Source organism: Haliotis asinina, chromosome 6 (genome assembly GCF_037392515.1).
Source record: "Haliotis asinina isolate JCU_RB_2024 chromosome 6, JCU_Hal_asi_v2, whole genome shotgun sequence".
Lineage (NCBI taxonomy): Eukaryota > Metazoa > Mollusca > Gastropoda > Lepetellida > Haliotidae > Haliotis > Haliotis asinina.
This window is the reverse complement of record NC_090285.1, coordinates 8,091,382-8,163,241: the sequence shown is the minus strand read 5'-3', so window position 1 is coordinate 8,163,241 and position 71,860 is coordinate 8,091,382. Positions and strand designations below refer to the sequence as shown.

Sequence of the window (71,860 nt, the reverse complement as noted above, 5' to 3'; positions counted from 1 at the left end):
CTGCGCTGTCAGTAGTTATCGTCTGCTTGCACGTGTTCTGCAGACGATATGGCGGGAGAGTTCATGTTCACCGCGGGGTGTTATTGATAAATCTTGGCACTTGACGCTTAATCCGATTTATAAAACCGTTCCCCTTTTACTCATCTTCGTAAAACGCGAAGTGAACTGAGTGACATGTGGAAGAATACGTTTCATTAGCTTCAGTTACTAATGTTCCACTCTTTGAATTATGCAATTTAAATAATTCACTCGCCACTGACAAGGTCTAAGAACAAATATTCGTCGGCATTATCTGAATAACATTTGTTGTAAACAATTACTCACTATATGATGCACCATCACGCATGCGCGAAGCATCAACACATTTTTCAGAATTTGTATTTGTAACATACAGCATGTGTTTGAAAAAGGTGTCTTTGCAAATCTATCAAGATATTTGGTGTGTTTACAGGGTCGAAGCGTTGATTCCAGACAGGTGACATTGTAACCAGGTCTGTGTCAATTCCAGGTACATTAAAAGCGAGATCAACGAGTTTGTTTTCTAAGAAATGAACAATGTTCATATTTGCAACAAATCCCAATTTATTGATTTTCGAAAATGACTGTGTAAAGAATACTCGCCAACTGTCATGTTTTAAGCGAAGATAAATCAACTGTATGAATCAAATTACATTTTAATCAATGAGATTGATTCAGAATAACATCTGAGTGTCACTACAATTACTGGACATATTGTGGCTATCTTAAGACATACTCAGTTCCAAAGGAAACTCAAATCACGTCAAACTGAAACAGTGTAGAGTAAAAACCAGCCGAAAAACAGTTCATGATAAAAAAAATTAAAAAATAATGAAAAGGAGCCATGAGACTTTCTTCATATACTGAAACTGCGGAAATCTATCCCTGTCACATATTCAAGACTTGCAAATGCTTGCTTGGATACATTTTGTTTCAGGGTCTGCATGACAGATTATGAGACAGTGATGAATAAACAGACTGATCTTTGGTTATGAAAACAAAACAACGTCAGTCCTCAGAATGATCTTTATTTAAAACTAGGCGTGTTTCGTGATAATGTTTATAAGACTCGCCGGGTTTCGAAAATGTGGTAACGTCACTTAGTGACATTTCAATATGGAGTATGGCTTCCATAAGGAGCCACATCAGTATGACCAGAACCCACAGCTGACAAGAATTGATTTATGAGCATCCAACACACACCAGTTCGCCTGAGTTTTTGTTTCCTTTCATGGAGCTTATAAGGTTTGTAACAGATGCGTTTCTTTCGGAAATTAGTTTAAAATACAAACTCAAACTACGTAATAAAATTAACCTTGGGTATGATTACTTTATTGAATTTTGTCCTCGCATTGTGAGCTGACGATCATATATACAGATAGCGTACTCTCAGACACGCAGAGACGCGCGCACATACTCACTCTCTTTCACACATCCATGAACTCACACAGGGAATCAACTCACAAACTGTGAACATACACACTGAACACACGCTCAAGTCCCGTGAAAATTTAAATCAACCGAAAACATGCCTTATAAATTTGTTAATATGTACAAGCACGTTGTCTTAATTCAAAAGATCAGTTTATCAAGTCAGAAATAACTTATGAGTATATGTGACTATCCATTCTTTTCATCCTTCAAAGCCATCCCCTCACTGCCTAACAATTACTGGATCCGCTACAAGTAGCGGTAGGAGACATATTGACGCTTAAATTCATTACTGAAGTTTACTTAGAAAACGATAAATGAGTGTGACATGAGTGAAAAAATCTAAAGCAAGAGGTTAGCACCTGATGGGTCCCGGATGATGTGTTTTTATGATGTCTCTGTGTATACAAGTCAAATGGAAAAAATGCCCTGACTTGCACATTCAAAACATGGCAATATGGCTGAGAAGTAAGCTTCAGATATATAATTGATGATGTTTTCGGGACTGTTTTATACCAGTTCAGAAGGCCAAAATACAAAACTAAATTGTAGTAGGGGTGTCTTCAACATTCCACTGTCCCCTTCCTCTCAGAATACCCCAACAGCTCAACAGTTTACAGTTCACTGCTTGTGGGGTACGATCGGGCATTCTCTTTCAACGACGCTTTCAAAGACAGTCATACGACTTTCGCTGTAATATTTCTGTGTAAGGTTGCTAAGGTTGCAAGGACAGGTAACGCTTTCCAGAGGTTGGTGATTTTTCAAAATGTTAAGCATCCTTGACCAACAAAACGATAGTCTGGACTACCGTTTGACTGAGTACTCACTGGCTTCACTCTCCCTGATGCGAGGCCTTTTGCCTGGTCGATCTATATAAATAGCATCACTTCAAATCCATCACGTGTGTCCTCACATGACAGTTAAATACTACTGCACGGAAACCCCTGGTTTACTATACTATCATTCCCCATCATACGAAACCAAGCTGGGGTTTGAACTGGTGTTTCACCTTTGCAAATTGCTTTCTCCATTTACTTATTGTATTTGTTTTAGTTCACAACGATGTATGTATAAAACGAGGCATGCATTTCACTTATCCACGCTTGTTTTACACATGAAAATTTTATATGCCCCACGAGACATGAAATTTTAAGAAACATTTAAAATTATTTCGATTATTTTCACTACTGTCAGCCAAAATATTCATACATACCATACAAGTATCTATATACCTGCATGTATAAGGCCTTGTCACGGTAAACATACCGTAAGAGTGGTACATATATGGTACGATACATATTTTTGTACCATTGTGGTTGCGTTATATAAGGATGCAGTGACTTCACTTGATTTGTGTGAACCCCACTCTCGGTAATATTCCAACAATTAAATTATCGGCTCTGGATCAGACAATCCAGTGATTGACCATATCAATCTATATAATTGAGATACGATGACAAGCATCAGCAGTGTAGGTGAACCTGACCACCCGATACCAATTGTCACCACCAGTACCGGGTGGTCAGGCTTGATGTGTTGGTTGACAATTGACTTCCTATCCCATTTGCGTAGGTCGATGCTCATGCTGTTGCTCACTGGATTGTCTGGTCCATGCACAGCTATTAACAGACCGCCACCATATGGTGAATATTGATGGGTGGGGTGTAAATCTGAACTCGCTAACTCATTAGTCACCTCTTAGAACAAGCAAGGTTTCCTGAAGACCAATTCTAACCTGGATCTTCAAACCTCCCTGGAGGATGTACAGCATGGACACACAGGACTTTAACAGAGCGACCATCGTGAGCAGTGTCAGACAAATGAAGACAGTTGATGATTCATGTTGAATTTATTTACAAGTTGATGTATACGTAGCTACATAAACTGCGAATACACGTATGCATGAAGATTCACAAATAATGTCTCATTTTATTTCTCTACACCACTACGAAGCTCAGCACTGAAACGGCGACTAAAGAACTGGTTAGCACATGCACAAAGATTTGGGGATTATCTTTCCCCTTCAAGTAGACACAACGATATAGAAACGTGTGCAAATATTTAGACAGACTAAATTTGCATTACATTAGCACTTAAATACCAACAGAAAGTTCGTTCATTTCATGGATCGTTTGAGTTTTGCTCTGGCATTCTGGAACCATACTTGAGCCACTCGTCTGGGAAGACCCGCTTCTTCTGCAATCCTCCCGAGGTCACTTCCAGTAGGGTTGGTGTCAAGGTCGAAGTACTTCTGTAAAACAACTATCTGGTCCTCGTTGAAGGCTGTTCGGAATCGTTTGGATTTTGGACGGCAGTTGACGTTCTCGTCGTCGGGGTTGAGGACGTGGACGCGACAAAGGACTTGTCCGTCGTATATGGCGAAATCTTCCCCTGTGGACAATTGTCTTTGGCACATGTTGCACGAGAAACAGGCAAGGTGGTATACGTACTCACCAGCCGATCTGACCCAATCTCCAGACTCGATAGGACGTAAACAGGATCTACACTTTGTCTGGTAAACATGGACGAAGTCCCTGTGACAGAATATATTTCCGTCCTTGACGAAGCAAGTAGAATGGCCACCAAGTGTCACCTGGCACACACAGCAACGCAGACAGTGCTCGTGCCACACGTGATCTCCAGCACGCAGATAGTACTGGTCAGTAATGACGTCATAGCACGTGAAACACATGGGGTCAGCCATATTGAAACTGAGAGCAATGAAATCTGCTGACTCTTCCAAGTCGGAGCACAGGAGATCATATGACGTGTCCGACATTGTGGAGAAGTACCAGAGAAGATAGAGAAGGCTGAAGAAAACGTGAGAAGTGATGCAGAAATCTATGATTCCAAATCTGGCGCATAGCACTAAATATATGCACTGGTGACAGTTCCGAGTGAACACGTATGCCATGTTGAGGAATGGAGGCCGTTACGACACGCTGTGACGTCAACAGCACGTGTCACAGCAGTGGGTTGGTGATTGATTACTAATCACGTGTTTTCTATAATGATTAACTGATCACATGATCGCTTGATTAACCAGCTTCAAATTCCCAGACCGAGAAGATTCAGCCATCCGCATCAGAAAATATTTAGGAATATCGTTTCTGTGAAATAGTCATCCGAATATAAACTTTTGATCTGATAAGCCATATCCCTTATTCGGTTTAACAAGGATGAAGTTCTATTTCATACTAAAATACATCAAACATTGAGACTTACACTATGTGAGTCTGACACACTAACATTAATACGATGCATATTCTCCTCAAAAGAACACCCGCTTCTTGCATATTAGAGAAGGTTTTTTTTATTATTCTCTGCATTACAAATTAACTACAGTAATATGAAAGATCTGCCTTTTCGGCCGCTTCTTATAACTAATATATCGCCAAAACACATCATTTTCATTAAGAATGACAAACGACCAGATAATCATTTTCTACACATCCACAGTATCGTGATCGGACAAAATGCTCTAGTGTTTCTGTGCTACAAATATTGTATACGATGAGAACTATGAATTTCATTTAGATTCCCTAATATGTTTTTTACGATTTAAAGACAGTGAAATCGAAAACGTACCTGACAGCACTATATCTATATACAGCATTTAAATGGTATAATGAAGTCACACAGTAACGCAACTTGTCATAATGCAGGTAATCTAATCCCAAGAAGTGATTGTGTTGTGCCAAGACCAAGAAAAAATATAGCGCAATGACCTATGCTTATTTTGCATGCATAAAACCTAACAGAGATTTTCTTCATAAATTTTCCCCATACTGGTATTTTGAAAACTTAGCGGGGGTGGATTAGTCTAGTGCCTAAAACGTTCGACCATCACGTTAAAGACTCGGGTTTGATTTAATATATGGATAGTGTGAGTGAAGACCGTTTCCGGTGTCCGTCTCTGTGATGTTGCTTGAATATTGCTAAAAGTAGCGTAAATCTGAACTCAGCCACTTACTTCAATAAACTGTGAATATTCAACGGCACTAACATGTTTTTATTCATATGTTTAACAGTTTTTTCTTGCCAAATTTGAAAATGTTTATCATTTCGTCTTTGAGTAAATTGTTTAATGAATTCCGAATATATTCCAAATTCTTGATTATGCCAAATATTTTCAATTTTAATAGAAAATTGTAGGTGTTTTATTTCAGTCACCCAGTTTTTATGTCTATTCATATTATGAAAAGGATCATACCATTTCACCATTTGTGAGCGATATGTTTGTATGTGTAATAACTTCATTCAATACCGAATTACTTTACAGTGTGTATATATAAAGGAAACCTGCCACATTCTCCATAGCTCATGATAACTGGGGTGTTTTAACACCAAAAACTTTTACAGGCATACAAATGTATCATTTCTCATTTGCCAAATGTATTTAATCCCTAAATGTATTTAATCTATTCATGCGCTACATAAAAGAGTAGGATATATTTTTACCCCAAACACATCATATTTTAACGTTCGGTGCAATTACCGCACTGAGTTGACCCCGTGCGAGGGACCTAATGATTGGATGTCATTATTGCTACTATGAGATGTGTTCACACGACTGATTGATTAATCTTTGGTTGACCATCAACTGATCACGCCGATCGGTGACCATTGTCACAACAGTCGCTGTCATGACACTCTCGTTCACTCTGAGGTGCCAACTTCAATCTATAAATGGCGTATGTCTGCTTCGAGTCGTATGTTTCTCCTCTTAAATATCTAGGTACAGTCTTATAATCCACCATCGCTTCTTCCAAAATGTCGGACATGTCATATGACTATCTTTCCTCTGACTTGGAGGAGTCGACAGATTTTATAGCTCTCAGTTTCAATATGGCTGACCCCACGTGTTTCACGTGCTGTGACGTCATCACAGACCAGTACTATCTACGTGCTGGAGATCACGTGTGGCACGAGCATTGTCTGCGTTGCTGTGTTTGTCAGGTGACACTTGGTGGACATTCCACTTGTTTCGTCAAGGACGGAAACATCTTCTGCCAGAGAGACTTCACCCAAGTTTATAAGACCAATTGTAGTTCCTGTTTAAGACCCATTGAGTCTGGAGATTGGGTGAGATCGGCCGGTGAGAACGTGTACCACCTTGCATGTTTCTCGTGCAACACGTGCCAAAGACAATTGTCCACAGGAGAAGACTTTGCCATCCACGACGGCCGAGTACTTTGTCGAGTCCACGTCCTCAATCCCGATGACGAGAACGTCAACTGTAAACGAAAATCCAAACGATTCCGAACAGCCTTCAACGAGGACCAGATAGCTGTTTTACAGAAGTATTTCGACCTTGACACCAACCCTACTGGAAGTGACCTAGGGAGGATTGCAGAGGAGGCGGGTCTTCCCAGACGAGTGGCTCAAGTGTGGTTCCAGAATGCCAGAGCTAAACTTAAGAGATCCATGCAATGAACTTTCGTGTGCGCCTGTCAGCTAGTGCTCTTTAAATGTACTGTGATAGATCCGTGTATCTGCATAGAAGTGAACCAGGTGTATTTAATCAATGCTCTATACCTACAAATAAATGACATGAAATGAATCACTATATGTCTGTCTGCTTGACTAAGTGAGTGAGTATGGTTTTACGCCATCTTTAGCAATATTCCGGCAATATCACACTGGAGGACACCAATAAGGGCTTCACATATTATACCCATGTGGGGAATCGAACCCGGGTCTTAAGCTTGACGAGCGGACGGTTTAATCACTAGGCTACTACTTTAATCACACCTCCAATGCCTGCATGACCTTGGAGTGATCACAGAGAAGGGGGGTCTCCCTGAGACATTGGCCAAAGTTTGGTTTTAACGAAACCAAACGAGTTCATTTAACAAGCGAAACTGGGACGCGTTCCCGTCTTGTGAACATACTGGTTCCGTCCCGGCGTCTACGGACGAATCATCTGTCAACTGGTGCTTTCTGGTTCACCTTTATATTGCAGATGGTCTTTAAATCACCACGGAAAATAGTACTCTTTATGTTGGATACATAAACAAAGGAACGCATAGGTGTGTTGTTTTATTTCAAAACGAACGTTTTACCATTTGTATGGTAATATAGACAAGATATGCATCAATATTTGTAACTGGTACACCTTGTGCACATTTGACATCCATAAACAGCACTAATGGTGAAAATGTTGACTTTAATTCATGTTGTCGAAAAACGAGGACAGCATCGCCACAACGCAACATGTGCGTTTTTTGCATCTGCATGTTGAGCATGGAGATCATGCACTAAGCGGCTATAAACTGACAATGAGCTTTTGGAAACTGGCATTCGTTAAGAAGACTTTGGACGAATTTTCAACAAGCCACGTCTTGATGCTCCCCCCAGAAATATCGCCATTGGAAGGCTGCAGGCTGGAGAGACACAGTCCTCTGTTGCTGGACGTCGGAAGGTTAGAGCACCATTTCAGGCTTGTTACAAGGGATTTTCTGACGGCTAGCAACGTCTCGTTCCCCGGATCTCAACCCTATAGAACACATATGGGACGAATTAGATCGACGTCTCCGTCAACCTCAACCCCAAAGCTGCAAGCACTAGCTGCATGTCTGCAGGAGGAGTGACAGAGGATCCCCCTGATATATATCTAACGACTCATCCAATTGATGACTCGGCGTGTGAGGGCTGTCATTCGTGCACGTGGTGGCCTTAACAGATACTGACATTCCATTTAAGGCTGACGAATAATGTAATGGCCTAAACTCATGTTCTTGATGTCATTGTGCAGACATTGAACTCACCTAAGCCAGTGTACAAATTCATTTTTGAAAGATCAGTTCTGACTATGTTATTTATGATTGAATACACAACATTTTGCATAAAAAATGGGTTATGCGTTTTTATTTTTGATAGTATATTTATAGGGATATCCCTGGTATCTGTTAAAGTGACTGAAGTGTTGATATTACCACTCTTATGAAGCAAGTGACAATTCACCGTAAATAAAAAAAGGAACATACATAGAAGCATGTTTTTTTTTGTTCATCATACCAAATGAACCTGTAAGTGTCATTTTACAACGTCATCATTCCTTTGAGTGAGTGAGTGAGTGAGTATGGTTTAACGCTGCCTCTAGCAATTTTCCAGCAATATCACGACGGGGGACACCAGAAATGGGCTTCAAACATAGTACCCATGTGGGGAGTCGAACCCAGATGTACAGCGTGACGAGCGGACACTCAGACCATTAGACTACATATTTCTTCCAACCGTGTCCTCTCACTTAGCCAGATTTTGTCAAAACAGGACTCTCACACATAGCCCGAGTGGGGCTTTGGCTGAATAGGGCTAAGTGTTTGTCAAAACAGGACTCTCACACATAGCCCGAGTGGGGCTTTGGCTGAATAGGGCTAAGTGTTTGTCAAAACAGGACTCTCACACATAACCCGAGTGGGGCTTTGGCTGAATAGGGCTAAGTGTTTTGACAACGCTTAGTCCAGATGAGCCAAAGTCTGTCTCAACAAACGCGCATTTATCTAGATTGGATTATTTGTACTGTATTGTACATTGATAAAGTGTTTTTGGTTTTTTTGTTGTTTTTTTTTTTGAGGATATGGGGATATGCTCAGTTGGTGTCATTAGTGGCATTGTGTCATTTGTATCAAACTGAGACACATTGATGTGGTATTATTTGAATTATTTTGGAGAATTTCTGGGTCAAATAGTCATACTAGTGACATGATTTTAAATAGTTCAAGAGTATTTATGCAAAAATAATTATTATTCAAAGGCCTCTGGTTTCAAAACGTCGCAAATTGAACTGCGCAGATAAATTCTGTATTTGATAAAGTTTCTACAAAGATAAATTGTTCAAATAATGATAACCAAGGAAAGTCATTTTCACCCAGAACTAATGAACTTTGGAAATGTTTGCCTGAAGAACGTATGCAATCATCGGTCCATTTTCTAAACAATATATCACCAATAAACACGTTTATACCGAGTATTGATATTATAAACAAACGCTCACACACTTGCTTATATCTTATGTCGCCAAGTAGATACAGACTATAGCCGATAAACGCTTCATTGGTTAATGCTACTGCTTGACAAGTAGTAAATCAGCCACGACCTGACAAATTACCCCATGTGGCATATCTGAGAAAGTCCTCCAAAACATTCCATTTGAAACTAAATATTGAAAAGTTCAATTTCATGGTGCGAATCGGTTTCCTGGTGAGACTACTAAAAGTAGACCTAATCGCAACCCTATCACCTTCCGCTTTGATGCGTTTTAAGTTGCCTTGAAAAGACAAGTAGCAAAGCTACTTTTTGAATTAGCGTCTGCTTTGGTTGCACGTGTCTTTTCCATATAAACATTGTTGGCTAACTCCCTTGCCTGAGAATGAACAATTTACCCATGCTTCCTTATCTTGGACATATTAATCTAACTGAAATCTGCAAACATTAAAAAATGGTCGTGATGGTGTTTTGCTGAACTAAATCGCTCTACGAGACACGTGCTAATCTGTAAGGGTATTGATTTCACGATACGACCAGCCTATCCCAAGTGCCTAATCACCAATCTACCTGTAGCAACATAGTGTATTCGTCCACATCACTTGCCCCGCCTGCTTGTCACAAACGCGTTCACTGCGCTGGCCCATCTAGTCAGGGAACCTATATAGGGTTGTCGAGTATCCCTGATCTAATACTTGTCAAACAGTATTTACCTGGCTCGTATCTCTCACCTAGCCATAGTGCCTTGTTTGTTTAACTACACCTTTGTGGTTAGACCCTGACTGAATGAGTGAACCCTTCCAAGTGAGGCCCTTCCCACGGTGTTCCCTGAGTTTTTACACCTTGTTAATGAGCCTTCCCAGAGAGGCCCACACGTTCACACCGGTCCCGCAGTAGCCCCTGAATTTGGTTGTTACGTAATAGTCAGGTAGGCCACTCCGAGAATATACTACAATTGCCCATCAATCCTTCGAAGATGCATAAACATATGTTCGCCCCTACATGTTGGGTTTGGAAATATCATCTGTTTCACACAAGATTTGTGTATAAATAAGTGTCAGAGAGAGATAACCACTGGATGTTCGACCATTCACAAACACGTGCAAGGGAAAGTCAGTTGTTCACGAAAATGAGACATGTCACAAATCAAATAGGAAAATTGCACTGGACATACCAATGCGTCAACTTTGAATCACCCATGAAAGTCCATGGTATAATAGGCCTTCAGCATTCCATGCCTGCCACAAAAGATGAGCATGCTTGTCGTAAGAGGCAACTAAAGGGATCGAGTGGTCAGCCTCGCTAACTTGGTTGACACCTATCATCGGTTCCAAATTGCATAGATCGATGCTCATGATGTTGATCACTGGACTGTCTGGTCCAGACTCGCCGCAATGTAACTGGAAAATTGCTGAGTGCGGCGTAAAACTCACTCAAATTTGGACACACCGTCTACAATATAACCTGAATCCTAGATCCCTGACACAATATTTGAATAAAGAGCTGCATGACCTCCAAGACAGAAAGCAAAAACTGACGATTTGACAGTTTACGACACCCTCGTGTCATACAGACTTTTGTTTTGGTGATATTTTTGTTTCTTCGTGTCACGCAGAATCTTTATATTCACAGAAAGCCTGCAAGAGATCAGATGGGTTAGTTGATCTTCGCAACTTCAAATGTGCAATTATGTAGGCAGAAAGGAATTGACTTTAGACTGTTATTAGTCACCAGACATCGATATATATCGATCTTATGCCATGGTCACATGTACATCAGTTAGCCAATAAAAGAGAATATTCCATTCACAGCGATTTCTAGAATGCTCTGCAAGAAACATCACCTCACAGGGTATGAGAGTATGAAAACATGTTTGCATATTCTGTATACAGACACGTATGAGGTTAAAATTATCTTTTCGACCATAGTCTTCTTGTGATTTACACAATGATACAAGAAACAAGGGTATGCATACTTTGTTTATTATTCACAGTGTAGAAGAATATCAAATGCCATGCTATTGCTGAAGGCAATAACATTTTACATGAAGTACATTAGAGATCACAGGTGCGATACAATGACATTTAACACGTTAGTTCTCATGACAGAGAATTTACAAGCACAGCAATATCACATAAACGTATGTAAAAAGGCTATAATGAGCAGTGGGTTTTTAAAAAGAAACCAAGTAATTCTAGTAATCCCCCTAAACCACAGCGATTATATGGAACTGTGTAACTCATGCAAGACGCTGATTTCTGGTACAGTTTACCAGGATTGAATGTACGAGGTATTGGTATTTAGCTCCATAGCACCTCTGGCTACTGGGTAACCCAGGAATGAATGACTGTCAGGAAATAGATGTAGATGTCTTCCATAAATACAAATACCAAGGAGTACACACAGCACATACACACAGCACATACACACAGCACGTACACACAGCACGTACACACAGCACTAGCTGACAGGCAGAACTTAAGTACCAATCTGTAAGTAAGCTCAGTGCATGGATCTCTTGAGTTTAGCTCTGGCATTCTGGAACCACACTTGGGCCACTCGTCTAGGAAGACCCGCCTCATCTGCAATCCTTCCGAGCTCCATTCCGGTAGGGTTGGTGTCAAGGTCGAAGTACTTCTGTAAAATAGCTACCTGATCTTTGTTGAAGGCTGTTCGGGATCGTTTGGATTTTTGGCTGCAGCTGACGTTCTCGCCATCGGGGTTGAGGACGTGGACTCGACAAAGGACTTGTCCGTCGTGGATGGCAAAGTTTTCTCCTGTGGACAATTGTCTTTGGCAGGTGCTGCACGAGAAACAGGCAAGATGGTACACGTACTCACCGGCCGATCTTACCCAATCTCCAGACTCAATAGGACGTAAACAGGAACTACACTTTGTCTGATAAACTTGGGCGAAGTCTCTCTGGCAGAAGATGTTTCCGTCCTTGACGAAACAAGTGGAATGTCCACCAAGTGTCACCTGACAAACACAACAACGCAGACAGTTCTCGTGATATACAAAGTCCCCAGCACGTAGATAGTACTGGTCTGTGATGACGTCACAGCACATGAGACACATGGGGTCAGCCATATTGAAACTGAGAGCGATGAAGTCTTCTGACTCTTCCAAGTCGGAGGAGAGTGGGTCATATGACGTGTCCGACATTGTACGTATATTCAAGAGAAAACGAAGTTAGAAATGCCTCGAGAACTGATTTTGTTACCTTTATACTCGGCACTGTGTCAGCTTGGATGTGTTGACACATTACGAGTACTGTGTCACAATGTGACCAGTCCGTGGTCAGTGCTGGTCAGTGCAGTCATTAACCTGTAACGAGCAGTGCCTTTGTGTGTACATTGTTTTCTTAATTATTTCACACCGGTCAGTCGGTGAACATGCTTTTACAACTGATAGAACGTTAATGTCCAGGCAATCAGGCCGATGACCCCACGAGGTCCGCCTCCTTCGTCCGACAATATACTTGATAAGTAGTGTTATTACTCGGCCGTGGAAGATACTGCAGTGTAGTATTTCTACGGCAATATTAGACTAGTGTAATATCCATAGAGGTATGACGTCATGATGGTTCACACGTGCACATGTTAACGTCACTGTCACGGTGGTACTAGACCTTGCTTGACTCCCGAAAAGCTGAGAGTTCTCACACTGTAGTCAATGTAGCCGCAGTTTCTATCCATTTGTGTTGGAGAATAATGAACAGAATACTAAACTCGCTTCCACGAAATATCATTTTTATTAAAATTGTGAAAGATTTAGTATCAAACTCGCTTTCGCTCTATGATGTACCAATCATTAACTCGTTTAATGAAAACGGTATTACACGGAAGTATCCTCTATAAGTCACATTCAAAGATATTTGTATGCTTCGTTGATAGTCTCAGAGTGCGACACACGCCTTAATGGAAGAGCACTGATGATTCTCCAATAGAAAATCATCGACAATTAATGGTGTTTACTATGTCATTGCTTGTTTAGATAAACATGATCACATGGTTGAGAACGTGAAAGACATTCGTTTGTCACCCTAGCACTTGTTGTACAACGTACACATTTCAACAGCAGATTTATGTTTGCACAAAGCCACGTAGAAAATATGCCCATATTTCTTAAATCTTTGAAAATGTGTATTGTATTATATTGTTTGCAGGTTTTTACAAAACGTTTACTTTTGGGGTGTTCCCTTTCAATTCACCATTTCATATTCAACCGGAATTGTTCTTAAAATGATAGAACTGAAAAGAAGTGAAAGCGGACTCATCAATGTTTTAATAAAATCAGTAATGATGAAAAAACAGCAGGACAAGTCAACTATTCACAGTGATAATATTGGAATTCTAAAACAATTACAGACTGATTGCCTCTCAAAAAACAAGGTAGCTCCTGTTTTCACTGGCCACACACAATCAAAGTTTCCACAGTAATATCTTTAAAATGAAATAAATTTAAACACAACTATGAATTATTTGTCAAGCGAGGTTGAGGAGTGGAGCGGGGGTTTATTTGGTTATATTCTTATAAATGGAAACTAGAAAAGGTTATCAAACATTCCTTGCTTTGTCAACAGTATCGTGAAGTTTTGGCCATTCAACTTATCGTATGCATGAAATGTAGATATGATCAAAGTGTATTATGCTTGTGTGCAATATGATGAAAATGCATTATAGAAACGCCACATTCTTCATATTCATTTCTCAAAAATGGTCTACAAATATAAATTTTTCTTTCTTTTTGTTATAAATAGCTTTCCACAAGAAGATCCTGTACGTAACACATGATATATTAGGGATTACACCGTCTCAGTGTATTATTCAAACATGCCGTCAGTTTGTCTTGTGAAATTGGGAGAATGCTGCTGGAGAGTACTCTTATCAACCCGAATGATAGTCTATTGTGAATTAATGGATTTTCAGAGTAAGTGGCAGTAAAAACGAACTCTCAATTCAGGAAAATAACAGGCTGACACAGAATATAGAATCTAAAGATATCACAGATAAATCGTTAATCATTTCCTATAAAGGAATAACATCATCAGTTGTGAGATGCAATCACCTTCCCAATCACAATGCGTGATAGGGCGCCATGACGTGTCAACACACTCATCACGCGTCATAATGACATGCTTGTTCACTCAAGTTGTCAAACCAACATATAAATCACTTGTTTTTGGACGCTGTCGTCATTCCATTCTTCATCGCCTCCTTTGCACACTAAAAATGTCGGACATGTCATATGACTATCTTTCCTCTGACTTGGAAGAGTCGACAGATTTTATCGCTCTCAGTTTCAACATGGCTGACCCCTTGTGTTTCACGTGTTGTGACGTCATCACTGACCAGTACTATCTACGTGCTGGAGATCACGTATGGCACGAACATTGTCTGCGTTGCTGTGTGTGCCAGGTGACACTTGGTGGACATTCCACTTGTTTCGTCAAGGACGGAAACATCTTCTGCCAGAGAGACTTCGCCCAAGTTTACAAGACCAAATGTAGTTCCTGTTTAAGACCCATTGAGTCTGGAGATTGGGTGAGATCAGCCGGTGAGAACATGTACCACCTTGCATGTTTCTCGTGCAACACGTGCCAAAGACAATTGTCCACAGGAGAAGACTTTGCCATCCACGACGGCCGAGTACTTTGTCGAGTCCACGTCCTCAATCCCGATGACGAGAACGTCAACTGTAAACGAAAATCCAAACGATTCCGAACAGCCTTCAACGAGGACCAGATAGCTGTTTTACAGAAGTATTTCGACCTTGACACCAACCCTACTGGAAGTGACCTCGGGAGGATTGCAGAGGAGGCGGGTCTTCCCAGACGAGTGGCTCAAGTATGGTTCCAAAACGCACGTGCTAAGGTGAAGAGGGCCAAGCAATGAAGCGTATATTTCAAACATGCAGGCCTGGACTTACTGCTGATATAGAACAACCGGAACATTCTGAAGTGCTCTTTCACGAACAGGGATCGTCCCTGGATGTTAATATTTATTGTGCCACTTTATTATTTATAGAATCAGTGGCTAAATTGTATATAGCCACAGTTTCATTGTAATATATTTCGTGTGTGTATATATTAACTGTTAATAAATTATTCAATGCATATTTTATCATGTTATTTGCACAATATATCTTTAGATATAGGTGAGATGAAATGTGAATCCCGTTCAAGATTATTGCACATATATCAAAACGCGGATGTGCGTGTGTGTGCGACTATGGCGGTTTTACAGCACTATCCCAGTGACACACTATACTGCAGTTTAACCTGGACACCGATACTCAGATTGTTACCTGAGCAGGATTAAACCAGACTTATTATCCATTATGCCGAGCGAAAGGCAAAATAACATTACCTTTGTTCCACTGTTGGAACCACCACATTCCTGCACTCCAGGCAAACACAATGTCCACTTGTCCACGAGGGCAAGCATACGGTATGTATAAGCATGTCTCCTCCTCATGCAATCGTTGACTTTTATGGGGAAGGTTTCAATTCAACATTACCAAAATACAGCATTACCAAAATTCAACATTAGAAAGAAGATTTTTATGGATATCAACTTCTTTATGAGAGAACACAACGTTTCGGAGTTAATGCTTACTCCTTCATCAGGGGATTGAGAAAGGGATACAGAGGTGTATTTATATGTACAGGTAAAACAATAACAAAGTAACAAGTGGAATGAGTTAACGAAAGCTAGTATAAACAAGCACTGATAGGAAGCCGATAGTTAAGATAACAATGATGGAAGCCAATGGTAATGCATTACAGTTGATTGGATATGTTTACATAACACAGATACGGGGTAAGGACGATGTACATGATTGGGGATAAGGATGGAAGCCAATGGTGATACATTACGCATGATAGGATGATGTACATAACACACGATAGGGGGTGAGCATGTTTACATGAGGGTTGATGATGTACAAACACAAGTAGGTAAGGATGTACTCGGGTAGATTGGCTATACATGAATTACATAGATAGAATGTACACAGGTAGATGAGATTAATTTATCAATAAGTCCCAGGCACTTGGTAGGTACACTCCTTGGTCGCGGTTGATGGCTGGTTTCTGTCTCCGGATCTCGATGGCCTCTTGCAGTTTCCTTTGGCGCCAGTTGTTGTTGTTGGTAGATAGTATCCTAGTGTCCTCCCATCGAATTGAGTGTTCAGGGTTCTTGAGAATGTGTTCAGAGATGGCCGATTTCTGGTCGAGTTTCCTGACTGAGGTCTGATGTTCCTTCATTCTGGTGTTGATTGGTCTCAGCGTTTCTCCAATGTATAGGTCGCCACAGTTGCAAGGGATCTGGTAGATGCATCCTCTCGGGTTAGGGTGTTCACAGCTGGGTCCTTTACCGTTGGCTTTTAGGTAGGTCTTGATGGTCTTGCCACTGGAGAAGGTGACATCGATGCTGGCTTTGGTCTTGATGAGGCGTGATATTTGATGACTGATGGGGCCAAGGTAGGGTATGGTTACTCTGATGGGTGATGGAGAAGGTTTGGGGCGGGGTTCTCGGTCCTTAAGGGTCTTGTTGATGGTGGCTGTGACGAGCTGGGGAGGGTAACCGTTGAGTGTGGTGAATGTCTTTCTGAGGTGGTCCAGTTCATTGTTTAGGGCATCGGGGTGGCAGAGGGCTTTGGCACGTCTGGTAAGGGTGGCGATGATAGCTTGCTTGATCTGAGGGTGGTGGCAGGAGTTGTAGTGGATGTACTGGTCGGTGTGCGTCGGCTTGCGGTAAACTGAGGTTCTAAGTCCATCGTCTGTGGTGTGGAGGGATACATCGAGGAAGGGCAGGTGTTGGTTGGTCTCAGTCTCCATGGTGAACTTGATTCTTGGATGTTGGTGGTTGAGGTGGTTGAGGAGCTCATTGGGGTCGTTGTCATAGGCGATGGTGGTGAAGGTGTCGTCGACTTTGCGGTACCAACAGAGGGGCTGGAACGGAGCTGTGGAGAGGGCTGCTTCCTCGAAGGAGGTCATGAAGATTTCTGTAATGAGAGGAGAAAGAGGTGAGCCCATGGGGAGACCGTGGATCTGCTTGTATATCTTACCGTTGAATGTGAAGTAGGAGGTGTCAAAGCAGCTGCGGGCGAGGTTGGTGATGCTGTCTATGGTGAGCTGAGTGTCCATTGGTAGCCATAGAAAAATCCAAAATGCCTGCATTAACAGCTGTGAAAGGAAAGGCTATATTTTTCGATTGGGTCTTAACACCATTTAATATTTACTTCAGTGACGTTTAAAACTCTATTGCAAAATGGATAGGTTCTATTTAAGTACTGAACTTAGTCTGTCTCGGTCCCGAACCACCTTATTTCTCTACTGCCTAGTCCTCCCTACAAAGCTATAGTTCATATGAAACAAGTCTACCATTCCCAGTGTCCCAGCTCACAGGGGTTACTTTTCAGTTTAAATGAGTTCACTTGTTACTATAAAAAATTATATATTCCGGGACTATCGGTATATTTTATGCATTTCATCCCCTAGCAAAGGTCGTATCCTTTGACAACAAAGATTGAGAATGTGCAGTGGTTGCGAGGAAACCAAGATGTCAGGCTCACTGACTTGGTTGACACATGTCATCCGTTCCCAATTGCCAAGATCGAAGCTAATGCTGTTGATCACTGGATTGTCTGGTCAAGACTCGATTATTCACAGACCTCCGCCATTTAGCTGGTCCAGGAATAATTCTGAGTATGGCGTAAAACTAAAGTCACTCACTCTTTCACTGTTTGGGGATTTTAATTTTTTTATCTCTTCATGTTGAAGATGTTCATATACATTGTCATACATGTTCATTTAAAACATAAACACATTTATTAGTCATTATTATCGATCATACAAGAGTTGGCAAGGTATTCTATAAGTTCTATATTCTCTTCTGGGTAATACGGTCTGAAGCAGTGTTATCCCTTGCAGGTCTGATGTACACCTCTTTGAAGCAGTGTTATCCCTTGCCGGTCTGATGTAAGCCTCTTTGAAGCAGTGTTATCCTTCGACGATAGCAGCGGGTAATTTCTTTTCCACCTGTCACCACCCCCACCCCACCTCCCGGCACGTCATTAACCAATGAAATTAAAGTATTTTGCATGAAGGTAAGATAATCTACATTCTCATTATATGTATTATTATAGCTTGTACCTTTTCTATTCTAGTTTCTATTTTTTCAGTAAACAGTGTATGAAAAAATGACCCAAAAAGTATAGAAGTTAGGGTGACTGTTATTACATACTACGGATCACACATGTCATCGTATCCTAATTCCGTAGATCGCTACTCATGCTGTTGATCACCGGATTGTCCGGTCCAGACTCAATTATTTACAGACCACCGCCATATACATTTGTAACTGGCATATTGCTGAGTGCGGCTTAAAACTAAATTCACTCAAGACTAGTGATTCTCGACCATCGGGATGCAGACTTAACAGACCCCCGCAATATAACTAGAATATTGCTGAGTGCGACGTAAAACTAAAGTCACACGCTTACTACACCACGTTAACACAACAAAATAAAATGTGCGTCGAATCCTTTATTAACGGTCAAAGTATTGACATAATATATCACACGTTGAACACCAGCTATGTACAGAATAGTCATTGAAGACATAAATAATAACAAGTTGTACAATAAATAAAGCATATACAATTAAATGTCTTGAGGAAAACACTTCAAGCTGCACTGGTTAGTTGGTGATTATCAACAATAAAGAAAATTTATAAATACAATAATTATTTACAATACAATAAGTTCCAAATGTTTAAATACAAAACACTGACAGGTCACGCTCAGTGCGTGGCTCTCTTCAGCTTAGCACGTGCGTTTTGGAACCACACTTGGGCCACTCGTCTGGGAAGACCCGCTTCCTCTGCAATCCTCCCGAGGTCACTTCCAGTAGGATTGGTGTCAAGGTCGAAATACTTCTGTAAAACAACTATCTGGTCCTCGTTGAAGGCTGTTCGGAATCGTTTGGATTTTCGTTTACAGTTGACGTTCTCGTCATCGGGATTGAGGACGTGGACTCGACAAAGTACTCGGCCGTCGTGGATGGCAAAGTCTTCTCCTGTGGACAGTTGTCTTTGGCACGTGCTGCACGAGAAACATGCTAGATGGTACACGTTCTCACCGGCTGATCTCACCCAGTCTCCAGACTCAATGGGTCTTAAACAGGAACTACATTTGGTCTTGTAAACTTGGGCGAAGTCTCTCTGGCAGAAGATGTTTCCGTCCTTGACGAAGCAAGTGGAATGTCCACCAAGTGTCACTTGACACACACAGCAACGCAGACAATGCTCGTGCCACACGTGATCTCCAGCACGTAGATAGAACTGGTCTGTGATGACGTCACAGCACGTGAAACACAAGGGGTCAGCCATGTTGAAACTGAGAGCGATGAAATCTGTCGACTCTTCCAAGTCAGAGGAAAGATAGTCATATGACATGTCCGACATTTTGGAATTGGTCAGAAAGATCTGAAGGGCGACGCGTTGTAGAGATCTGATGAGAGATGGTATGACGACTCCAGCATACATCAAGTCTATTTAAATGTAAACTTGACATGTCAGAGTGAACTAGAGTGCCATGATCATCTGTGTTTAGACAAACAGTGACGTCGGAGTGATCAGTCATGACTAGTTCACCCATTAATCGTTGATACTGATCGTTATATTGTTTCCTTATCAGTGATGAGTTCGTTCACCAAGCTTGTGCATGCTTGACATAACACATAGTTCACAGATATATTATGTTTTCAAAACAAACGGGCAAAAGAAAAAAGTGGTTCAGATTTCATACACTATATACAAAATATTTTCAAACTAAAATACGAGCTTTGTGTTTATATTACGATAACAGCATGCTACAAAGAGACAAATGACGTCTCGTATTACAGTTACTATATGTTTTGTCAATCCAGAACCATTGTATTCCTGCACGCGGGTTTACCACGCTACAAATGTACAACAGTACTACTCAAACAAATAAAATTGATGGATGGAATGGCATAGACGTTTATGGTGTTAGTAAATATCAAACGTTCCTATACCGCTATATAGAATTATTGAGCTTAGTATGCCTTCATCTAATTTTATATTTTCAGTCCGAAAAATATTTCATATATTTCTTGCAAACATTTATTGTTGTAGACGACTTACGTGTTCATATCAACATTCGCCACCAGCTGATCACAGATTAAGCATTCCAAAGTTCACCTGGAAATCTAATACTGACGGAAAGTAACAAATATCCAGGTTTTATGTTAATACACGTATAGTCACGTGTATTTGCAGAGTGACGTGTTTGGACACGGGTGAGACCTTTGGCCGCATATGAGAATTACCAGCTCATTTCTTGTTCTGTTTAAATTCAAAGACGTTTTAGAAAACGAAGTACACAATTTGCTGCAGTCTCCATTGCGTATTGGAATGAGGAAAAGTCTTATGATATTATCATATATATTTTCACATTGTTAGGTTTATATTATGAACCCCAGATTTGACCATTTATGTTAATGTATGCATTTGATCATTTATGTTACTGCATGCATATCGGGTAATGAGTTTTGTATGGTTATATAGGCATGTACCATACAGAACAAAATATATTCTCTCTTAAAATGCTAACCGATTGGTGTTAATTGCATAGAGAAGATGTTTTTAATTGCATGAAGTATTTAGAGTATAATTTTTCTGGTGGCTGCCTCAGTGCAGTAGATGCTGGGCTCGGGGTACAGCAGTGGCCGATCGAACAAGTCGACTGTAACTGTATTTGCGACACGTAAACACACCCGTCCCGATCAATCAATGACTGAGTATTGATTGAGTCAATCAGAGCGTCAGGTTGAGCGTGACGGTGCTTGTCGACCTGGCAAACAAGGGCGTCACGCTTGAGGTCGTTCACTCAGTCACGTTGCTGTAACACTAAGCATGACACGTAAATACAGCTCATGCCTCTATCAGCCAATGATTGTTTTTTGATTGAGTCAATCAAAGCGCCCGGCGAGATCGTACGTGACTGCACATGTTTAATGTGGCTGATTGTGTCGTCACGACCGAAGTCGTTTACTCAGTGTAATGTCCGTAGAAGTATATACAACGTCGTGGGGGAAGACCCAAGTTTGATCCCCCGCATGGGTACAATGTGTGAAGTCCATTCCTGGTGTCCCCCGCTGTGATGTTGCTGGACTATTGCTAAAAGTGGCGTAAAATTACACTCAATCACGAAAATACACATAGTTTATAGCTAACTTTACTCTGCCGACATGAACACATTTAAAGGAAATACTAACGAAACCAAAACATTTAATAGAGGTAAGGGCACTCTAAAATTCATCTTCCGTGATTAAAATTGCACAAACGTTTCTAAAATCACAATAACACGCAAAAATGGCTTTCTCTTTGGATTTACCTCACAACTTAAATGTCACATGCAACGTAAAATACAATTTTGCAGATTCTGATACCTTTCGGTATGCACTTACCGAAACAAATCATCAAACATGCTAGTTTAACCTATAAAGTTGAAAAAAAGCCATGAAAAAAGCCCACGAAATCAGAATTCTAACGATTCACCAAATTGGGAAAAAGTGAATAGGTTCGCGGAGCTTGAAACAGAATGCAGGCCCGGAGTATGAGGTCGTGATCTTGGTTGTAAAAATAAATAATCAGCTGCTTAGATAAAAAAAAAATAAACCTGTTGATTGTGGTAAGCAGTCTCTGCCACAGAAAAAGCTCAATATCTGGTTTATTGACACCTATATGTCTGCCTGCCAGTCTGCTGACAATATGCAATACACAGCTTCAATCATTGACCACATGTAATTTGAACTTAACACCTATCAGGCTATACGCTATAAACAAAATAAATTGATTTATGACTCGTGCACCCGAGTCCTGTCTCTACCGCATTATGTAATTAGGCAGGTGTGATACTTGAACACATGACATGTTATTATATATGTCAGCGGGTTGCAAACAAACTACATCCACTTTTCTCGGATGACTGGATCTAACGGAAACTGGTGCAAACTTTTGTCAGTTTCAAGTCCTGCTATATACATTCTTTGTGGATAACAACTTCTTCTAGTTTATGTGGTTTTGTTTGACAGCGGTATATGAATCCATATTGAAAGGACACATGAAGTACAATAATAGAAGTTGTTATCTATAAAGAATCTTACTTTCTTGTGACTCGCCATACATTTAAAATGCCCATCAAACACATCATTTTTCTATACAAACAATAAACCCACAGCGTATCAGCAAATGAACCAGCCAATCGGAAGCCGTCGTTACACTTGAGTGCACATCTACCCGCTATGACTGGGTTCGGTCTCCTTTGAATCGCGATTGTACTCTTATAATTTTGTTTATTTATTTTTTTACAAGCAGCAATGTATATTATATGCTAAGAATATGTGATAATTGTGTTTTAATTATGTTTGATTTTTTGGTTGCATGTGACCTTTAACAGTGTGTAAAGATCGTGAAGCAATGAAAGATTATCCTGATGTCGTTTCTGGAATGGAGGTTAAACCGTTACCCGATACTACATCTTGCAAGACAGCCTTCTAATGAAGATATAAAAGAAACAAACGAAAATGAGGAAATGATTGAGACGTTTCAGTGTTGACACTAACACTGTTATCATGCAAGTGTTTTCCTGTTTTGTCCAGTTACGCACGTCGGCATCAGATATGTTATTTGTCAGTAGTTTGAAATCACGATCTTCATATAAAAGTTGTTAGGAAACAATATTTACTGATATATATTTCGTTAGTAAACTCATGTGTTTATACATGTATGTGCAACTTTTATGTGAAGAACATAATATCGAAGTTGACAAAAACTATTCTCTTGTGGCATGTATTTAATCATTTTAGATATATTGGGACATTTTGACTACCACCCCGGGGCAGTTTGACCAGAAAGCCGGGGCAATTTGTAGCTGGGGAAATTCTTGTGGTACCCTGTTTTATCACAATCCGACTTGTTTAATCTATGTTATATACCACTGACGGTAAGTTGCAACATGGGAATAAAGTATAAATCGATACTGGGAGCACTGCTTCCTTCTTCAGCCTAACATTTTCATTTTCATACCTTATGTGTACATGTCTCTTTCATATGCGCCTGACATCGGAACATATCTTCTGCCTAATTCAGTCTCTTTATTTGCAAAACGAAGAAATGGTTTCTCTTTTCAATGTGCGATGATGCCGTGTATCACCAGACAACGAAATATACCGTCGTACCATTTACAAAAAAGACAGAAATATCACGATTTCAGTTCCTGTAGTGCTTGCTCTTTGGCAAAATGACGGGCTTCTAGTCACATATGACCTTACAAGTGGGAAAGGCCACATGATTTTCAAATGGAATATGCATAATTTCCAAAGTTCATATACCAGAAACTGTTTTTGCGATTAAAACATAATATATAATAATTATATAAAACTAATGTTTAAAATTCGGAGTACATGTTTCTGATCACTTTACTTTTAACCCACTAAACTATTGCAATTCTCTAGTATTCTCCTTCAAGGTACGAGTTACTGAAGAGAAATCAAGCACAAGCTTCCTAATTGCGAAGTATTAGTGAAAACAGAACATTATTATGTACCTTTTACATTACACTTGTTTACACAACAAAACATAATATGTATTGAATCCTTTATTAACGGTCAAAGTATGGACATAAAATATATTACACGTTAAACATTAGGTATGTACAGAATAGTCATTGAAGACATAAATAATAACAAGTTGTACAATAAATAAAGTATATACAAATAAATGCCTTGAGATAAAGCACTTCAAGCTGCGCTGGTTAGTTGGCGATTATCAACAACAAGGATGATTTATAAATATATAGTTATCTACAATGCAATAAGTTTCAGGATTTGTCAATGCAAAGTATTGTCATGTCTGGTTCAGTGAGTGGCTCTCTTCAGTTTAGCACGAGCGTTTTGGAACCACACTTGGGCCACTCGCCTGGGAAGACCCGCCTCCTCTGCAATCCTCCCGAGGTCACTTCCAGTAGGATTAGTGTCAAGGTCGAAGTACTTCTGTAAAACAACTATCTGGTCCTCGTTGAAGGCTGTTCGGAATCGTTTGGATTTTCGTTTACAGTTGACGTTCTCGTCATCGGGGTTGAGGACGTGGACTCGACAAAGGACTCGGCCGTCGTGGATGGCAAAGTCTTCTCCTGTGGACAATTGTCTTTGGCACGTGTTGCACGAGAAACATGCAAGATGGTACATGTTCTCACCGGCTGATCTCACCCAATCTCCAGATTCAATGGGTCTTAAACAGGAACTACATTTGGTCTTGTAAACTTGGGCGAAGTCTCTCTGGCAGAAGATGTTTCCGTCCTTGACGAAGCAAGTGGAATGTCCACCAAGTGTCACCTGACACACACAGCAACGCAGACAATGCTCGTGCCACACGTGATCTCCAGCACGTAGATAGTACTGGTCAGTGATGACGTCACAGCACGTGAAGCACATGGGGTCAGCCATGTTGAAACTGAGAGCGATGAAATCTGTCGACTCTTCCAAGTCGGAGGAAAGATAGTCATATGACATGTCCGACATTTTAGAATTGGTCAGAAAGATCTGATGTGGACTTGTAGAGATCGGATGAGAGATGGATTGACGAGTCCAGCACACATCAAGTCTATTTAAGTGTAAGGTTGGCATCTTAGAGTGAACTAGAGTGCCATGATGATCAGTCAGCCGCGACGAGTTCACTCAGTCATCATTGATACTGAGCACTGCATTGTTTCCTTATCATTGATGAACTCGCTCACCAGGCTGTTCAATGCTTGACACAACACACGGTTAACAAATATATTATGTTATGAAAACAAATCTCCTAAATCAAAAGAAAAACTAAATTCGGTTCATATTTCAAATAATTTATACAAGATATTTGCCATTGGCAAACTGATCAAAGATCAAACACGCCAGTGGTTAACTCTGAAATCTAATAATGATGATGGGAAGTAAAGCTCGGGAATTTTTAAAATAAATATCTGCATTTCCAAAGTAACGCGTCTTATTAGTGAGACCTTTTGCCAAATGTGAGATATACCGACTAATCTGTGTTTCTGTTTAAATGTTAAAATGTTTCAGAAAATGAAAAACATTCTTTGCTGTAATCTTCAGTCTATGGTGGAATCGGGGAAAGTCTGATGAACTGAGTTTTCGCTTATTGAATAACGGTAAATAAATGTCATCAACTCCGCGCTTGGCCTGTTATGTCGTCGGAAGCTGTTTAGGTATGTAAGAAAATATGTTCAATGATTAATGGAAACATATGTATATACGTAAAGTGCATTTCAAAGTGTAGTTTCTCTTACATCGTTAACCGACTGGGTCTTAGATGTGTAGTAAAGATGTTATTTATTATTATATTTACAATAGTAAGAGTGGGACTTGAAAGACGTTTGTGTGTCTGTCTCAGTGCATTAACAGTAGATGTTGGTCTCGGGGTACTGGACTCATTGGTCAGTCTGTTGGACCATGACGTAGTCGATCAGAGCACCTCGAGATTAATGGCTGAAACAATATGCACGACGTGTAAATACGTCTCATGATTCAATTCACCAAAGATTGAACGTTGATTGAGTCAGTCAAAGCGCCACGAGATTGGTTGGTTGGCTAACGAGGGCCGAAGTCGTTCACTCATTGCTGTCAAAGCAATCAGGATGCGTAACTACATCATCATGCCTCAATCAACAATGATTGAAGATTGATGGTGTCAAACATACAGACGCTACAGTGTCGCCACTTCCGAAGTCGTTCACTCAATGTGATGTCCGGAGTAGCATATAGCAGCATGGATGCACTGTCAACCATCCACATCTCTTTCGTCGACGGAGCTGCATCTGCATCTGTAACGCCACTCGCTCCATCATGTCTCACTCATCTTACATGTCCTCTTCAGCGTCAGATATCGAGGATGAGATACAGTCATATCTCACCAGTCTCAGCCCGGACCCTGATATGCCGACCTGTTTCACGTGCTGTGACGTCATCACTGACCAGTACTATTTACGTGCTGGAGATCACATGTGGCACGAGCACTGTCTGCGTTGCTGTGTGTGCCAGGTGGCACTTGGTGGACATTCTACTTGTTTCGTCAGGGACGGAAACATTTTCTGCCAGAGAGACTTCGCCCACGTTTACAAGACCAAATGTAGTTCCTGTTTAAGACCCATTGAGTCTGGAGATTGGGTGAGATCAGCCGGTGAGAACATGTACCATCTAGCCTGTTTTTCGTGCATCACGTGCCAAAGACAATTGTCCACAGGAGAAGACTTCGCCATCCACGATGGCCGCATTCTTTGCCGAGTCCACGTCCTCAACCCCGACGACGAGAACGTCAACTGCCGACCCAAGTCCAAGAGATTCCGAACAGCCTTCAACGAGGACCAGCTCGCCACTCTACAACGCCACTTCGAGATCGATCCCAACCCAAACAGCCTCCACCTTGACCAGGTTGCCATGGACGCAGGTCTGTCGAAGAAGGTGACAAAAGTTTGGTTTCAAAACGCAAGAGCGAAATTGAGAAAATCCAAATACTAAATCCTCCCAACCAAGTGGAGTCGTAAGGACAATACTTCCGTGACATTCAGTGTACAGTATACATAATTATTATTTCAAAGCAGCGGTTCTGCAAGAATCGCTTGTTTATGGTGCTACCTGTCTCCTGTATATACATTTATTCTACGAGACTGTGTGTAATTTTTTGCCACCACTGTCTGATAATGTATATCAATAAATATGTGAAATGAACTTTATGTTGATCATATCTTTCAAGTTATTTACAACCCGTGAAGATTGGGTTAAAGCTGATCATCAGTAACCCATGTTTTGTCGCTCGAATGGTCAGGCTAACTATTCTCGAACGTTCGTAGCCCTGCGAACTTCTTGGGCCTATTCGTAACACATTGGGTAGGGTCAAAGTAACGAATTCTTAGGGCTACGAACGTTTCGAGAATAAGAGCCCGGGTTCCCCGACTTGGTTGACACGCGTCGTCGTGTCCCAATCGCTTAAATCGATGCTCACAGAATCTCGGCAAGTCTTTCATGAATGTGTACAACTTAATCTGAGCATTGGTTTCTTTGGAAAGCATCGCTTTCTATTGCAGAGGTTGGTGGGAGCTTTATCATGCACATTATACCGGTATGAAGAATGGGTGGTCCAGTCGCCTCAGCGCCACAGTTGGGTGTGCAGAGTTGCGTCCCTTGGAGGAGCCAGGAGCCTTGGCTTTTATGTTCCCAGGATGGTCATCGCCACACAAGTATTCGTCGGTTTTACCAATGTAGTAAAAATCCAAGATCGGCTTTCGGACTTTACTAGTATATTAAGCCGACACTGTAACATTATGCGGAAATACTAAAGTGTCGTTCGTTCAACGCAAGCTAAACGCAACCCACACTCTTCACTCTTCACTCTACACATCTACAATGATAACACATGACTGTATGTTGTCATGGTGATAGATACAGTCCTACAGAAGAAGCCCACACCATGCAGTTGGGTAATAATGGCCGACAGAGTGACGCCAGTCAAGGGTCCATAGCAGAGTTCATATAGGAGTTCATACTAAGGTCCATGTCAGAGTTCATACCAGAGAACATACCAGGGTCAATACCAGAGTTCATATAGGAGTTCACACTAAGGTCCATATCAGAGTTCATACCAGGATTCATGCCGGGGTCCTCACTGACGTTCATACAAGGGTCCATATCAGGGTTCACGCTGGGGTCGATATCACCATTCATACCCAACTCTCCGACTTAATGAACTATACACAGTGAACGCAATTCATTTTACATATGCATGTACCTTGAACGTTGTAGTATTTTAATAGTTACATTTTAGAGGTTTAAATACGCACATGGCAAAGTAGACATCGTCAGTATGCTGCATACCTCAGGAAGTTTCTACAAAATCTTTAAAAAATGATAATTCGTTACGTCCAACTGGGTGACTCATTCGCACATCTCAATCGTGTCCATGCTGCTCACATCTTCGATATCTCTCGGGTACGTTCCGAAAAATCTCCACTAAACCCTGGAAGCATCTACGGTCCCCATTGAATTTATTACCTCCCTTCCTTCGCTATTTATCCAGTCAGGTGTCTGCGCTGGGAGGTTGGGCGAATCAGTCACAACTCACTTTCGATTTTTAAAAAATGATCTAAGCGATTAAACTTGGCGACACAAATGATGCAGAGGTACTCTGGAAGATGTAGGAGTTCTTGCACATATACATATATCTTGGAATTCTGAAGTTTCGGACCAGTTAATCTGTCTGTGTAATATCCCCAAAGTCTGAGTCGCACTGCGAACAAACCTTCGCAATTGCAACTGCTATCTTTGTTGACACTGGCAAGCTCGGTTGTAACGCGACATAGCTGACTGGCTACTGTGAGAATGCGGAACTAGCGAAGGGAGGTAATAAAATTATCGGTCCCAGCCGTATAGGTTCATCTAGTGCAAAGTGGAGAGTTATCGGATCGTATATCAAGGAGAGATCAAGGATGTGTTGCTTATTGAAACTCACGTCTGTAGATCGGCAGATTCTGACATCACATTTCAAGTTGATCAACTTGAAATATCATCAAGCTGTTTGAGATTTTATGAGCGATTCCTGTTGAGTGGATTCCGATTTTTGGCGTCCTCTTCTTGATAAGCTATTCTAGTGATAAATCTAGCCCTCTTCAGGTCCCTACCTAGACTAACAAATCGCTAACGACTAATCTCTTAAACAAATATATTTTAGAGAAAATAAGTTCATAACATAACCTGAAATATAATAAAAAGGAGCCCTGAGATATGTTTCTATTTATATAGACTTGCCACACGTACTTGACCTTCATGGTCTTTCTTGGATATATATTATTTCAGGGAAATATGACAGACAAGTCATTGTCTAGCAAGAGCTGTTCCCCAGCAATTTGTTCTTCCACGGCAATAAACGTAAAATGGAAATTGTTTCAACTGAAATGCAACACACAAACGACTCTAATCTGGTGTTTACTGATTTCATGGAGGGTGTAACAATCAAGAGAACGCGAGATGGTACTTTGATCCACGGGTCAGTTTACAATTTATGTTTAAAGATGGTGTTTGTTATTACCCTGACTGTCGATCAGTCTGAAGAGAATATATGAGATAAGATCGCACGCACGCACGCACGCACGCACGTAGGCACGCACGCACGCACGCACGTAGGCACGCACGCACACACAAACACACATACCTGAACGTCAACTTTATACCATCCCATTCATCCTGCACGGGTGGCTACATGATCGCATCCTGCACGGCGCCTCCTAACTTGAACTTAAACATAAATATGTCATCTTGGGATTGTGTGAATCATCTGAGAGTTTAAAATAAGAAGTACGTGTACAGTGTAACTAATAGGAGAAACACATCATTTGCCAACATGTGAATATCACTCACATCTCAGAGTAGATATTTTCTGTGGCTTTCTGTGTCACTTTGGAACTGAATTATATCATTTACAAACCCCCAAAATATTCATTTTCTTTTGATATAGATTGCATTAGTTCCAGGGAATATTTAGACCTTACGGGATGGGGGTGAGGGGTTCGTGGGGATACTGGATTTTATCCTGGTAGGAGTGTTTTGATCCTGAGAGGGATATGCTTTTATTCCAGGACATTTCACAGATGAATGTATCAGTTCTAGGATCCGGTATCTCTGGATGTATGGAGTAATGTCATCCTTATTTCATCCTGCCATACCGGTCCGGACGAGGTGTTTATGCTTAACACTGGCATGGTATCTAATAGACTAACACCTAGCCACTGAACATATATGTGTTTATATAATGTTGATAGAAACAGTCCCTTTTGCGCATTTTCGCAGTGCAATAATCTTAAACACCTTGTGTTGTGATCGCTTTGATTTAAAATGTAGAAAACCCTCTCAAATTGACGTGGCACAAATGTTCCAATTTCAGTGGATCATGCGAAAGGAAATATTAATTTAACTTATCAGTACCGCAATTTATTGGGCAAAGATGTACGTTGTTCCAATGAACTGTAAAATCTTTCTAAAATAGCCAATGCACAAAATGTTCGGGGAGTGTTCATTGTAAACCACGTGCAAATGAGTCCATGCAGCCCACACAAGCCGGTGTCCACAGATCATCAAACGCTGACATCACGTTTCCAGACGGTTGCCTGATTTCACCAGACATAGTTGTGGTTTAATCACTGCTGGCTATCACCTTCCCTGATCAGTCAAGTCTCCGATAGCCGTGCCCCAGGCTATCACACTCTCAGTGGAGACGACCTCTCAATAACAAACCTCCACTCGCCGTCCGTGGACAGATGTGTGACTAAAGGGACATAACTCCTGCTGCCTTCGCGCATTGTTGTCTTGACTGTCGTCGTAGGGAGTCCACACGTAGACCTCACAGTGACGAGTTGTGATTGACAGGTAGTTGTGGGGACAGATGTGGAGAGCCCGTGATTGGGTGACCTGTCTCAACTGGGACGAAAGGTTAATGGAGCGAAAGACAAAAGTAGAACTTGTTATTGTTAACGATCACATCTATTTCCTCATTTACCTGTAGGGGTGTCATGTTTAGAGAGTTACACGCGCATGGTAATTTAGGCGGAAATTAATTTACAGTTTAAACAGTTTCAACAGTTTATAAAACAAACGACTAAGTGTGGCCGCGGTAACAATGAAAGGCAAAATACCGACAACCCACCCTTTGAACCAGACCTACTCGTTTCCGGCCTTCTGCTTACCATGTGTACGGTATTATCGCTGACACTTTGGTCCAAAATACAAGTTTCTAAACTCTTAACTGGCACGTAGTAATCATGGAAATAACGGGCTGACCGACACTATTGCAGTTTCTAAATTTTGCTAGCTAGTCGGGCTGAAAGTTACTAGCCCACAAATTAATTCACTAAGATGGCGTCGGCATAACATGACTTCATCATTAAGCTACTTAAATATAATGCACATTTTTATCAGGCCATAATCTTACATGATTTCATAATGTATTATAACTTATCAAGTCGGAGAGTGATATATTTACAAAATGGCCATATGAAAATTCTCTAGCCAATCGTTTTGTGGAGATTTATTGGCCCGACTGGAATTTTACTAGCAACGGCTAGCTGGTCATTGGTTATTACGCACACTGCTTACAAGTATCAAACGTGCGTCTGTATTCCTTCACCGCACAATCTAGAGCACACACAAACAAGGAATATTAGGCTTTTTTAATTGAGTCATATCTTCATCCATGCTAAAGATATCTCAAGATAACAATACGTCCGAGTAATGTGTGTAACTGCTTAAACTAAAATCCGCACTTTAATAAAAAAAAATTTATGTTGTGCAAGTGCAGTCCATCTGAATCAAAATCACCCCAATGACTTGCACTCTCAAAACCAAATGACCGTAAATGACCCAAACTAACGCCAAAGTAAGTAGGAAAAACACACCAACTCGGAAGAATATTGTTATGAGTTTTGTCAACAAAATATAAAAGTTGTTTAACAAACCATCATTATTTTCATTCGATACTGCAAGATTTGTGCCAAGGGTGTAGCAAACAGCTCAGGTAATAGCCAGGTAAGCGAGAGGCGCGTGCGATGTTGATTTCATCAATATGGGATGGTATCAAAAGTCATTACACTGTGCTTCTCAATCAGACATGGAGTCGCTGTTGTCAGTCATCAGAGTGCACTCGTATAAAAACAGGACTGATAGTCGCCTGTTGTAAACCGCTTTGAAGCCAGTACTTATGCTCCACTAAATTTTCAACTTTCTAAACTGATTTTGTCCACGTAACTTGTGAAATCCACAGATTCGTGTACACGTATTTGATTTTGAACGTCTGTCATTTTAAACGCAATTCACTGGGGAGAGTTTGACTCAAATGGACTGTGCTGTACGCATGGATCCAATGCAAGAGAAATCTTTGATCGTACAATATGTATGGAAGGTAGGACACAGACACAAATTTTGCACAACTAATTCATTCTTTTAACCTCAAGAAAAGTCGAACTTTGAGAACGGCAGTAACCTCAAATCACTTTGTTTTCAGTGTCTTATTCTACTTGCCTTGAGAAAAGGAATAGTCAAAGACGCTTTTTAAAATATGAGTGTTCTTTCGTAATCAGCAGTGTGTGATAACTGATAACTATAATAACCAAGAGACTAATAAAGAAATGAATATTCATTTACAAGTACACATACCTTCATATCCCGTTCAAAAATAGTCGAAAACAATCTGAGGAAAAAAATTCTCTCCCCGGCCGGGAATTGAACCCGGGTCTCCCGCGTGACAGGCGGGGATACTGACCACTATACTACCGAGGATCTGACAAAGAGAGTTGAAATTTATATATTTGAAAATATTAACACCTTGCAGTACGAGTAAGGATCACCTGAATTGTGTCATGAGAGAAATGTAATTGCAATTAATACACGGAAAGTCCATTTTTGGTATTTCTACATCTCTTGCTATTTCAACGCCAACATAAAGCGAAACCATTATCGTAAGCTCCGTGCAGGGATAATACCGACAAGAATTAACTTCTGTGTAGAGCCTTCAACCTCTGTGTAGTTGCATGTGGTGTAGTGGAGCTTGGGTTCCCTTCCGGTGGAAAAGACCATCACGTTCTGCATTGATCGTTCCGTGACCTGCTCGTATTTTTATGGGGCAAGTCGAATAGCGACTGAATCACTCGTCCTTTGTTCTCACTATTGTCTGCACTTAGTTTGGAATGAACCTTGACTCCGAGTAGATTTCCATGCCGAATCGTCTCCTTTCTCACACACAAACAGCCCGTGCCCGAGCACCAACTGCATGCATCTTAATTTGTACTTTCTCATGTGCCATTTGAAAATATCTGTGTATTATCAACAAATGTCCAAGTTTGTATGCAGTGTCAAGTAGGATTCCAACAACAAACTGAAATGCTGAAATGTTCCGCATTGTGTTGTTTCAGATGTTTTTAAATCATATGATTATACATGTGTGTCGATCGTGGTTTTTTTTATTGATACAACTATCTTCATTTTTAGTCGTAAGTGCCACACATTAACATAGACTTACGACTTTCTTAATTAAGGCTAAAAGAGCGTCGAAAATGTACATCCTGGAAACTACGTGTTATCTCGTTCCAGCTTGAAAGCCTACATTCCCAAGCTACAAGTATATACATTAACCCTTCTTGGAATCTTCGTTTACTGACTTCAAATGCAAATTCATTTATATTTAATTTTATTTTAATGAGTTTAGCCCATTTGTTGAACGTCAAAAGGGAAGGAAGATTTCACTTTTCTATGAACCTTTCAGTCGCCAAGTTATCAAGAGGATGGGCTAGCCCAATGGTTAAAGCTTCGCTCGTCACGCCGAAGACCCGGGTTCGCGTTCCCACACTGTTACAGTGTGCGAAGCCCATTACAAGTGAACTTTGCCGTGATATTGCTGGGAAATACATACTAACTCACTCGCCAAGTTATCGTGAATACATTTTTATCAGGACGTGACATTAATGGCCTTCCATATTAATCTGATATATTTTATGGGACGATATTTTACTTTTTGCTCGTTCATCGTTATACACAATAAACAATTATTCCCTTAAAAATATGTTTATTGTTGCAGAATTTTCTAAATGTCTACAAAAAAACAATCAACAAACGATCGCGGGAACGTTGGATAGGTATTTTATTGACGACTCGCGCAATTGTTCATGATAGAGTAGCCTCCCTTACACTGGCCTCCGTTCGCCATGCGTACGTGCAGGAGAGCATGTTGTGTGGTTTTCTCTAACGAGATGCCGAGATGAGTGGTCTGGCTTTCCACTTAGCCTCACCAAGGGAAATGGCAAAGAGGGCAGACTCCATGCAGTTTGCCCAGATAGGCTATACAATTAGTACACTGTAATATATACAGCGAGACAGATCATAATGCTGCGAAGCGAGACGCCCCTACAAGATTGCCTCGTTACGTGTTATTTGGCACTAGCCTTGCTTCAAGGCCCTAAGTGAGTTGATGTACAGTGATTTTATCTTTATAATATGCAACTATAGAAATGCATTACAGTGTAACAAAGGAGGCCAGTCTTTTCTGCAATAAATCTTCCTCATATAATTTATTCAGTAAAAGATTAACTGGTAATTATGGCATAACATACTTAGGCAAGTCTTCTGTTAAAGGGGCAAATTCTGTATACGACTGTGTAACCACACCGATATGTGGATTTGTTTCATAATACAAGTACAATGTATACCAAGAATAAAAACATCAGCGGCAGCCTATTTCAAAACTATTTTGTGAAGCTGTGGAAATGTTAGGCTGAACTAGCCTGAATACCAATCCATATTTAGAGAAGGTTCATCTGATAACTGTTTTAGGGATGTCATAGTCATTTACAGTTAATGGAAACATTGTTACAGTTATGATGACACTGCTTTTTAAATGAAAATAACTATTCCTGTTGTGCTTATACAAGACTATTAAATTTAGGTTTCACTTGTTAAAAGTGACATCATGTGACCATATAACATTCATTTCTGGTCTTCAGTTTTCAAAAGAAGGTAACCTTTATGAAGAAAACAAAATGCATGTTTTCCAAAAGCGCATGCATCTTGTTGATAGTAAAAGATAATTTCCTTTATTGCTTTGTTTTTAATTTAAAAGTCCAAAACCAAATTATGATAGCTCGTTTCTTCTGAAAGATTTTCTAAGTGCCAACCTACATTTTTGCAAAATATACTGGGTGACGCTTAACTTTTTATTCACGGTATATTTAAGATAACTTGATATGTCTAGTGTTGAAAGAGTATTGCGCATGCAAACGTACAGAGTGAGAATCAACTTTCAAAATGTCCACGCTACATAAACCTTCCTCGTGCCCATTCTGTTGAGAGTTAATGGGTTATGATATACTATTGCACGACCATTTCAAGACTTTTAACAGACTGTCTATTAAGAACAAAAAGTAAAGTGAGATGAAGTAGGATGCTCAACGTTACGTTCCAGATTGGTGTTTTTTCTCCGGAGTCTCAGACTTTCAATTGATTAACATGCAAGAAAGCATTACAGTCTTTTGATGATATCGATAGTTTTTATTTCAGCTATTCATTGTGTGTGTTGTGAAGCCACTAACAACTGAGCCACTGAGAGCTTTAGTCTTTTTTCGAACTATAGCCTTTTTCTGACAGCTCGACCATTTGTTGAAATAAGACGTTTCCTGTAGGGAGGCTAGCGCTGTCACGCTGAGGGTGTGTGTGTGTGTGTAGGGGGGGGGGGGGGGATACCAGGACAAGGGAATGTAAAGAATAATGATCATAAGTAAAGTATGCATAATATGACCGATATACCGTTATGCCTCGCGTGACTTTGCTTGATTTTCATTCTACAGAAAGATCTTGTGCTGATAAAGGAGTCCCGACACTATATACTGGTCATTGCCACTAACAGTTTCATCCGGTATCAAAGTTGCTTTCCAGCGTGACTTAAACTATCATCTTTAATAACATTAATAATGCCAGACAGTAGCCCGAAAAATCGGTGATGGTGAATGGAGGCATAATACCGTTGTGCGGGATATAATAATAACTTCATTAAGGAAAGTCCCGTTGTAAGTTATTAAACAGACATCTCAGATACAAACATCCTATAAGTTGTCTTCTTTGACATACAACGGCACAAACAGGTGAAGTCGGTTGAACAAGCGCGTAAGCCAACTGTCCATTGTGTTTCGTGTACAGCAAGAAAATCAGTCTCGTCCTCAACACCTAAAAGTTCAGGTTCTTCAAGTTAACAAACCGAAGTTTGACACCATTGGGGCATGCAATGAGGGCTACACTGACCTTAATTATCATCCATCGATGTACCTTTCTTGGACCACAAAATTTATCAGTCTGGCTGTAATGGGCCACTCTCAACAAATAGGACTGCTTCCTTTACTAAACAGCATCATTGCATCGCCCAAATACTAGAGAAAAACCATACATCAAGAAAGAAAGCCCCAAGCTATAGGTGATACGACACGTCTACATTGTCTAAGCCCCAGGTGAAGGTGTCCTGGGCTTCATTAGGGTTAAATGTTGTATTTAACGGCATGTATATAATGATTCAGATCATTTAATTTTTTCTGAATATTTGTTTTGGCCTACGACATGATGTGTTCTCATAAATGAGACTTTGTAAACGTTATAATAATATTTCAAAAAGGGAACGCGGTGTGATGAAGACACCAGAAATGGACTCCACATAATGTACCCGCCTTGGGAATCGAACTCGGGTCCTCAGCGGAGAAGCAAACACTTTACCCATTAGGCTACTCTCTCCCCGAGACCCATGAAGATAATCGTGAAGATCTGGGTTAGAGCTGGTCTCCAGCAACCCACTCTTGTTGTAAGCGACCACTAACGGGATCAGGTGGTCAGACAGGTGGTCAGACGGGTGGTCAGACAGGTGGTCAGACATACGTCATCGTATCCCGATTGCCTAGATCGATGCACATGATGCTCATCACTGGATTATCTGGTTAAGACTCGAGTATTTACAGACCGCTCGATATAGCTGAAATACTGCGTTAATCAAAAACAGGTACAATAAAAAGGTGACATATAAAAAAAAAACACCCCTCCCGTCACAACCAAGCGCATTAGAGATGGAAATGGACATTGTCCACTGAAATTCGTTCAGCATGTCTCACACTCTTGTTATTAGTTCGTTTAGTTAGCACTGCGGACAAGACAGTATGATGAACCATAAACAAACAACTGTGGTGCCATGTCGATGGAAGAGAAACAACGTTTGCAGCGCAAACATATGTTATTCTATAGTCTGGTCCGAATTAACCTGTAGCCTTATGGACTGTGACAAGCACTTGCTGAAAACAGGATGGAAGAATGCGGGTTAAGAGTAATGGCAGCTTGTGGTCTCGTGTTACTAGCACTTGAAATGCTCATACTTTCTACGATTCTGAAAGTAGTATCTTCGATTCAGCAGCAATACCTGGAATTTCTATTTTTGTTTTGTTTTTGGTTTTTTTTGTGTGTGTGTTTGTTATTTGGTTGTTTTGTTTTTGTTATTGTTATGTGATTGTTTTGCATTTTATTTTTGTTATTGTTTGTGCTACATTTGTCATTTACAGTAGTTCGTTGGCATACATGTGTGACGAGAACACCTTTCAAATTATTTTTAAAGTTTTGTAAGTGAGTTTATTTTTGCGCCGCATTCAGCAATATTCCAGCTATATGGCGGCGGTCTATAAATAACCGAGTCCTTACCAAACAATCCAGTGATCAACAGCATGAGCATCGATATACCCAACTGGGATGCGATGACGTGCGTCAACTAAGTCAGCTAGCCTGACCACCTGATCCCGTTAGTCGCCTCTTACGACAGGTGTAGTCGCCTTTTGTTCCAAGCATGGGTTGCTGACGACATGCGACATGCGTGGCGTACTGAAGGTCAGTTCTAACCGGAATCTTCACTTATACATATATCGTACGCACAGCAGTATTTATCCTTGCGCATGTATATACAATGCCTAAACGTACTGAGAGCTGAAAGGACTTATGCCACAGCCTGTCGGGATAATGGTTGCCCCAAGCAAACCCATGCTGATCACAGGAGGTGAGGCTTGGTTCGTTGCGATTGGCCGTACCTCAATGGCTAATATTCTCACAATACCAGTCACTGGATTTTCTTGACCAAATTTGATTCTGTGTAGACTGTTGTCATATACACTGTAAAATATGTGTATACATCCTTAATAGAACCGTTACCCATGTCGTACTATTTACTCATCTATAGTTTAAAGAATATGTGTTCAGGGTTTTAATGAGGGGAAGACCCGTAGACCAGTCAGATCTATACACATGTGTTTAAGTCATGATTTACAGCGAAACGTGAATATTGTTTAGTGCAGCAGCGAATTACCAAACATAAACAAAACAATATCTGCCCCTCACCAACACCACTCCAACTCCCACCCCTTACAGAGAATGGTTGGATGGTCTTGCTGAGAAAGAAACGATTCCATGTGTCTGCGAATCTCTTACAGCCCTCGTTTCGGCTTTAGAACGTGTATGCTATATTCAGATTTATAATTCGGGTTAATAAATGATCGATTTGATTAAATCAATACTGGTCTAAAAATGTGTTCCATGCAATCTTTAAATGAACACTTCTTTGAGGAATGGTACCGAGGCAACGGCTCCCGCGCTTACCGGCCATTAGACCGGTAGATGGTGCTTTGATACTGAGGGGTGTATTGATGAAACACCGTGGGCAGGAATACACATGACAGCAAGCTTTCATAATTGTAGATTTATTGTTTGTATTTGAGTAGACTCCTGCTGACTTGATTCTCGTTGCGGGATCGATTTGTCACGTGGCTACAAGTCGTGCGAACCATTTCTGGTGTTAACGTCATCCGTTTCTAAGCAACCAAAATAGAAAACCAAGTCGGGCAGCCTGACAGCATGTCAGTATTTTCCTCATCTGCAGCTAGTCAAATAGAAAAATGGAAAATATATTTGTTTTCTTCCAGAAATCTAATAATAAGTCTCATTAGATGTATGTACATATACATGCATTGTTGGCAGCAAATACGTTGTCGAGTAATTGTCAAACAATATTTTTTAAAGCAACAGACAACGCGATCTACATGCTAAGCAAGCATAGTTAGTTCACAATTAAGAGGGAAAACCACACTTATCAAACATCCGGTATTTGTCATGTATTTGGAGAGCCATTTTATAATTACGTCATGTTATCCTCATGGAGTAGCCTGAGCCGCGTCCAGACTACAAACAAAAATATCAATTTGCCATAACGACTGGTCCTACAATCCTACATAGTAACGTTCGATGCCAGCACTCAGATAATCGATGTTTTTTTTATGACGAAAGAAGATAGCATCATGTCCATCTTCACACGAGAATGTTCGGTTTAGAATTGGTCTTCAGCAACCCATGCCTGTCCTAACAGGGGACAAACAAGATCGGATGGTCAGGCTCGATGACTTGGTTGACACATCCCAAATGAGTAAGGCTGTGCTCATTCTGTTTATCACTGGATTGTGTGGTCCAGACACTATAACTTACTGACTGCCACGATATAATAGTTAGCACTCACGGTTAGGGTGTTCGCTCGTCACGCTGCAGTCCCAAGTTCTATTCCCCACAAGCGGACACTTTAACCAATAGCCTACCCCACCGTCCCCTTATTTCAGCAAAGGGTCAGATAGATTTACGCTTTCCCCAAATTATTGATAACTATTGATCTTCTACTGAAATAGGGCGTTAGTCGCCTGCTTTGTTGATGGAATAGGGACTATAGGGTATGCGTTTGGAAAACCTTTGGCTCATCACGCTTAAGACCCGGGTTCGATTCCACTCATGGGTACAATATAACTAAAAACAGCGTAAAACTAAACCCACTCACTATTGTTGGAATGGTTGTAAATGCCGCTTAAATATCAATAATATTTTTGACTGGAAGACACGATTTAACAAAACATGTAAATAGTTAGAGTTACCTCCCTTCGCCCATCCATCTTGTTGCTTACCGAGCGTTTAAGTGATGTCACCATGTCAGTGTGACACACAATGGGCCGTGTACATTCGACGGACACAACACAACGAACAAGCATACCTTTGTTTGTCCAACCCTCGAGCTAATGCCGTTTTGTCGGCACGTCAGCGGCAATAGCAGCTAACCGTCAACAGGAAGACGCTCTCTGAATAATTATGCTGACATCATTTACACAAAATCTAAATAGTTCAGATTTACATTCGGTCGGTCATGTTTCTGATAACCTTTCACAGGCTTTACGAGTCAAATGAGGTCTCAGAAGCGGAATTTCATGTGTTGCCATGGCAACACCTTATTATTCGCATAAACCTATAATGTCACAATACTCCGTTCGATATCAGACTAAAGCTAAACTATTTTCTCTTCAGGATGAATTACCCAATTAGCCAAACGTATTCTTAATGGAGAAATCTTATTGATTCATTTAAATGTCTTTAGTTAACGCAGCGTTACTTGCATCTATAAAATGTCTAAGATCTTCCATCACTGAATATATATATACTCTGCAAAAGAAGCAAGGGATCATGGAATATGGATGTCACACTGCGTCGTCAGTAGAGTGAGTTTCGTTTTACGCTGCTTTTAGCAATATTCGATCAACATCACGGCGGGGACACCAGACAGATTACAGACATTGTCCCGACGTGGGGAATCGAACCCAGGCCTTCGGCGTGACTAGCGAACGCTTTAACCACTTGGCTACCCCACCAGACGTGCTTTGAAATCATTATCTGCTGTGGTAGAACGAGTTCGGAACCAATGGCTAACGCCCTAACACACCCGAAATATTGAACGTGAACTTATGAATGTAAGGGGAGACTAACGCTTTGCAGGTTGATGGGGAAATAATGAGGTTCAGGGACTGTAACAGTCCAGGATGAGTGCCCTGAGCTTTGGGCTGTTGATGTTTCTGTCCCGCCATGACAGGTAAACTGGTGGTTTGTCCACCCCCAACACACCCAACACCCCCACACCCGTTGAAAATCACTTAGGATCTCACTGACGATTTTTGTATTGTGTTGGCGGTGCCAAGCGGGGTTCAGAGGGTTCGAACCCCGTGAACCCACCCTCACCCCTCCCCTTTCAAAATTCCTGGATCAACCCATGACTGTCTATTCTTTTCTTAATGCAGTATTTTTTGTCAGGTTGGAAAAGCACTATCAAACCAATGTTTTTAACGCTGCACGGCTATTGGCCTTCTTCAAACAGATTTGACTGTGCAACATATCTTCAGCGTGTTCTCAAGTCTGTGATTTGCTGTCTTTGGAGCACGTCTCTGCAGAAAGAAACCTTCTTGATTGTCCCCGTGCAGGGCTCCATAAGTAAACAACACAAGTAGGGGTCGATTAATCCGAAGCCATGCTTTAAGTAATCAAGGCCAAACAGCCAATCTGATCACAGTGTAGTTTCACCGGACAACCAAAGTTCAAGCTACAGATTTTAAACCCACCCCAAGAAGCTTTAGTTCCGTCCATACCGACCGTTAGTCTCGGAACTAGTTATCTTATTTAAAGTATATTTCAAAACCAAATCATCGCGCGATCCTAAATAATTTCAGATAATGTAGACTTGTCAGTCATTCTAGACTACACTTAAATTTGTGGAAGTCGCGGTGGCAAAGTGGGTTAGACGGATGACTTTGTGTGATGGCGATTAGGTGTCGGACTCAAAGGATGTCGGTTCGAATCCTGGATGGGACTCAACCCAACAAAAGTACTAGATTCTGTACTTTACAGGGGAAATGTAATTTATCCCCGTGTATGTTTTTCTCTAGCGTTTAGTGGACAGACTGAACGCTGTGAGCAAACGGACAAATTCTAGCAACAGCAATGGGTCAGTGGTTAAAGCGTTCGGTCGTCATCTGAAAGGCCTAGATTCGATTCCCCAGATGGGTACAATGTGTGAAGCCCACTTTTGTGACCCCGCCGTGATATTTCTGGAATATTGCTGAAAGCAGCATAAAACCAAACTCACTCACAAACAGATCTCGACTACGAGGGTCCAGAACGCTCTGTCAGTCAGTCACCAGTGCCCCCAATAGTTCACCAACATCAGGCGATGATCTAGACGGGCCTAAGTGGATCGGGTGGTAAGGCTTGCTCACGTGGCTGATGCATGTTTTTGTACTCCAATTTCACAGACGAGAGCTCATGATTGTCAGCTACAGGCTCGAACATTTGTAAACCGCTGTCACATTGATGCCTTTTACCGTCATTTAGAAGTTGTTATTTATGACTAAAATATTTTATGGATAAATCTTGTTTAAATTCTTTGCCACATAACGTTCCGGGTTCATTTCAGACCCCTTCATCAGGTGAACTGACAGTTGATTGTCAGACGCAGTCAAATTTTCTGGTGAATGCAGAGTTAAAAAACCAAGCAGATAGACAATTTCGATGCAATGTTGATTTGACAAGTTCCCTGTTTCAATGAGTGAGAGATTTAATGCTATGCATGTTACACGTCGTTGACGTACAATGACACACCATGTTATTAAGATAAGCTTCCTACCCGTTGCTGTACTTGCAGTAGAATGGATTAGGCTTTAAGTCGCTCTGAGCAAATGAATACTACTTAACCCAGGAATAGAACAATGCTTCCAATATGCAACGAGCGAACGCGTCACCAGTGAACTAACACACACAGCTCATGTCATTGGAGTATCAATGATCTCTAAAGGATCCTGTGCATCGGAAGCCCGTTGTCATAATACTCTATTGCTTCTGGTAACGCAGGTGATGTAGTGAGCCTGGCACCGCACCACTCAACGGCTCTGAGGCAGAAGGACGTCACATATACGGCATGTCAGGTGCGTAGCAGGTGCTTGTCGTCGTGGTCGATGTCGCTACGCCATCCATGCTGGGCATGTCATAACTGATGATTCTGTCTATCCGCGTTGCTGGTCCAGTATCCGGTGATGTAGCTGCAGTACACCGTTCACGGAGGCGTCTTCTATTTCTGACTATGTCAGATGAAACTGACCTTTAGGAACAGTGATGAGTCACACTGATTATGAGAGCCGGGAACATCTCCGACAGTTGTGTAGGAGATAGTTGCCGCATCCATATCGATGAAATGCTTTCCACGGTGCATTCTATCCTTTCGTATTTTTCTATTTTGTTTCGTTTGTGCAGTTTGATCAGTTACTTCTAATATATCTCGAAGCTTGAACCGTAGTTTTAAACATACCTTTTCACTATTTTGGACCACGAACTTGGTCGACTAGGAGCAAGGCTGGTGAAGTGATGATGAGGCGTTAAGTCTCACTCACTCACTCACTCACTCACTCACCTATCCACCCACCCACCCACCCACCCACTCACTCACTCACTCACTCACTCACTGCGGTCCATGTCATGTTCCCAGTCCCCTTGCTTTCAGACACCCCAGTATTTTGCTCGAGTGAGAGAGTTCAACGCCTCTCAGAACAATAACAGGGCGTGGTTTGGTGTGAGTGGAAATCCTAGATGCTTCTTGAAATTAACCACTTTGTGAATACCGGTGCTGAAAAATCTAGAAATATAATCAGGTCGAATCAAACATACAAACCAAACATTATCGTTTCTGAGCGTACCCAAGGGGGGTAACCGGTAACCGAGGCGCCATGGACAGCAGGACTCCCCTTTCCACGATATTTGGATGATCCCAGCTCCGTCCGACGTAGTATGCTTGATGTAAAACCTATATCCTATAGCTACGTGGCTTGATACTAAAACTTGTATATTGTGACATCAGTGGTCTTACTGCTAAAAAAACCTTAGAGGAGTTTGGGTGGACGAAAGGACTGGTTAAGACAACAGTAACGCGTTGACGAAAATGTGCTTCCTTAAAGAGTCAGAACCAGATTTCTTGCTATCAAAGGCCCACAGAAGCTCCAGTGTGAATCCTACAGAACTGTGGTGGTGCGGTAGCCCAGTGGTTACATCGTTCGCTGGTCACGTCGAAGGACCGGGTTCGATTCTCCTCCACATGGATACAATGTGTGAGGCCCTTTCCTGCTGTCCCCGTTGTGTTTTTGCTGGAATATTGCTAAAAGCGGCGTAAACATACACTCGCTCACTCATGATGTTGATCACTGGATTGCCTGATCCACAGTCGGTTATTTGCAGACCTCTGTCAGATAGCTGGAATGTTCAGTTAGTGCTGAGTGTGATGTTAAATAATAAACAAACAGTATGTTTTTGTGTCCCCGCTCTTGACTCCACCGTGGGCCCCGCTTTTATATATATCATGTTTATTACTATATGAAGACTGAATCACTATTGGAATTCTACACACGCAGCCTCCACACTGAGTACTGCACAGTCATTGTGGTCTCGGGTATCGTCGTCAGCCCACGTTGTGGGGCAATTACTCGCTTCCTATCACAGATTAGATATGGCTAACCAAGATACAGCTGGGATATTTCTGGTTGCGACATTGGGAGAGTTCTAGTCTGTCATAACACCCTCAACGAATATATCCAAGTAAGCCCACGCAAGTCTAGAAAGTGTGGCAAGCCTAGATTTCCACCATTTCTGAAGAGAGTCTCAAGGCTCCTTTTCATGTTATGTTTTTTTTAACTATGAGTTTTTTCTGTAAAATATATTCATTTCAGAGACTAGTTGTTTGTCTAGGATATATAGTCCTGGCTGCTGCGAAAAATGTCACTGGAGTTGTATAGCTATACGTATAATATCGCTGTACTGGAGTTTAAGACTCTCGAAGCGAAATGGAAGAGACGCTATCCACCTACTCAGAGCAAACAACATCAGCTATACAATGTTACCAGTGACTCGCACAAGCGCTTTAAATACACATATGAGACATAATGATGCGTCGTTCAAAAGGCCCACTGCGTACGTGCTGCAGTCAACGTCGTCGCCTCAAGGCCAGGTCAGTTCACCACCTCATCCCTGCCACTCGGTTTTCGTCAAGAAACAAAATCGATGTCGTTCACTCATGTCGGCGTCATAAGGGTGAGCCTCGTGATATGCCCTGCCACCTGCTGTATGTCAATCCCTGATGTACACGTGTGTTTAGGGCGGGAATCCGTCACGCATCTGTAAAGAATTACTATCAGTAAAGATAATAACAATAATCATCATGATTATTCGACCAAGGCGATATTTAACACCTTCCGCACACAGCAACCTTCTCCCTGGCGTGTGCACGCACTGACCCTTTAACCTACGCCACACAACAAGGTCACTAGGTGCGATACATATCTGTACTTACATATGTCACATTCTTGGTGCATTCGTCTGCGGGCGTGTGATGTTGCCTCCATCCTTCAACACGACAGTCACCATTGTACAGCCGTGGTTTAAATTCACATTAAATAATCGTAACTATCGCTCTTGTAAAACTTCCCGAATAAATTATATTTAGTGTTATATGGCTACACAGATTAACAGATTAGCTGTCACACATATATTCTCATCCCTCCCTCACCACCACCCCCCACTCTTTGTCCGTCTCCCACCCCCACCCCCCACCCCCACACACAGACACACACCCTTCTCTCTCTCTCGCTCTTATCGCGCTGCCTCCCCACTCCCCAACCCCACACACACTCCCCCACCATTCATTCTCTCTCTCTCTCTCTTCTCCCCCTCTCTCTCTCTCTCACACACACACACACACACACGCACACACACACACGCACACACACGCAGGTACCCAGTCTGGTACCATACAGCCGTGGTGTTGCTGTATGCTGCATTAACAAACAAACATGCAAGTAAATAAACACTCAAACAAACACCGATGACTCGGTTGGTGATGTTTGTCAACATTTCTAAATTCCCAACAAGCAGTCGACTACCACACAGCTATGAATCGATAGGGACCGCTCGGCCTCTGTAACCCAAGTCTCCTTCACCAAAATACGGTGTTTTCCACACTTTGTTTTCTAAACACACAACTTACAAATAACATGTTTACTTACAGCAAACGTTGAAAGGGAACGATGTTATGGATGTTACGTTCACACAAAGACACATCGATGTTGATGACGTCACATACCATACGGGCGGCTCAACGCTTAGCTGATGAGTAAGCAAATCTTCATGTACATGCATAATGTATACCAAGCAGATGTTCAGAAACCAATTAGCGTCTATTCTGTCACCATGTAATCGACAACTGAAATGAGGCAGATTATCCATTTTCAACACGTTTCAGTGGCGGTGAAGTGGCCCTGTGGTTAAACAGTTTGATCGTCACGTCGAAGACCCGGGTTCGATTCCCCAAATGGGTACAATGTATGAAGCCCATGTGTACAAGATGTGACGATCACTGTTATATTTCTGGAATATTGTTCTCATGATCCATTCGTAACTACTCGTGTCATTTCGGCAAGCCGGATGGCATCTCGTACCCTCTCGTGGCCATGTTTATTACTAGATCCTGTATAAGCGCAAACGGGCATGCAGATGAAAACAGTCTAGCAGCATTATCAAGGAAAGATAACTCTGAATTTCCAAACATGACTTTAAGACTATCCTGCATCCCGTGGGCAAAACATCAATACGGTCTTTCCCTTTGCAAATATGTTTCTGTGCTAAAAGTTGTTCGTCCTTTAGCTCCAAGTTTAAGGTTAAATTCTGCTTGGTATAGTTTAGCGAAGTTTCAAAGTTCAATTTTCATATTTTGGAGTGCGTTTTTTACTACGCGCGATTTGATTGGTTTGCCACGATTCTTGGCAATGATGGCACCCGAGCGGGGTACAAGTCTTCTTGAAGGTCACGGAAAGAGATGAGTAGTTACCACTGCTCATGAACGTCCCAATATGTACGTTAATCTCAATACCAATAATCCTTTCCCACGCAACGACAGTTATGACATTTTGCCAAGTCCTCAAAATTTCTGATGCCTCATTCGATGATGTTCAGGAAATGCGCATATTAGAAGTTGCGTCACCAGTCTAACTAAACTTAGTCTCAGTGCATTTCGTTACACTCCACCACTGAGTCTAATAAAACCTAGCAGAAGGGCGTCAGGTAACCTCTGAGAGACCAATGACCGTCCAGTCAAACACGAGACGGTTAAATAGATTTAACCAATCAGACAACGACTACTATTTAGGGATTGGAGGGACTTTCAAAATATTCAGGTCACTGACACAGATCTCTCCGCAAACAAAAATCCGCATATAACTCAGTTATTTTACCTGCAGTATATATGCTTTGGGGTTTCTGTTGACATGGTTACCATTAGCTAATATTTCCGCAAGATAACATCCTTGAATATTGCCAAAAACGCTATTTTCAGCGACTGTTAACTTACCGTTGTCATGGTTGTACGTACGCCGTGTGCATCACCCGGAAGTGATCGTACGCTAAATAGCATTCGGAATCGTTCGGGTACGAACCTTTTCGAGATAAAATGTTCAAAAGGTATGTGCGAATGTCCACTTTCGCGGTTTGTTAAAGCTGTGTTCTGATTGGTCAATCTCAAAGGTTATCTGACGCGATCTCCCATAAGGTTTTGTTAGACTCAGTAGTGGAGTGTAACGAAAAGTATTGAGGATACGTTTGTTTAGACTGTTCCGTCGCGAACCATTCATTCACGAAGTCAGTTAAGGACCCACTTACATATATCCTCTGCTGGCTGACATTAATTGCAATTTCGCCGCCGTTCAGCGTCGAACAATGCAAACTTCAACAACGAATACATCACGACACGAAGACATTGTTACGAGTGTGTATATTCTTTATATTTTGTTATTGATTGAGTAATAATTATACATTTAGTGTTTTGAATATTAATTATGATGGGTCACATTTCGTTTTAATAGCTGATCAACACTTTTAGCATTCTGGTTATCCGAAATTTATCTGCTCCTAGTTTTCGATGTGTTTACTTCCAGGAGACTTATTCTAGGGCATTCTACAGTGTTGACGATGTTCGTCCCGAACTTTGGGGAAATGGCTAAATTATAAAGGCTGGTTGCCGTGCGGAGGAGGACCCTCACACTCATTCATATTTGCTGGAGTTACTGCCACGCTTACCGGTCAACGCCAGACCTACATTATCTGTTGTCGCACCGATCGCTGTGTTGCCATTCTGCCATAGTTGATTCTCTCTCACAATAAGATTTTGGTGAGTTTGCTATATTGCATTTTGTGACCCACTGACTTAGATTTTGTTTCTCTTGAATTGTACCTGAAATCTGCATTGTTATTATCTCGTTGCATAATAATAACACCTGAATATTTGTTTTGTTTTGCAGGTTTACAAGGGGATTTCTTACATTGTTGTCACGGTAAATTCTTAACCGTAACAAAATCACAATCAAATAATACTGCTATTACCTCACCATACTGACTTCAAAAGAATATACACACCTATGTTCATGGTGACTACAAATGAGGTGAAAAAAGAAATTGTGTTTTCAATGGTGGTGCATTCGATACCAGCCTCGGGATGGGGAGGGAAATGAATTAGATGGTTTAACACAACGTGAGTGAATTATTTGTTTTTTCGCCGTTTTTATCAATATTTCAGCAATATCGCGGCATTGGACACCAGAAATGGTATTCACACATTGTGTCGATGTAGGGAATCGAACCCAGGTCTTCAGCGTGACGAGGGAACGCTTTATCCACTAGGCTACTCCCCCACCCCTGAACTCAACTAATGGATGACTGTCTATACAAGAAAACCATACGTATACGGTGTAGACAACCACCCATTAGCAGAGTCCAGGGGTGGTGGAGTAGCTAGTGGTTAAAGAGTACATATAAGATAATGATAAGATATAAATTTCAATCGATTTTGCTTTTTCGACTTACTGCATGGAATCTTTAGGATGAAAATCCTGAAGCAAAACAAAGATCAAGGTACATGTATGTCGTAAATTCCCTGTTTTGAAATCATGACCACAGATGCAGTGACGACAATATTACCATCGGTCTTCGCTGCAACATATCACTGCTTGTATATAACGCCGCCCTTGTGTCTGTACCACCGGTCTATCTTACACTGCCACAGTACTGTTAGACACCGCCCATCGTGTATGGTAGGGGGGTGATGATGATTGGGGTAGTGTGGCGTGTCACCCATTTAATTCTGGTAAGAAGGAAGGGAGGTCATCAATTTTGTACACATGTACTATAGCGGTCAGGAATTTTGTACACAAAATATGAAAACTTTTTAAAATTTTAAATTATAATTATACTCAATTAATTTTGGAATACATCTATTAATGATATTCACATAGTTCTTCTTTGTTGGTTGCACACGGACTTCTTTCCGTTTAGCATTAGTTCCAGCTTGTGAATCATAGCTTGATATATTTCTCTTTCTATTTATGCTTAACATGAATAGATTGTACAATTACCATGCATTAACACTGTTTTGATGGAAGAATGCTGCTACATCGAATAAGGTTATTCATCCGAACGTAGCTATTTTCCATTAAGTTTGGGCTAGGTATGAATAGCTGACGTTCGTACTTTTAGGAATAAACGCCCAGACAATGTACATGGAGATCAAAATATGATGAGGTTTAGTTATTCAAGGGTGTTTGACACATCGTTTGGCGAATGAAACGCTTGCAAATAAAAGCAGCTGGAAAAGTATTTGACGAGTTTCCTATGTCAACTTTGTTCAACCTTGCGGTGACACAGGGCTGGCGCCACGCCCATCGACGAGCCCTTGGACAATCAGCTGGCGGGCAATCAGCTGATAGGGGCATGCGCCGTTTTTCGAACTTACAGATCACCCTGGCGGCGAGATCATATAAACCCGTACCGTAGTTACCTAAAAAGAATAATGAATGTTTTTGGCATGCTGGAAACACTTGCATTACGTCCCTGAAATATGTTATCTTTTCCAAATATTTTTCTAACAAAATGTGAACGAGGACAATTCGTAATTTCTGGATCTGAGGTAATCTAGACATCAAATCAGTCTGGCCTTGAGATGGGTTCCTATTCAAATGATTTTCTTGGGTCTGGGAGACAAGTACAGGCTAAGTATGTAAGTCAGAAGAGCATCTCTGTGCCAAGCAGGAGCGAATACGCGATGTTCAATCGCATTGTATTGAGTATCGACTGCTTAATGTATGTTTTCTATTGACGAAAATAACCCGGGGCCTGTCGCTCGAACTGCACATGTTTTGTCCAATCAGAAAGACAAACAAACATGTTTATTTTATTCAAGGTGTATCAAGGTTGGTGCTAAACACACCACTCAAACCTGACGTAGTCAAACCACCATGCTTGTTTTATTCACGCCACCACGCTTGTTACGATCGTACAATCAAGCAACTATGTTTGTGTCAATAAAGCCACCACGCTCAACTTTTGATCACTATAACCTAAACTTCTGATAATTCAAGTTAAGTCATCAACACATGTGTGTATCTCCAGTGTTTAGCCCACGAGACATAATATGAGTGTTGTGTTATTCGTCAAACAGACAATAATTTCAGCGCCACTGTGAGAGAGCAGACGAGTGAAGTTTCAAGCCTTTGATCAGTATTAAAGGTAAACCTATTTCATCACCTGTTATCAAAGGTAAACTTATTCAGTCACCTGTTGTCAAAGGTAAACGTATTTCACCACCTGTTGTCAAAGGTAAACTTATTTCATCACCTGTTATCAAAGGTAAACTTATTCAGTCACCTGTTATCAAAGGTAAACTTATTTCATCACCTGTTGTCAAAGGTAAACGTATTTCACCACCTGTTGTCAAAGGTAAACTTATTTCATCACCTGTTGTCAAAGGTAAACGTATTTCACCACCTGTTGTCAAAGGTAAACTTATTTCATCACCTGTTGTCAAAGGTAAACGTATTTCACCACCTGTTGTCAAAGGTAAACTTATTTCATCACCTGTTATCAAAGGTAAACTTATTCAGTCACCTGTTGTCAAAGGTAAACTTATTTCATCACCTGTTATTAAAGGTAAACGTATTTCACCACCTGTTACTATCATGACGAACTAAACCCCAACTAATACATGACATTCTGGAGACTGGTCGGGTTAGAAATACCAAAGAAGTATCACGTCTTCGAGGCCAATCAGTCGTTAACTTCTTTGACGAAAACACACTTAGTGTTATTTTTGAAACATTTGCCTTTATAACTCTCGGCAGACCGAATATTTCCTCCTGTTGGTCGTCAGTGCTCTGCTGCTAATGAATTCGACATAAAACAAATGAATCATTCTAATCTGATATAGATACTAATTCACACATGATGTTTGTAAATTGTATATGACCCGAAATTAATATTAATATTAAAATTACCTGTTTTTTTACATTATGTACGGTATATGTTGCTGGGCCGTGGGCCCTTCACGCCAGATTGACGCCGACAAGGCTGGTAACTGTCAGGTGTGCTCAGGTGTAATGTTGGCCCCTATAGTCAGTTTCCCAGTGTTTTGTCCCTCTGTCACACAACCCAGACCTCAGCACCCGCTGCCCAGACCGTGGCGAGAGAATGTTTGCATGATATTTCTAGCAGCGTTCGTGCATCAGATAGATGCTCTCTCAACCTGCCAGAACAGTCATAAAAAATAGATTTCTTTAAAGTACAAATCATTTTTATATGGATATGAAAGGGTATATGCGTCGGTGCGTTATTGACGATGTCGTCTAATGTTGTGTTTTTGTGTTCTGTGCTTTAAAATGCTATCTGTAAGTATATAAAAACTAATTAACTGTGGAATTCAGTTCATCCAGGTGTAATTGGCGACAGCTATTAATCTCACCTGAACAAGGTCACCTGGCTTTGTCCAGGTAAGAAATATGAAACTGTGCCTAGGTTACTGTGGGTGACATGACCTAGTTAGATGGGTGACAGGGTTGAGACAAAAGAGAGGCACGGGGAGGCCTAATTCTTCTCCACCCCCACCACCACACGACCCCCCATTCCCACCACCACCACAACCCGACACACATGTCCATACCACGTCAGCAGGTCGTGATCTGGAACTAATTCCAATATTACTGAAACGAACCAAGTGATGTTTAAAAACCCGATCAATTAATTATTTAATAACACGAGCATACTACCCTGCGCTGCGTCGAGGACACATCTATCTGTTTTCTATATACTGTTAGTTTGTTTAGCAGAGTGTTTTTGATCGTTCATTCGTGCTTTGAATTTCCTTTGTTCGTCGTTCGCTCGTTCGTAAATTTGCATATATATATTTACTTAATTCGTAATTCTTTCATTCATCTGTATATTTTTTTATACACGCTCCTACATTAACCATTGTCTCTTTTAAACTATGGAATGTTATTTCAAATATTCAAATTTAATTGTGTGCAGTTTGTATTCGTTCACAAACATCCTGGTTACATATGCACATTCTAAAAACCCATTCCTTCCTATGTTTACCCATCTAATTACGTCTAATGCAGTGCAAGTGAAGTCTGTTTACATATCTTCACGTCAGTAAAGCCACGGTGAAGCTGTCATGTAGCAGGTATTGGCGGAGACCAACCTGAGTGTGAGGTAGGATTTGTCGATTACAGGTGACAGAAGAGAGGTTAATTGTTGGCTCATCTGAACAACTGCTTCCAACATCCATTATGTATGTACATGGAGATTTGCTTACTCCTCAACTGGGCGCCTTGTGACGTCAACGACGTGTCCGACAGTATCACCATCAGCTGCTGGGGCTGTATTTGGCCGGGGCGCTGCCAGGTCACCATGTTCAGGCTGGAGTCTGTCTCGCAGACCCGAGCAAGGGTATTTTCCTTTCTGGCAAGCCCTTTCTGCAATGCAAAAGCCCTAAATGAGGCAAGTTTCAATTTTATTCTAGGTTCAATTTAAAAACAGTGAGTTGGGGGTTTTTTTATCAAAAAGATTACTTATTTAGAGAGTTTGTCTATTCACATTTGTGAATATCTATTTATTCAATATAACCGGGAAATAAACGTAAGTCTACTGATATCGTGTGATGGGCGATGTCGGCGTGTTGACTCAGTGGTTATATTGCTGAAATATTGCTAAAACGGCCTAAAACCATACTCACTCACTCTCTAATGACCAGGTGATCCGGGGTGGATTCTGCACATGGGTACAATGTGTGAAGCCCATTCCTGGTGCCCCCCGCCGTGATATTGTTGGAATATTGCTAAAAGCGGCGTAAAACTAAACTCACTTACTCGTGGACAGTCTTGCGTGCATAAACATGAGTATATATCTGGCAATTTGCTGATACTTTGTAAACTTATCGTCCTCAAATATTGCCATAAGCGGCGTAAAACTAAACTCACTGACATACGTGTTAGCGTGTGCGTTGGTAATGTGACAGTGACGTGAACCAGGGAAACTATAGTGAATTATTTGGCTAGTTGTTGGCCGAGATGACTTATTGGATATTATGTTGACTGAGGGGATACGGTGTGTCGTAGAGGGTCAAAAAGAAGACAAGACTTAGCCGCAAGAAAGTGATTCATATCTTCGGCGACCTTGACCCCAGCCAAGTGTTTGGAAATGGGATAACTGATAAGACCATTGGAGTGGTTGACAGTAACCTTTATTATCGAATTATTTTTTGGAATAGAACCCCTGAGAGGCGATCACACTATTCTCTGAGTCATATACTCCCTCCAGGGGTTTAGAAGTAGCAGTCGCTACAATATTGCAATTAACTAACCAAGGTGAGACTACAGCCATACAATCTCCAAGCACACTGACCCGTGCCACAAAAGGTGACCAAGAGGATCACTTGGACAGGCACGCTGACTTGGTTGACACATGACATTGTGTCCCGATTACGTAGGGCGATGCTCATGATGTTGATCATTGGATTGTCTGGCCCAGACTCGATTATTATTTACAGACCGCCGCCATAGAGCTAAACTATTGCGGAGCGCAGCGTTATATCATAAACCGAGCTAAGCAAGCCCTTGTGGCATTGCTGAGTCTGTGCCAGTACAGAACAGTACAGTGCAGTACAGTGCCGTACAGTACAGTACAGTACCGTACAGTGCCGTACAGTACCGTACAGTACAGTACAGTGCATGTAGAGAGATGTGGCTCATGTGAGTAAAAGTAGAACTACCCAGAGAGCACTTTGACCTGGAGCAACACTGGCAGACATTGGCCCAACGTTGGTAAACACTAAGCCAACATGGGGCCAACGTCTGAAGGCGATCTGAGTAATATAATCCCCCAAACCTGGTCTCTAGTACAAAGAACGTTACCGTATAAATACATAGCACGTGGCATCCGAACGAACATATATTTTCTACATCCTCTGATATCCCCAGCGTGATATTGCCAGAAGTGACGTAAATCTAACTCACCCACTGTTTATAACCACGGGTACAATCTGTGAAGCCCATTTCTGGTGTCCACTCCGTGATGTTGCTGGAATATTGGTAAAAGCGACGTAAAAACATACTCACTCCCTCACTTGCTATAACGCTAAACATTAGAGGGTCGTACAAGTCCTGAAAGTGTGGGGTTCAGTGACGCTGAAGTCACCACCTCCTGATCTCTATCTGATCCTGAGTAACCGTGTTCTCGCTTAACCCTGCGGTTCCTGTTGGGGAAGGGAGACCACCACCTCAGGGGTACAAGTGGGTCTCGTGACCACCCCATCCTACTCTCATGAGATTTGTAATTCAAGGAGTAAAGACGGCAGTGGCACTATACCAGCAACAGCAATCTTTTTACTGGGGCGCGGGGTAGCCAAGTGGTTAAAGCGTTCGCTCGTCACGCTGAAGACCCGGGTTCGAATCCACACATGGGTAAAATGTGTCATTGTAATTTCTGATATCCCGCGTCGTGATACTGCTGGAATATTGCTGAAAGCGGCGTAAAACTAAGCTCACTCACCCAATGCACAGCTAAACGAGGAAGTTTTATGTATATACATGTATTATTAATTAACTCATTATACCAAGATTTGTAACAAAGGATCAACATATTTCTATTTTTCCAAATGCCTTACACAAACCTCTTACCGCACAGGGGAAGATTTTGTCACCTGTACGTTACACTATGGGCTTATTTTCGCGACTAAGGTCTCCAAATGAAGATTGATCTGCCCATATATATTTGACATTTTACTGTTCTGGCCACTATTTAATCATTTGACAGGTCACCTTCACGACCGAGATGAAACGGCAACCAAGGTAATTAATCACCTTGGATATGATCACGTGACAAGAACGCTCATACAATCATACAATCTGAAATCCAATCAAGCGACATCTTGGATAAGTTTCATCTCTGCGGTGCCCGACTGAGGTACATACAACCTGGCCTATAGTACACGCCATTTTGTTCTGGAGTGACCTTTTCGTTTAATATTTGATAACCTGTAGTAAATTACCTCAAGGTTACCCAGGCTCGCCAGGCCAAGGAGCCTTGTTGGTCAGTACAGGTCAGTGTGGTCTTGCACGTGCGGGAATTTCCCCAAGACGTCGGGCGTATGGTTTTCATCACTCCATCAAATCACTGACAGGTGCGCGGATGCTGGGAGTTAGTGGCGTTCCGAACACCATGCAGCGGTGCCGTTTTAACGTATACTGTTCCAGCGGCTGTAATGCACGTGAGATGTGGAGCCTTGAGGAGGCCGCTACCTGTTAACACGTGAAAGAGCTCAACTTACGTACTTACACCTCCAGTAACATTACATGAATATACTAATGTGCGTTCTGCATACTTTCAGTTTCACAAATCATGGAACACACCACACGTGCTGGACTGATGTACTTGTACACTTAAGATAAGCTATTTATTGCATAGTATGTATGTATGTATGTATGTATGTATGTATGTATGTATGTATGTGTGGATGGATGGATGGATGGATGGATGTATGTATGTGTGTGGGGGGTGGTGGGGGTGGGTGTGGGGTGGGGGGTTGTGTGTGTGTGTGTGGTTGTGTGTGTGTGTGTGTGTGTGTGTGTGTGTGTGTGTGGATGTGGGGGTGGTGGGGGGGTGGTGTGTGGGGGGGGTGAATGGGTGGGGGTTGGGGGTTGGGGGGTGTTGGTGTATGGGTGTATGTATGGGTGTGTCTGTGTGTGGGGTGTGGGTGCATGGGTTGGTGCATCTAGTTGGAAATTTGTTCGGATTTATCTCATACTGTCACCACTTCGTGTATTTCCACAGAATTGTACAATTTTACGAGTGTAAATAAAATCATAAACGTGACGTAGCGCAGGGACACCTAATAGTCTCAAAAAGGCTTCGTCGCAGCATTTAACACGTGTACAAGCGTCTTTAAGTGTCATTTTGAAGCTTGTATGATGAAGAGAAACTTTTGACATCCTGTTTGATAACGATGTTAGCATTCTCGACAAAGACCTCCAACCCCGCACCCTTCCGTGATATTCTTAGAATGTTACTTAAAAGCGACATGAAACTAGACTCAATCACTGTCCATGAAAAGTGATCTTCTTCATTCGCTACCTCCGCTTGACCCCTCAGAGAAATATCATACCTCTCTACAAAATTATGAAATACGCAAAATTATGTATGTCAATAACACAAATTGACAATGTCCACCATGATCTTTTCTCTTGTTTTTTTTCTGCCTCAAACACCTTCCGATATGGTAAGCAACTTCACAATGCACAAAAATAGGTTAGTCACCTGTCGGCCATTGCCATGCAAGCTGTAACGGTCTTACCCTCATGTTTATCAACAGTTATCGACGTCGTTATGGTAACGTACGTCATTAGTGCATTGTACAATGGGACGTTGACGCAGAAAACAAAGAACCATTTTGTGGTCAACGATTGAAAAAACGCACAAAGTATAAAACACAAATGTTCTGTCTTTGACATGCAAATTGTTACCTTTGTCTTTAAGTGTGCTAAAACACTGATCGTGAGCTAGGCTCACTTCCAATATTCCCATAATAAATGTTGTCATTCTCTAATATTGCTATGTTTTCCCACTGATTCTAACCATAGTCTCCATGGTTACATATCTTGAGTCTGTTGAATCCTTAGCAACGTTTGAATAGTATATTTGGGGATAATCATGTTATAACATTGCCTTTTAATTAAGAAGTCATTTTAAATCTTTAACATAAATCACATCAAACCATTTCGAAATTTCGAAGACGATGATGATGTTGATGTTGATGACGATGATGATGATGATGGACTGGAACACATATTCACTGTACTTTGTCCAAATTCACTGCACGTTGCTGTACCCGTAACTAGGCGTTTCATGTGACCACCATCTGGTCATATACCGACGTATTCGTGGGTTCTTTTTGAGTGCACAGGGTTGTGTACTGCACAGAGGGGTTGTGACAACACGGAAAGAGTCTGCACACAAAGTTGACTCAAAGGTTTTTTACACCCGGTCACAGGTGGGCTCGATCCCGACACCTCAACCTCGCTAGATCACTGGTCTGGCGCCTTAGCCAGCTCGGCCACCATGCCACCATGATCATAATGATGATGATGATGATGATGATGATGATGATGATGATGATGATGATCTGAGTGCATCTTTATGAAATAATTTCGGACATGTATCCCAATACGTACAGAAAAACACTAAACGTTCGTCATCATATCTTGTCATACCTCTTTTACGTACAAAGTATCTATGAATTTCTTTCATTCAACACCCATTTGTCTGTGTGAGACAGTGGATCCTGGTGGATCCTAGTGGGTCCTAAAGTGACATTTAGTCCCCCATATAGCGTAATCCTTTTCAGAAGTATTAGTATGTACCTTATTTTAACATGGAAATTATATAATACTCCATAGTAGCACAGAGTTATTCTTATTTTCGAAGATTCCAAAGGTGTGAGGCAATGTAGATTTGCCCAAGCATTCTTGATATGAGCTGGCCTCCTTTTTCAATATATTCTGTTGGGTCTGTGAGGCAAACATGGTCAGGTCATCGTGTCGCATATAACCTCGCTAGAAGTAATTGCTTACATTTGGTAATAATCCTTGACCCCGAGTCATTGTCCGGTCCTTGGACGTGAGAGGTGTTGACGTCACATATTCATCTTGAACGGCGTCCGGAGCCTTCTCGACGAGATTAATATTTGCAGTCTGTTAATCTCCCTTGACAGGGTTTCGGAGCAGAGGGCCACAATACACTTAAGCGATCGCCATCAAGGAATAATGTGTTCTGATATAAGTAGGTTAAAGCAGGCGTAAGTCTGACAAGCATTGGTTAGATTTGACAGTTCACCTCCACAACAGATGGCCGCAAGGACATGTACAGGTGATTTAAAACAACAACTGAAGACTTCAGGGCCTAGATTTTCGAAGCTCCCTTAGCGTCAAGATAGTCGTAAGTGTCATGCGTTAACATTAACTTACGACTAGGCCCAGGACCATGTTCTTCAAGGTTTATCTTAAAGTATGGGAGTTACGATCATCTTGGCGCTACGGTCGTTTTGTAGAACAGTTCTACACCGAACATTTGCCCTACGCCTATCGTCGGAGTCAAAGTATGGAACTGACGTCAGTTGTAGTCAGTTGGTTTGTAGTAATATTGCGACAATCGTCATGTCACGGTTTTATTACTGCAATGGTCACCTTAGCGAATTCTGTTGCTTACATACACACTGAAAGACGTTTACGGTTATCATAACGCGTAAACCCTTTTATGGCACCTGTTCCCATACAATGACTGTGCAAGGGTTGTAACTTCGATATCGTTTTGTGAAACAGGTCCAACAGCTATTTAGGTAGTTCTGTTGGTGTACGCTGTAGACGCTTTCATAGCCCCTAGGTTATATAAATTGCATGAGGTAATGTCGCGTTTGGAAATAGGGCTATTACAGTGCACTGATCGACCAGGGTCGCAGGGTTGAGTATAGCGGGTTGTGGTACCCCTGTGGGCTATATGTGTGTTCTATAACAGGGAATTACCCGCACGAATGCAGTGGCCCATCGTTGGTGAGAACAGAGATAACTGGACTATACGGAAATACTAACCATATACACATTTGTTCCGCTATGTTGTTCAGATCAAACAAGCTGTTTTCATGCCAGTGTAGGGTTCAGAGTGTGGTCAGGCTCCGTCCTGTGCAATGACATATTGTAGGCCAGACTCACAGCTACTGGCATATTGCAGGCCAGTCCCACAGCTACTGTCACATTGCAGGTCAGACACACAGGTACGGGCGTATTGCAAGGAAGTCTCACAGCAGCTGACGTATTACAGGTCCGACACACAACTACTGGCATATTGTAGGTCAGACTCACAGCTACTGACGTATTGTAGGTCAGACTCACAGCTACTGGCATATTGCAGGCCACACTCACAGCTACTGACGTATTGTAGGCCGGACTCACATCTACTGACGTATTGTATACCATATATATATCATGTTGTGCTGACAAGATTCCTATTTGCCGAAGTGAGTGAGTGATGTAGTTTAGCACTACTATTAAACATTTTTGGGAGATCGGAAGTGACGCCAGTCGCAGGTCAAACATGTCCACGTAACTTTCAAGCACACTCCGTTCAACATTCACTCGTTCAAGCCTACAACAAAGGTACTACTGATACCTGTACGTGAAAGTAATACGTACGTTCAGGAGGCACGAATCCATTCTGTTATTTTCAACATATGCATGATCAGGTTTTAGGCGCGCCCGTGGGCAAGGTCGACGTGTCATAAATAATGTATGATTTGTCACAACGGATTGCCCGCGGATGCGTCCAAACCAGATCGAATGAGCCTTCAAGCAGATATCTAAAACCGGGGTTATGCATTGTTTGTCTATACACAGTTTAAGTGTTTGTGGAGGGGTGGGTGGGGTGTTGATAGGGCTCTTGCGTGAGGTACGGGTGGCGGGGTAAGCACCTGGTTGCATGAATAGATGGCCCAAGTGAACAAACGAATGAATGAGTGGTGGAAAAAGGAGAATTAGAGTTTAATATCATGTTAAAATTATTGCAGTCGATTATTACATGCATCTTGGCTGAATGTACTGCTCCGTTCGGTTGCATGGTCCTTCATTTAGGGCTTCAGCTTTGCAGGGAGGGTTAGGCAGTGGGGGAAATAATGTGGTTTAGGGAAATGTGGTTTGAGAAAAACGTGTGGGGTTATTGGGGAGTAGGTAGACGTGGGTATAAAGTTATGGTACAAAAAAGATTTTCGTTTATGCTGTACTTGGGTTAGTTAGTTAGTTAGTTAGTTAGTTAGTTAGTTAGTTAGTTAGTTAGTGTTGTTTGAGCTGAAGCTATCGTCGTTGTTGTCACTGTAGCCGTTGTTGTCTTTGATCGTTTTTGTTGCCATTCGCTACCTTTTCGAACTTCTCTGCGTTTTCTTTGCTCACAAAAAGAAGGGATGTGATGCCCTTATCTCGATTGGATGTTTTCATGAAAGTGACATTGTGAAGACGCGTGGGGTTGAAACTGTCAACGGTGTCCGCAGGGTTTAAACCAGTCTCCACGGCACGGCCCGACAGACCTGTCCACGCGTCAACCGCGTGAAAAGGTATGTCAGTCAACTCGATTCACTCGTGTCAGCAGATTTTACTTCCTCACGTCTGCCCGAGCCAGCCATGTCCCTGTAGCGTTTAAGGGAAGAACAAATTCGATTTTAAGATATGATATCAGAAAATTAACATAAGGATCGACAATATCTCGGAATTTCGTCGTTGTAAGACAAGACGATTTAAACTTCTTGTCATAAATGCTCATATCAAAACTTATATCATGGATATGTGTGCGTGTGTGCTGGGGGCTCATCAGAACACAGGAGTACTATATCAATACTGAATAATTCTGTATTGTATCTACACGGGAGGTAGTACTATTAATATAGAATGATTTTGAGTTAGATCAACACGGGAGGTAGTACTATCAATATTGAAAATATTGAATGATTCTGTGTTATATCATCACGGAAGGCAATACTATACATATTGAATGATACTGTTATAACAACACGGGTAGCAATACTATCAATTTTGAGTACTTATGTGTAATATTAGCACAGGAGACAGTACTGTATTTTCCCTTGTTACTTGCCTTCACTGTCTTAGAGTTTTGGTACAGGTCTAGAGGTTTTACCACATCCAGTGGTTTTACTAAAGGTTGAAACTTATTCTGCTGTAAGGTTATTTTTCAACCTTTGGTAAAATTTATAAAGCGCGGTAAACACTACCGATAGGTTATTAAAAGAAATAAAGAAATTATAAGAATATGGAGAAATCCCCAGATAGGTTTATAAGCAGGAATCTCTCTGGAGCAAATGGTCAGTGGGGGAAATCTCTTCTTTAATCTGAACAATTTGACTTTCAGTAGAAATTATTGGATGTTTCTATATTATTGCATACTGTAAGCATGCATAAGTAATGTTAAAATTTTAATGGTATATTTTGTATTTCAATGAGTAAAATTCCATAAATCCCAGCCTGCCCCCAAACACCATGTTTCCTGACACATCTATACGGCAGCATTAGATTCTGGCGATGTCTGCTGATAGTAGACAATCCTGACATTGAAACGAACAGCCATGTGACACAATGTATAACTATGACGTCATAATAGGGAGGGTTGAGGGGTGGGGTGATAAAGGTGACAACACAATGAGACAGATGGTACTCTGTAATGTCAGACACAACAGTCTCCTCATCTCGGGTGTCTGCAGCCCTGCATGGGAGACAGACATTTTAATGTTAAATCAATTGTAATTTAAAATATTATCACGCACATTCAACTACAGTATTTCCTCTGATATACGTGGCTGCACAAAAACACTTGGCCCAGGATCCGTGCATAACGCAGCCAGCAACGCAAATGGCTCCTTGTCCCCAAAACTACCGTGACCCTTAGACTAACATTACTCTGGAAAAAGTATAGAAGAGTATTTGCAATTGTAACTTGTGAGACATAGTAGCTAAAATGTGTTTGAGCTCCCTAAGTTAAAGGGTGATCCCTCTCCGTTTAGGTCCAGTTAGATCATCTCCGTTTAGGTCCAGTTAGAACATGTGTCATACGCTCAGAATCTTGTAGACAGTACATGAATACTAGTAATCGTTCGTGTCACTTCATGCATGTCTGTCGTAACAGGCAACTCTAAAGGGATCGGATGGTTACACTCGCCGGCTTGGTTGACACATATCTACGTTTACCAGTTGTGCAGATCGATGCTCATGTTGTTGATCACTGTGTCTGGTCTAGAATAGATTATTTACAGACCGCCTCCATACAGCTGGAATATTGCTGAGAGCGACGTGACACTAAACTCACTCACTCACTCTCCGTTTCATGCTGTGCCTAAAGCCTGTTCAAAGCATTTAGCGATGCGGATACTAGAGGAAATCCGGTAAGTATGGTTCCGTTGTCAGTGAGATTAAGGATTAAATATTTCTGAGCAGACACTAAGGCCAACATCTCTGCACACATGGACACTACAGTGTAGAACACAACGTGCCATGAAACTATGTCTTGACTTCAGGCAATGTGTGGAGGCTATCACGCGTTGGTGTTATAGGATGGAAAATTTCAGATATTGGGTCTATGTATTGTGTTTAACAGACTTTGCTAAAGCTATGACTTTTATTCCTATGAAAGGATATTTACATCCCCAAACACAGCAGTGTGATAACCTCTTTATCATGTGTCATTCTTATCTTCCTACACATTCAAAGTTTTCCAGGAATGTGCGCGTTTCTATTTTACGTCGCCAGGTCACTGATTCGTCAGCTGGACGAGGCTAAGTAGTTCTAACTAATTTTGTGCTTATACACTTATTTTAGAAGATTTATATCATTATTTCGATGACGAAAGCTAAAATATGATATGGCATAACAATTATCCGACCGGTGACGCCGTGTTGATTTTTAACACTGAAACTAGTACCGCCCTGACCCCTTTTACATGCATGATTATGAATGACCAAACGGGCACCGTCTTCATCCGATGACTTTATCCTGCCTCAAACCTACCTCAAACCTACCGTCTATAATACATGTGAAAATACATTTACTAATTTTTCAAAACTCAGATTTAAATTATGATTATAATAAATTATTGGGCGATTACTGAAAATTAATTGAGTTGAAATAAAAATGTAATTGCAGAAGTATCTGGAACACCAAGCGATAAAACTGTCCACGACATCTGTCGAAATTCACGACTTGTAACTATACATAGGAATCCAGAAAATTTCAATTTCAAACATGCGTCATTCTGTGATAAACATTAACATCTGGTTATCTGACTAACAAAACCTATAATTTCACTATTTTAGTGTTGCATGTTATGTTTGGTATTTACCTCTAAGTGAGGTGACCCTTGAAGATCCGGGGTATAACAGATCTTCAGCAATCCATGCTTGCCATAAAAGGCGACTATGCTTGTCGTAAGAGGCGACTAACAAGATCGGGTGGACAGGCTTGCTGACTTGGTTGACATGTGTCATCGGTTTCCAATTGCGCAGATCGATGCTCATGCTGTTGATCATTGGATTGTCTGGTCCAGACCCAATAATTTACAGACCGCCTCCATATAGCTGGAATATTGCGGAACGCAGCGTTATACCATAAACCAAGCAAACCAGACTCTTTGAGTCTATGCCAGTACAGAACAGTACAGTGCCGTACAGTACATGCAGAGACATGTGACTCATGTGAGCAGAACTATTATGAATCCCCACCCCACCCTACCCTACTAAAACCTGGTTTCTAGTACAAAGAACGTTACCGTAATAAATACTCTACAGTGGTGTTGTGTGCACTACCTTGTTACCGGACCGAAACCATGCATGGAACATGGGGTTTCAGTCAGAACTATGCTTGTCGTAAGAGGCGACTAACAAGATCGGGTGGACAGGCTTGCTGACTTGGTTGACATGTGTCATCGGTTTCCAATTGCGCAGATCGATGCTCATGCTGTTGATCATTGGATTGTCTGGTCCAGACCCAATAATTTACAGACCGCCTCCATATAGCTGGAATATTGCGGAACGCAGCGTTATACCATAAACCAAAGGAGACATCTACGTCTTTACTAGCTTGAAATAGAGTTGTCAAGTAAAACTGGAAATGCCAATCAACACTTCAAAAACTATGATAATCGAACCAAATACATCAACATGTTTAAAAAATATGTTGTTTGCTTCATTATCTGTCACTATCAAGTCACCATCACGTCACCTCGTCACCATCGAGCATTTCATATGCTCAGTCGGCACATCCTCATCCATACACGTAACCTCACACCAATTGCAACGCACAATGTTTTGTGAAATATGTCTTTCTGAAATTTCCAACGAATTTCTTATTTCAACGAAGTAATTGAATATGAATCCATATATTCGTTTTTGCCCAGCTGTTTCACACAATATTTTGAATATTTGACAGAGTGCATGGTTGAACCAGTTACAGGGACAGTTTGATGCAACGTATTGATTTCAGACACGTCGACCTCCTCAGCCGATGGCAGGTCACGCTGCACTTTCCAAATCTTGCGGAAACACTGCTGTCCTGATGAAACAAACTTACACGGAGTTGTGACATGACCTCGGGGTGACGGGACGTGACACTAAGTTGTTTGTCACCGACGACGACCCAGACGGGAACTGACTTTCCCCCCACAACATCGACTCGCATCACAAACCTTTCCTCACTTGGGCTTGAAGAACGGCTCATGTGACTGGCGACAGGTATTTACTGGGAAAACTTCCTGTGAGGAAAACTTGCTGCGTTTCATCAAAAATGTTCACAAGCAAGTCGGGGACTCCTAGAAACACTGGTGTGGACTCGCACGTGCGAAGTAACAGTATTAAAAATACCGTTACTATTGCCTGCCTTTTATTCCCGGTCATGTCGTGAGGCTTAATTAAGTGGCAATGGATTAAAATAAATTTCAGATAGAAATATAACTCCAAATTCCACATGGACTGTCTTTTCTCTGCGATATAATATATTTTCTAAATACGTATATGTCGCATAAACAAACATTACAGGGATACCTTAGTGACTGTGGCGTATGTTTTGGCTAAAACCCAGTTCGATTCTTTACACGGGTACAATTTGCGAGGCTCATTTCTTGTTTCCGTGTGTTTCTATTGGTAACGCGACACAAAACCACTCATATACTGAAACAACAATACAACGATTCTGTTCTCTCTGTACATGTAGTCTACACTGAGCCCCTCTCAGTCAGGACAACCCGGACACCCACGTGAAGCTCCGGGGTAGAATAGGCCTTCAGCGACCCATGCTTGCCATAAAAGGCGACTATGCATGTCGTAAGAGTCGACTAACAGGATCGGGTGGTCAGGCTCACTGACTTTGTTGGCATATGTCCTCGGTTCCCAGTTGCGCAGATCGATGCTAGTGATGTTGATCACTGGATTGCCTGGTTCAGACTCGATTATTTGCAGACCGCTTCCATATAGCTGGAATATTGCTGAGTGCGGCGTAAAACTAAACTCACTTACTCAGGACACCCGTCCTACCTGACATCAGCTATACGTACCAGCTTTTTGTTGAACCGGAACTTTTAAGACGTCAATATCCGTTTTAACGGGGATCAACTTTATATTAATCCGAGTACACACAGAAGCAATATGACTGTAAATTTCAGGTGATTATAGATAAGCATATTTTCAGCTGTTGTTATGAAGGAATGTGGGCCGTTTAAAGGAAGAAGTTAACCTTTGGATAAACTTTAACTAAATTATAAATGTTTACAGCTGAACATGAAAAACGTGATATAAACAGCTGAGAAGCATACTTTCTTTCGCTCCTCAGTTTTATCTTCTGGTGTGAAAATAACCTGTTTTACCCAGGATCACCGAAACATCCGGGTCAGATGTATAATATATCTATTTATCTAAATCCACAAATTACAATATGTCACACTGATTGCTACCTGTCAGGTCGTCAATCATCTCACCTGGACAGTATTGGGTACAGGTAGGTAAAGAAATTTGGGCTGTCTGCTGACGGATAAATAATTACCCGAGTCATGTCCCAAATTTGGGTCATATATCAGGAAAGATGTCGATGGATATAATCCATAATATAGCATAATATAGCATAAATTATATTTCTGCTCTGTGAGCAAATTGCAAAATGGGGTGCAATCTGAAGGAGCAGGTGCATGATATTTGTTACGGACAGGTTTGGGAGAACTGAGTCATCACTTTGTCATTTTGTACGTAATTCACCAAATAGATTAACACGCACGAGAAGGCTTTCAATTGATAGTAATGCATACAGACTACCAATTTAATTAGTGTCACTGCTCTAAATGTCCCTATATTAACCATTTTGTCGGATTCTTTGAAATCTGATTACCTGGAGAGTTTTATTTGTATCGCCATAACGTGGAGTGAGTGGTCACGTGACCGGAAATATGATGAATTTAGCAATTGACGTGTGATTATTTACCTCCATATTCAGGGGTCAGCTGTAATGCAGAGTGTTAGTTGAATGTCAAGAGACAGCCCTTTTGCTCCAGACTTACCAAGTGTGTGTACAACACTGAACATGGAGCTCACCTCCTGTCACGTTACTACTCATGCCAAATGATTCCACCACGAACAACATCATGATAAAGTATTATTTATAAACCACGCTAGATCATAACCAAAAACTGCAAAAACACCACCTGCTCAACACCATGCAACACTACACCACTCAAAACTACCCCACTCTACACCACGCAACACTACACCACTCTACACCACGCAACACTACACCACTCAACACCATGCAACACTACGTCTCTCAAAACTACCCCACTCTACACCACGCAACACTACACCATTCAACATCATGCAACACTACGTCTCTCAACATCAGGCAACACTACACCATTCAACACCATGCAACACTACACCGCTCAACACCATGCAACACTACGTCTCTCAACACCATGCAACACTACACCTTTCAACACCATGCAACACTACGTCTGTCAACATCATGCAACACTACACCGCTCAACACCATGCAACACTACGTCTCTCAACACCATGCAACACTACACCGCTCAACACTACACCACTCAACACCACGCAACACAACGTCTCTCAACACCATGCAACACTACACCGCTCAACACCATGCAACACTACGTCTCCCAACATCAGGCAACACTACACCGCTCAACACCATGCAACACTACGTCTCTCAACACCACGCAACACTACACCGCTCAACACTACACCACTCAACACCACGCAACACAACGTCTCTCAACACCATGCAACACTACGTCTCTCAACATCAGGCAACACTACACCATTCAACACCATGCAACACTACGTCTCTCAACACCATGCAACACTACACCGCTCAACACCATGCAACACTACACCACTCAACACCATGCAACACTACGTCTGTCAACATCAGGCAACACTACGTCTCTCAACATCATGCAACACTACGTCTCTCAACACCATGCAACACTACGTCTCTCAACATCATGCAACACTACACCACTCAACACCACGCAACACTACGTCTCTCAACACCATGCAACACTACACCGCTCAACACTACTACACTCAGCAACACGCTACTCAACACCACACAACACATTGCCAGTCAACTTCATGCATCTCTACGCCACGTAACACAACATTACTCAACACCATGAAACACTACAACCTTCAACACCAAGCAACACTACGTCACTCATCACCACTCAACAGTATGCCACTATAAACACCATGCCACACTATGCTACACAACACCACGCCCCTCACACCATGCAACACTATGCCACTCAACCCCACGCAACATTATGCCGCTAAACACCATGCAACACAGTTCCACTCAAAAACACCCTACTCAACACCATGCAACACCATGCCACTCAACACCACCCTACTCAACACCATGCAACACTATGCCACTCAACCCCAAACAACAGTGTGCCGCTAAACACCATGCAACAGCATGCCACTCAACGCCACCTTACTCGACACCATGCACAACACTATACCACTAAACACCACATAACAGTATGCCGGTAAACATCATGCAACACTATACCACTCAACACCACCCTACTCAATACCATGCAACACTATACCGCTCAACACCACCCTACTCAACACCACGCCACACTGTGCCACTCAACACCACCCTACTCAACACCACGCAACACTACGCTACTCAGTACAACAGTTTGCCACTAAACTCCATGCAGCACTACAAAACGCAACACCATACAAGGCAACACCACGTCTCAATGCTACGCCACCCAACACCGCGCAACACTACGCCACGTAAAACGCTGCCACCCAGCACTACCCCACTCAACATCACACCACAAAATACCACGCACGGGTATGCCACTGAACACCACGCCAGGCCACGCCACTTCCCGTCACGCTACTCCACAAACCACGCTTATGACAAATCATACAACCAGACCCTAAAGCACCGCTCCACACAACATCAAATCAATTATAACGAACCATTAAACAATCTAAGAATCCACAAAACTCTCACGAAAGCTACGTTACACTCAAATATACCACAAAACAATCACACACGCCACAAAACTCTCAAACATGCCGCCAACAAAACACTCACACACGCCACGAAAATCTCACACACGCCACTGAACACTCACACACGCCAAAAAATCTCTCACATACGCAACAAAACTCTCACACATACCAGTGAACACTCACACACACAATAAAACAATCACACATACCACAAAGCTTTCACACATGCCACAGAACTGTCACACACGACGCAAAACTCTCGCACATACCACAAAACTTTCACACACGCCACTAAACACTTCCACACGCAACAAAACACTCACACGTACAACAAAACTCACATACTCGCCTCAGAATGCTTACTCATACCACAAAACAATCACACACACGACAAAACACTCACACATACCACAAAACATTGACCCAAACACACATACACCTCAAAACACACACGCACTTACCACAAAACCACTCACGCATACCGCAAAATAATCACAGATAGCGTCAGTACCCAAACTTTGGAGAAAAACACAAGCTTCACACAGAAATAACATGACACACACCTGACCATCCTACACGGTACTTCTCCGACTTCTGAGATATACGGAACATGATACGTCGGGATTACAGCCGGCATATAAAACATATTCGTTTCCAGGGATTCCTTTTATAAACTCTCCAAAACACGACTTCCAGTACAACTCGTAATTCCTGAGGTGCTGTCGCGTCTTAACGCTGAGTTATTGCATCGCGCGTGCTTTAAGCATCACGTGGAGTCCATCATGTATTTTGGAAGTACCTGCAAAGTACAACAAGGTGATTTACAAGTACAGTTTGACAAAACTATTTGGAGGGCGACCAACTCACCGACATGGTGACACAACCGACGGAAAAGGAGGCACTGGGTCATTGCCAGAGGTACTACAGACGCATTGTCTTGGCCAGCGTTAGCGTCTTCAACCATGGAATTTTGGGTTTTACCAAGGACGAAAGTATATTCAACCACATGTCAGGGTTTGTTTCAAATTGCACTTTACTAAACAACCATGTGACCAAACCATCACTCACCACCACGCCGCGTCACGTCACATCACATCACATCACGCCATATCGTTCTACACCACGTCATGCCACGCCATATCACACTGTACAACATCACACCAAACAACGGCCACACCATGTCTCCCCCACGCACGCCACGTCATATTACATAACATGTCCCACCACGCCACACCTTATTACACAACTCCATGTCTCATGACGCCACGCCATATTACACAACACTACATCACAACATGCCACACCATCGCATGCCACACTACACCATATCACACCATATCAAATCACGCCACGCCGTATCACACCATGTCAAGTCACTCCACGCCGTATCATACCATATCAAGTCCCGCTACGCCGTATCACACCATATCGAGTCACGCTACGCCGTATCACACAACACCATGCTCACAATGCCATGCAACATCAAACTACCCCACACCATGCCACACCAAACACATCAAAACAAAAACACAACACAACACAAGATGGGAAAAAGCGGCATAAACACATTGCCTCCATTAATTAACATGAATACAGCTGAGAACGTCATTTAAAGTAAACTGTCTCTTCCAAATATCAACTATCAGTCCATCAGCCGCTGGGCGCCATAACTGGACAGGTGATCTGAGTTAATTGCCTTCCATTTAGTAGGCTACTAAAGTATGTCCACTTCCAGTATTTCTTCTTTAATGGGCTAACATCCAAGAGTAATTACTAGAGATTGAAGGAGGTTTCAAAGCGAGGGACCAGGGTCATGTAGAGATGTATTACCTGTGTTGCCAGCCCGCTCGCCTCGGCGACATCTCCTGACCGACATCATCACAGACAGAAGTCACTGACCGTGTGTGAAATGTATATCGCTATAACAGATATATGTTTAACGCGTAGCATTAAATCCGGGGCCTACACACCCAAAATATACAGTTCCGCATTGATGCAGCGTTTTCAAAGAGGATCCATGCACATTAAATACATGGATGCTAATTACACTGAGTATCGATGTTGTGTATATTGAACATATAACTCACAATAACTGTTAATCAAACGTGCGTTGCTGTTGAGCGCTATGAATGTATAACTCACAAAGGACGTTAATCGGAATGAGATCAATTTTATGCCGCTTTTAGCGATATTTCAGCAATATCAGTTTGGGGAACACCAGAAATGGGCTTCACACGTTGTACCAAAATGGGGAATGGAACTGGTTATTCAGCATGATGAATTAACACTTCAACCACTAGGCCACTCAAGTGCCCCGTTAATCAGATAGTGCATTCATGTTGCGTGTACGTTCAACAGATAATCATTGATGTTAAATGTGTAGCACACATGTCGCTGAAGGTGTGCACAGAAATTATGAAACACTCCATTCGTTAATTATTATTACAGCTGATGCTGAGTTAATTACACAAACCTGGACAGAGTATCGAATGCTTACTAGCACATAGGTACCTACTCAAATACAACGATATCGGTCAACATTCAACAGCTGGAGTGAAGTTGAAACTGATTTTGTGATAATAAGGCACCATCACGATCAGCGATAAGCATCCTTTACCTCACATGAAAAGTGCCGGTACATCAGAGATTGTTTCAGCCACTAGATCTATACCAGGTGGCGTTTGAGACCATCTGGGTACAAACATGGACAGATTGCTTGACTATACAGATGGTATATTTTATCATGGTGTAGAGGTACTGTAAACCGTCAGTTTTAAACTAAAATTATCTATGTTGACTTCCAATGAAACCTAGAATTGAACGAAACAAACTAGTCTATTTATCTCCTAAATGATTAATAGTTTATATGATAATTTGTACTAATAAAGATACATATAATTAGCATATAGTCCCTCCATCAGACTCGCGTCGGCGAGGTGTCCGCTTTTCTAGACTTGGCTCTTTAAGGGGTAGAATTACTAAACATCAAGGTCTTAGCTTTCTGTACAAACTTCAAACAAGCTTGGATTGGCGTGGTTTCAGATACCTATACCATATGGGATGGCTGTAACTTCACTGTCAATAGCTGCTTAGATCAATTATAAAATATGAAATTTGATTGTTAAATTGGGATTAAAGCGGATGGAGTTGACCAGTATTCAGACCTTGACAAAATGCTTGATATACATAAGGTACATTTAATTATCCATTCGAGTTCTGTTTAGACATGTTTTACAGGATAATATCATATCATAGTATCGTCGACGTGGGTTGGCATGTGCACATTGCTAGGTTATTTGTCAAACAAGAGGTCATTTTCGTTTTCAATTCCCACATTTTGGGGTCAATCCGCATTAACACCAAAACCACGAATCACTGTCTTT

The 71,860-nt window shown here is 41.6% G+C and overlaps 7 protein-coding genes and 1 non-coding gene across 8 annotated transcripts; 3 read left to right on the top strand and 5 right to left on the bottom strand.

Annotated features, from left to right (window-relative positions):
• Positions 1-3,565: 3,565 nt before the first annotated feature.
• On the bottom strand, positions 3,566-4,228 carry LOC137286807 (LIM/homeobox protein Awh-like). Its single transcript, XM_067818810.1, has one exon. The coding sequence runs from the start codon at positions 4,226-4,228 to the stop codon at positions 3,566-3,568; it is 663 nt and encodes a 220-aa protein (XP_067674911.1).
• Positions 4,229-6,222: 1,994 nt separating this feature from the next.
• LOC137286806 (LIM/homeobox protein Awh-like) lies at positions 6,223-6,885 on the top strand. The gene has a single exon (XM_067818809.1). It carries the CDS (start codon positions 6,223-6,225, stop codon positions 6,883-6,885), a length of 663 nt encoding a protein of 220 aa, XP_067674910.1.
• Positions 6,886-11,940: 5,055 nt separating this feature from the next.
• Positions 11,941-12,603, bottom strand: LOC137286804 (LIM/homeobox protein Awh-like). Its single transcript, XM_067818804.1, has one exon. The coding sequence runs from the start codon at positions 12,601-12,603 to the stop codon at positions 11,941-11,943; it is 663 nt and encodes a 220-aa protein (XP_067674905.1).
• Positions 12,604-14,672: 2,069 nt separating this feature from the next.
• LOC137286803 (LIM/homeobox protein Awh-like) lies at positions 14,673-15,335 on the top strand. Its single transcript, XM_067818803.1, has one exon. It carries the CDS (start codon positions 14,673-14,675, stop codon positions 15,333-15,335), a length of 663 nt encoding a protein of 220 aa, XP_067674904.1.
• A 3,912-nt stretch (positions 15,336-19,247) lies between these two features.
• LOC137286802 (LIM/homeobox protein Awh-like) lies at positions 19,248-19,910 on the bottom strand. Its single transcript, XM_067818802.1, has one exon. It carries the CDS (start codon positions 19,908-19,910, stop codon positions 19,248-19,250), a length of 663 nt encoding a protein of 220 aa, XP_067674903.1.
• Positions 19,911-24,388: 4,478 nt separating this feature from the next.
• Positions 24,389-25,051, bottom strand: LOC137286801 (LIM/homeobox protein Awh-like). The gene has a single exon (XM_067818801.1). It carries the CDS (start codon positions 25,049-25,051, stop codon positions 24,389-24,391), a length of 663 nt encoding a protein of 220 aa, XP_067674902.1.
• Positions 25,052-26,374: 1,323 nt separating this feature from the next.
• LOC137286800 (LIM/homeobox protein Awh-like) lies at positions 26,375-27,046 on the top strand. Its single transcript, XM_067818800.1, has one exon. The coding sequence runs from the start codon at positions 26,375-26,377 to the stop codon at positions 27,044-27,046; it is 672 nt and encodes a 223-aa protein (XP_067674901.1).
• A 5,730-nt stretch (positions 27,047-32,776) lies between these two features.
• Trnad-guc (transfer RNA aspartic acid (anticodon GUC)) lies at positions 32,777-32,848 on the bottom strand. The gene has a single exon. It is a non-coding gene; the product is annotated as a tRNA-Asp (tRNA).
• Positions 32,849-71,860: the final 39,012 nt, after the last annotated feature.

Bases quoted from the DNA above. Each gene is read 5' to 3' on its own strand.
- LOC137286807 (XM_067818810.1), bottom strand. From the start codon at position 4,228: ATGTCGGACACGTCATATGATCTCCTGTGCTCCGACTTGGAAGAGTCA.
- LOC137286806 (XM_067818809.1), top strand. From the start codon at position 6,223: ATGTCGGACATGTCATATGACTATCTTTCCTCTGACTTGGAGGAGTCG.
- LOC137286804 (XM_067818804.1), bottom strand. From the start codon at position 12,603: ATGTCGGACACGTCATATGACCCACTCTCCTCCGACTTGGAAGAGTCA.
- LOC137286803 (XM_067818803.1), top strand. From the start codon at position 14,673: ATGTCGGACATGTCATATGACTATCTTTCCTCTGACTTGGAAGAGTCG.
- LOC137286802 (XM_067818802.1), bottom strand. From the start codon at position 19,910: ATGTCGGACATGTCATATGACTATCTTTCCTCTGACTTGGAAGAGTCG.
- LOC137286801 (XM_067818801.1), bottom strand. From the start codon at position 25,051: ATGTCGGACATGTCATATGACTATCTTTCCTCCGACTTGGAAGAGTCG.
- LOC137286800 (XM_067818800.1), top strand. From the start codon at position 26,375: ATGTCTCACTCATCTTACATGTCCTCTTCAGCGTCAGATATCGAGGAT.